The sequence below is a fragment of the Desmodus rotundus genome, chromosome 12 (assembly GCF_022682495.2).
Source record: "Desmodus rotundus isolate HL8 chromosome 12, HLdesRot8A.1, whole genome shotgun sequence".
NCBI classification, from domain to species: Eukaryota; Metazoa; Chordata; class Mammalia; order Chiroptera; family Phyllostomidae; genus Desmodus; species Desmodus rotundus.
This window is the reverse complement of record NC_071398.1, coordinates 80,908,152-80,980,240: the sequence shown is the minus strand read 5'-3', so window position 1 is coordinate 80,980,240 and position 72,089 is coordinate 80,908,152. Positions and strand designations below refer to the sequence as shown.

At 44.2% G+C, this 72,089-nt stretch overlaps 1 protein-coding gene across 1 annotated transcript; it reads left to right on the top strand.

Moving 5' to 3' along the window:
• The first annotated feature begins 28,763 nt into the window (after positions 1-28,763).
• On the top strand, positions 28,764-71,815 carry LOC128779764 (centromere protein F-like). The gene is given in 24 exon segments (XM_053915900.1): positions 28,764-28,925; positions 29,918-30,114; positions 33,320-33,441; positions 34,104-34,195; positions 38,136-38,430; positions 39,573-39,766; positions 44,512-44,637; positions 46,547-46,675; positions 49,919-50,041; positions 52,765-52,900; positions 54,672-54,880; positions 54,883-54,970; positions 54,973-55,168; positions 55,170-55,234; positions 55,237-55,317; positions 55,320-55,468; positions 56,651-58,528; positions 58,993-59,145; positions 61,882-62,058; positions 62,376-62,537; positions 64,800-64,965; positions 66,131-66,607; positions 66,967-67,145; positions 71,618-71,815. Coding segments are annotated over 24 exon segments (5,754 nt in total).
• The last annotated feature ends 274 nt before the right edge of the window (positions 71,816-72,089 follow it).

Below are 72,089 nucleotides of genomic sequence, written 5' to 3'. Positions count from 1 at the left end.
TCAGGGTCCAGTCCTGGGCAGTCTCTCCTTGTTTGGTCTCCTTCTCTTCATGATTGATCATGTCCATTCCAGTGGCTTGAAATGCCATCTGGACATGATGCCTCCCAAATTTGCATCTCGTGTTGAAATCTCTCTTCTGTGCTCTAGTATCAAAACTAAACTGTGAATTCACATTCTTTGATCCTGTTCCTCTGTTTACCCTGCCTACTTAGTAACATGATCATCCACCCAACTGTACAAGCTGGAACTGTAGGAACATGCCCTCACCTCCCACCTTCTTCACCCATTCTATCATACAACCTTGACTCAGCCCATCTGCTCTGCCAAACTGTGCACCAGGCTACCATGATTTCCCACATGGCCCACTGCAGGAAACTTCTGAGTGTTTGTTGGCCTCCGTCTCTTCTCCACAAAGCAGCCATCCTTCTACAGGTTCAACAGGTTCAATGGCCTACAGTTGTTTGAAAAATCAGTGGCAATATTTTACTAGGCGTCCTACTTCTGCAAACATCTCCAGCTTCATCTTGGGCCAGCTTTCTTTCTTTTGCTCACTGTGCTTTAAGATTCCTGATTTCCTGTTTACTTCCTCATTTAGGTCAAGCTCCTTCCCCTCTTAGGGCCTCTGGATATGCTCTTCCCTGTGCAAAGGATATATTAACCTCCCTTTTCATGTAGTTAGGTCCTTATGCATAAAGGCTGGGCTTAATATCACCTCCTCCAGCCTTTACTACTTCGTGTATGAAAGCTCTCCAGAAAAAAGAACCAGTAAGACATTAGAAAGATAGACAGAAAATGGATAAAAAGAAAGTTATATAGAATAAAAGAAAGGAAGGAAGGAGAGAAGGAACAAAGAAAGAGGAAGACAGGAAGCAAGGAAGGAAGGAAGGAAGGAAAGAAGGAAGGAAGGAAGGAAGGAAGGAAGGAAGGAAGGAAGGAAGGAAGGAAGGAAGGAAGGAAGGAAAAGAAAGAAAGAAAGAAAGAAAGAAAGAAAGAAAGAAAGAAAGAAAGAAAGAAAGAAAGAAAGAAAGAAAGAAAGAAAGAGAAGAAAGAAGGAAGGAAGGAAGGAAGGAAGGAAGGAAGGAAGGAAGGAAGGAAGGAAGAAAGAAAGAAAGAAAGAAAGAAAGAAAGAAAGAAAGAAAGAAAGAAAGAAAGAAAGGAAGAAAGAGAGAGAGAAAGAAAGGAGACTGATGTAAGTAGGAAGGGAGACAGACAAGCATAAGTTGTGGGGTGGGAGCTGGCAGGTCAGAACTCTGGTCAGCTCAGGCAGAAGCTCATGCTGTACTCAGGAGGCAGAATTTCTTCCTCAGGAAAATCTGTTTTGCTCATAGGCCTTTCAGCTGATTGGTGGAGTCCCACCCACGTTATCCAGGATTATCTCCTTCATTGAAAGTCAACTGACATGCAGATGTTAGCCACATACAAAATACTTCCACAACTCTTCCAGATGAGTGTTTGATTGAAAACCTGGGTACTACACCCGAGCCAAGTGATACAGAAAACTATCATACCCTGCTGGGATTGTGTGCCTCTTTGTCATCTTTCTTTTTCTCTGGTAGGCATATGCATCTTATGTCTTCTCACCAGCTACCTTGCAAAGGGCCTGGAATTGTTTTCCTCATCACTGTCTGCACATTTGGACTGAGGCACTGTTAATGTGCAATCAAATTTCAGGGCTAGGGAATTCCTTCCACAATTCCCCCTCACCTGGGCGTTTCAGTCTAAACTTTTGCTAATTAAAGATACTATTTAAGTGTCAAAAGCTCTCCAGAGGTAAACCCTACAAGTAGTAGAGATTATCACCCTGGAATTGGAAGTTCTAAGCTGGTTTGATAAGGAAAGGGGAGGGAAGTTTGTCTGCTGCAGTTCTGTGTAGGACACACTCTGACTCTGCCAGACACCACCTTCCCTGACCCCTTGGACCTCTCGTCCATTCTGTTTACTTCTTGACTTTAATTCCCTCCTTTCTCTTCACCTACTTCATTCTTCATTCTCTTCACCTACTTCATTCTTGAGCCTGATGATTCCAGAATAGTTCATTAATGTCTCATGTTCTCCAGATTAGCATCCAAATATGTTAGGTAGTATTGGTGATTCCTGAAATTTTCTTCCAATAAATAGAGTGCTTTTTTCCCCCTCCTAATGACTTCCAATAGTGAAACACTCTTCCTCGTATACAATAAGAAGAAAACTCAATCTTGTAATGGGATAATGGAAAGGCTGTATTGGGCACAGACAGCTCCATCACTTTCCAGGGTAGGCGGTCACTACCAGGCATGTCTCACTGAAAAGAAGGCAAAATTCCATGTATCCCCAAAATGGGGCAATAGCATAAAAGCACAGATCAAAAACTATAGTCAATTGACTCTTTAGCCATAATTAGGCCAAGGTTCCCAAACTTGGCCAAATCCATGGTATTCACAAGTGGAAAACATATCAAGACCAGACATGATTTTCATATTAATTCTCATCAATATTAAACAACTACACCCACCTGCAAACTTGGCTCAGATTAGTGAGGGAAAGGAGGCTAACTGGGTTGTGGCTCATGTACACCACTCGTTTTGCCTCCTCCTGATACTGAACTATTGTCCCACTGAGTGAGCAGCTGGGGGTGGGGGAGGGCAGGAGTGGGGGCAGGATATTATCTTCAATGTGGTGCATCTTGCTTTTCTTTAGAAGTACAATAGCAGGGAACAGGGCTTGCAAATCATGCAGTGGAAATGAGATTCTGAATTCTCAGTGCATTTCCATGATCTCTGCTCAGCCTTGCAGGCTGACTGCACTCAGTCTCCTTTAGACTCCCCTGGGGGGAGACGTGTAGGATCCTGAGAAGGAGCTGTCGTACTTCTCCCTCATGGAAGTTCTATTTCCTGTATCTACTCAATTATTGTTACTATTATTTTCAAACGTCACCTGGGGATATTTTTTAACTGATAGTACAGAGAGAAAGACATCATTGTGAGAGAGAAACATTGATGCGTTGCCCCTCATACATGCCCCAACTGGGGGTCAAACCTACAATCTAGGGATGTGCCCTCACTGGGAATTGAACCCACAACATTTTGGTGTATGGGACAATGCTCCACCTCACGGAACCACTCAGCCTGGGCTACCTCTATTGTAAGAGGGTGCAGCCAGGGCCCCCCTCCCCTAGAAGGTTTGTAATGGGGTCAAGAACTCAGGGTGTCCAGGAAATTTTAAAAATAAGGGATGTCCTCACACCCACAGTAGTAGACTGGGGCATAGGACACATGGAGCAGGGCCACTGAGAGTTGTTCTGCATAGCAATAGTTTTGCAAACAACCTCAGGCATGGTCATTTACCATATCTATAGGTTTTAACTGGTTTCATGGATATGTTAAGTAGCTGTGGCCATGCTTTGAGCCAGGGGAATGGGAGTGACTTCCACCCAGGATATAACTGGCAGGCAACTCCCCCTGGTTACAGCACCTGCATGACAGCTTGGAGATGATTGGCTCCACCCATGGGGCCACACCTGCCCAGACTCACTAAGGCCTCCAAGAAAGGCTGGAAAAAGAGGGGAGTGCTTGCAGGTGTACCTAATTGTGGGGGGAGTCAGAAGCAGGCTGCAGAGGAAGATTGGCATGGGGATGTAAACCCAGGCTTGGCAGCCATGCTGGATTGTTCGGGACCACACATCCTTGGCCAGAATCAGGACCATGTGGCCTTGGGGTGCTGCCTTTTGCCATGTGCCTTAGGAAGCAGGAGAGACCTTGCTGGGAGGAAAGGGGTGAAAAGACTCTTGCTGATGGGCCATGAGTAGGTGCCACATGGTTTGGGATTAACTGGCGATCATGGTGGCAACAGAGCTGATGATGCCAGGAAGCAAGGGGCTACCTAAGCCACAGCCTTCTACTTCTATTCCTGAGATACAGCACTGCGGACTAGGCAGAGGGAGAAGGAAGGACTGTGTGCGCTTGTGGGTATTCTAACAGACTTTAGTATTTAAAGGAAGACATTAAGTCATTATTCTAAGTCTGTATAACTTTTGAAATGAATAATTTCTTTGTCTGGAATTGAGATATGTCATTTCCTAGGGGCGGGCAAGGGGAACCTAGTACAGGGGTTGACCCACTGAGCTCAAGAGGGGGTCCATTTGGTAATAGTATATCGTTCAACCCTCCCCCGACCCCCGGCTCTGTTCTGTAACACTATTATTGTTAAGGAAGACTTCAACACCGAGCGAGGCCTAAGTAGAAAATATTTCTCCTCTCTGTTTCTCCTAAAAAGCCTTTAAGACATTTTGTTACTAGTGAGGGGGTTTTCCCTAGGGTCATTGGACCATATTTGTGAAAAGGCCTCCATGGTTCTTCTCTGCATATCTCCTCCAGCGGAGAGGCTCGTAGGAAGCTCACAACCAATTCTTCTCAATGGACGGGATTCTCAATTCTATTCTTTTGATATTGCAATCTGTATTGTTTCAGTTAAGATATTTTCACAGATGCCTCCATTCAAAGTAAGCTTTTTAAACAGATACATTTACAAGGCAATACTTGCCTGTAAGTTGTTCTAGACTTTACAATATTTTGTATCATTTCGATGCTTCAAAATTGTTAGCTTTTGCAACTTTATTCCATCCTGGAACAGAATATCCATTTCGGAAGTAAAAACAAGGTGGCCCATCACAAATTTATTCCATAAGTCAGGATATTCTGCAGCACAATAATCAAATTTCCTCATCAAATCTTAAATTTATTAAGTTCACAATGTTTACATTGTTGAATTATTTTCTTGCTTTTATGGAATAAAATTTTATATCTCCCCATTTCCAAATTTTGTTTTTATTAACTGCAATTCTATAAAAGTGTCATAGAACATTTTTGCTCCATAGATTTAGCAAGAAATTTCCTGGTGAGAGTTAGAATGTATGCAGAATCTGATCTTCATAAGAAAACAAATAATTTTATCTTCATTGTTAGTTTTTAAAGAGATGCCATTTACAAGTAGGTCAGATGAACTAGCTTTTTACTTGGAGTTCTTGAACTTTATGAAAAAATTGAACAATGATTGGAATTAAGTTTCCATTTAATGCATCTATTGATGCACTAAAAAGGATTCAGTCAGCTGTCTGCAGAGTTCTTCTGTTCATTGAACCAAACACATGAACAGGAATTGCTCTGAATTTCATACTTGTTCCTGAAAGTCTTAAAATAATGTCTAAGATGTAAAGAAAATTCTGTGGCCTCTGGTATATTCATGGCTTGCAGTTTTCATTACAATGGGTCCCATGGGAAATGGGAAATGTTGGCAAACATTTTTGGTACACGGTGTATTCATCATCAACTTTACTGAGGAATTAAAACTGTGTACTTAAGTTTTCACTGAATAGGCATTTTTACTTTGTTCTGTTTTGGTTCTTGAGTCTATTGCTGCTGAGAAGGTTCATTGCAATATCTTTTCTGTTTAATTTAATCTTTATCATATTTTTTGCATTACATTTTACTCCCCTTATACCCTCTTCCCTTCAGCAATCATCACACTGTTGTCCATCAGCCTGAGTCCTTTCTCCCATTTGCTCATTCCCTCCATCCCCTAAGCTCCCCCTCTCTCACCAGCTATCATCTGCTCTCCATCTGTGAGTCTGTCTCTGTTTTCCTCATTATTTTAGTGTGTTCAATGGATTCCACATAGAATTGAAATCATATGGTATTTGTCTTTCTCTGACTGGCTTATTTCACTTAGCATAATGTTCTCCGGGCCCATCCCTACAGTCACAATTTTCTTCTTTTTTATACCTGGGTACTATTCCATTGTGTCAATGTCCCATAGTTGTTTTCTCCACTCATCTACCGATGGGCAATTGGGCCACTTCCAAATCTTGGTGATTGTAACGAATGCTACAATGAACATAGGGGAGCTTATGTTCTTTCAATTAGTGTTTTGGGTTCCTCCAGATATATTCCCAGAAGTGGGACTGCTGAAGTAGCCCAATTGCCCACTTCAATATTCAGAAACCAAAGGCATTTTTGCACACCAACAATGAAATATCAGAAATGGAAATCAGGAAAAAAATCCCATTTGATACTGCAATAAGAAAAATGAAGGACTTAGGAATAAACCTAACCAAGGGCGTAAAAGGCCTGTACTCAGGAAACTACACAACACTGAAGAAGGAAATTCAGGAAGACACAAACAAATGGAAGTATGTACCATGCTCATGGATTCGAAGAAGGAACATCATCAAAATGTGCACACTCTCCTCAGCAACTTATACATTCAGTGCAATCCCTATTAAAGCAGCAATGACGTATTTCACAGATATAGAACACACATTTTAAAAATTTACATGGGAACCATAAATGACACTGAGCAGCCACAGGTAGTTTGAGAAAGGAGAAAAGAGTAAGGGGGGGTGACAATATCTGATATGAAACTGTATTATGAGGTGATTATAATCAAACAGCCTGGTACTGTTGTAGGAACACACACAGAGACCAATGAAACAAATTAGTGAGCCTGGAAATAAATCCAAGTCTCTATGGTCAATTTATTCAACAAAAGGGGCAGGTGCATAAAATGGAGTCAAAAGAGCCTCTTCAACAAATGGGCTTGGGAGAGCTGGGCAGCTACATGCAATACAGTGAAACTCGATCACCAACTTACACCAAACACAAAAATAAATTCAAGGTGGATAAAAGATTTACACAAAAGTCGTGACATCATAAAAGTCCTAGGGGAGAATATAAGCAAGAAACTCTGAGATGTTCCATGCAGCAATACTTTCACCAACATGTCCCCTAGAGCAAGGGACCTAAAAGAAAGACAAAATAAATGAGACTTCATCAAAATAAAAAGCTTTGGCAAGGCTAAAGAAAACAGCATTAAAATGAAAAGAGACCCAACCGTAAGGGAAAACATATTCGCCAATGATACCTCAGACAAGGGTTTGATCTCCAAAAAGTGTAAGAACTCACACAACTCCACTCCAGAAAGTCAAACAATCCAATTAAAAAGTGGGCAAAGGACTTGAACAGACATTTCTCCAAGGAAGACATACAGAGGGCACAGAGAGAGATGAAAAGATGCTCAGCCTCACTAGCCATCAAAGAGATGCAAATTAAAACCACAGTTACATAGCACTTCACACAGGTGAGAATGGCCAACATAAACAAATAAAAAACAAAACAAAACAAGTGCTGCAGAGGATGGAGAGGAAAGGGAACCCCAGTGCACTGTTGGTGGGAATGCAGACTGGTGCAGCCACTGTGGAAAACACTGCGGACTTTCCTCAGGAACTATAAATGGAAGTGCCTTTTGACAGTTCCCCCACAGGGTCCTAGAACATACACAAGGCCACCCACTGGGAAATCAGCACCAGAAGGGCCCAATTTGCTTGTGGCTGGTGGTGGAAGTGAATCAAAGCCACCACAGAGAGCCAAGCAAGTTGCATTGCTCCCTCTCAGGGCCCTACCCACATACAGAGCCACAACACACAGACCTGGGTTGCCCCGCCCTGGCTGATACATAAGGCTCCACCCCTGACTACATAACAGGTACACAACAACAACAAGAAAAATGCCCAAATGAAAGAAATGATCCAAGCTCCAAAAGTGGACCTTAGCAATGAAGAGATAACCAATCCCATCATTTGCAGAGTTCAAAACACTGGTAATCAGGATGCTCACAGAAATGGCTGAGTATGGTTGCAAAACAGGGGAAGAAGTGGAGGCTAGACAACGTGAACTGAGGGAAAATGGACAGAGAACCAACAGTGACAGGAAGGAAACTGGGACTCATATCAACAATTTGCAGCAGAAGGAAGAAACAACTATTTAAACAGAACAGAATGAAGAAACAAGAATTCTAAGAAACGAGGAGAGGCTTAAGAACCTCTGGGACAACTTGAATCACCCCAACCTGTGAATCATAGTGGTTCCAGAAATAGAAGAGGAACAACAGGACATTGAAACATATTTGAAAAAATACTGAAGGACAACTTCCCTAATCTGGCCAAGGAAATAGACTTCCAGGAAGTCCAGGAAAGTCAGAGAGTGTCAAAGAACTTGGACCGAAGGAAGCACACGCCAAGGCACAGCATAATTACATGTCCCAAGATTAAAGATGAGCAGAGAATCTTAAAAGTGGCAAGAGGAAAGGGACACAGTTACCTACAAAGGAGTTCCTATAAGATCATCAGTCCATTTCTCAAAAGAAACCTTGCAGGCAAGAAGGGGCTGCAGAGAAGTATTCAGTCATGAAAGGCCAAGGGTCTACATCCAAGATCACTCCCTCCAGCAAGCTATCATTTAGAATGGAAGGGCAGGGAAAGGATTTCTCAGCTAAGGTCAAGTGAAAGGAGTTCATCATCATCAAGCCCTTATTATGGGAAATGTTGCAGGGACTTATCTAAGAAAAAGAAGATCAAAAATGTGAACAGTAAAATGACAACAACCTTACAACTCTCAAGAGCCGAACCTGAAACAGAAGCAAAAACAACCTAAGCAAACAACTAGAACAAGAACAGAATCCCAGAAATGGAGATCACATGGAGGGTTATCAGTGGGGAGGGGGAGGAGCGAGAATGGAGGAAAAGCTGCAGGGAATAAGAAGCATGAATGGTAGGTACAAAATAGACAGGGGAAGGTTAACAATAGTAGGGGATATGGAGAAGCCAAAAAACTTATATGCACGACGCATGGACAGGAACTAAGGTGGGGGAATGCTGGTGGAAGTGCGGTACAGGGCAGAGATGAATCAAGACCAGGAAAAATATGGGACAAGTGTAATAGCATAATTAATAAAATATATTCTAACAAAATGCTACTGAAATTATAAAACAATATAAATAATATCACTGTATTCATAAACAATTACTATTGCAAGAGTCATAAGAATCTGTTTTGAATTTCTATAGGGTAAGTCCTTCCAGAATGATGAGGTTTTATCTGTTTGAACTCTTTTCTTCATTAGCATACTTTTGCTAGTAAATTGTGTGAATTTTTGGAAATATCTTAATCTCACTGATCTTAGCTACAAAATGAAGATTTTAGTCAAGCAGATGTCCAGTGCTCATTCTACTTCTCCAAGTTCATCTTTATACCTTTCTTGTGTGTTTGGAATTTCTTATTGTGTGCATGTTATTATTTTCTTATTTGGTTAATAAGAAATATGATTTAAGCTTTAGGTTAATGGGCCATTGTCTTTTCTGTTGTTTTCCTGTACTTTACACAAGCAAATGTTAATTGAAAAAGGCAGTAAAGAAAAACATTGGACACACTGAGGGAAGAGACACAGGGAGAGAGAAAAGAGAATGTAGCAAATCAGGGCTTGTGGGCCAGCAGTTACTTTGAAAGATTTTTCCAAGGCATAGGGCACCACCTAGTGGTAGGAATAGAAACAGCTTTTGAAAAGATTCAGATCCATTCTGGGCTGGGTTCCTGTCACTAAGTACTGTCCACATGGTTGGAACAATTTACTGAAACATACCAAGATGTTAAATATGTATTCTTTTGTAATCAACTTTACTTCAATCATACCAATATGTTCAATATGTAATAGTTACCCCCATGCTTTTGCTTCCTAGTGACATAAAAATCCCTTAATATCAAGGTTTGTAATTCTTGTCCCAAAGAATTCCTTGATTTTTTAGTTGAAAGAAGTCCAGACATGCACAGAACAAGACTGAAAGCATGACCCTTGTCCAGCAGAGACCCCTGGTCTAACACCACCGGCACCAGGCAAATCCAGTGTAATTACTCTTCTGATATCACAGATGAGCTAGAGGAGGTTCCATCTACAAGCAGAAGTTTTGATACATTTAGGAGACCAAGCTGGATTTCTCACTTGCTGAAAATTATAAATCCTATGTGTATGACAACTTCCGTTTAGGTCGGGCTCTCCCCAAGCAGAAATGAGAGAAAGACTTGCGTGGAAGTTTATCTGGGTGATGATTCCAGGAAGCCAGGAGGGGAGAAGGGACAGTGCGACAAGGAGGGAGGAGAAGCCAGGAGAAGTATGCAGTTTCACAGTTGTTGGAGTAGGGGCCAGGGCTCTGATTCTTCCGGGATCTCTCAGGATCGCCCAGGTGAAACATGCAACCCCAGGCATTTATTTATCCCCTAGTTCCTGACCCCATTCACTGGAGATGGGCCCTGGAACTTATCATTGTCTTCAAAGGTCCTGGCTGTTCTTGTGCACTGGCTTAGCAGGTCCCTCAGCTTCAGAGAAAGTCCTAGAAGAGAGAACTGGAGTGACCCATGGCTTGGATTGAGGTGGAAGGAGTCTGAGGCCACACAGAACTATCCACCCACCACAGCTGTGGCTGCAGTCAAGGTGGGACAAGGGGAAGTCATACAAGGACTTGTTATATAGCACATCTTCCCCTCCTCAGAACCACTTCTCGTAGCATTAAGTTCACTGTCAACGTACCTTCAATGTGGTGGCCACACTCTCTGAAAAAGGAGTTTGTACAGGAGAGGAGTGGAATAAGAAGCTTTAGTCCCTGCTGTGACAACTGGTCCTCAAGCCCCAACTCATATATTCATCAACTCTCTGCTCCACCATCCATTCTAGATTCGCCCTTCTTTGACCATATCAGCTGGTCTAATTTATTTGCCTGGCGCTAGCAGAAAAGAGCAACAATTTGTAGGCAGAAAGTAGCGATGGTGGATGAGCTGTCCAGAGACAATAGACTGGCTCAATGAGGCAGTGGATTGAAAGAGAAGGGCAAGGAGCCAAAAATAGACTCTCAAAAGCCATCTATATTGTCCTGACTAGGACTCACCCCTTTCAGTCCCTAAAAGAAAACAACAAGACAGAATCCTCGGGGGCGCGGGGGGGGGGGGGGTGAGGGGGCAGGGGGAGGGAAGGAACAATACAATTGAAGTGCAGAAATATCACAGAAGTCGCTGGAAGAGTGTCCATTGCATGATTCCCTTGTTCAAGGCGTGAATGTGTTCCTTCAGTGTTTCGTATAGGGCATGACACCAGTCTTGGCAGCAGTGGCTATAACTGCTAAACAAAGGAATGTGTGAGTAAATGTAAATGTCTCATTCAAACCTTGAAATTTCTCTACTACACGTCTTCCTCTTTCTCTTTTCCTCAGGCAGCTAATAAATAGTTGAATAATTCCCCTGGAAAGCAAAGGAATTGTAATTGGTGATGGAAACACATTTTGGTTCAAATCCCAGAATGACCACAACTAGACTGACCAGGACAGTGTCCAATAAAAGTTCTTTCCCCTACCTGCTCCCTCTCCTTTCCTTGAGAATTCACGTAGAGCAGAGAAAAGGCTTCCCTCCAGGTGGTAGTTTTATCTCCCAAGATGGTCTTATTTTTAAATTACAGTGTACAAAGGATAGGGAGTTACTAATTCACAAGGATGAACTAAAATAGGCTTCACTCTATAGGAATATTTGAGCACAACGGCAGAACCAGGCATAGATATAAAAATAATGGGTAAAGATTATATTTCTAGGTAATCATTGTTTCTGAGAGGTAGGTAAAAACAGGGAGGTTTTCTGAAGGAAGTGGCATTTGAACTGGGCTCTGAAAGAGCAGAACTTCAGTGAGAGGCAAGGAGCAGCACGGGTTGTGCTCACAGTGTAAGGAGAGGTTCACTCAAAGTTGGGAATCTGTTGAAGAACAACAGCATTAGAGATCCAATAATGTAACAATTCATTGTTTTGCTCCTGCCTTTGGAAGTTTCCTTCAAGTTTCATAAGGAGATAAGTGAAGTGCACAGACACTCCCAAAACAGGACTCTTCCAAAAAGGAGAGATTACATCATTTTGGAGATTCTTCTGGCTACAAAGTCCCCCTGTGGAATCCCAGCTAACAAGAGTCCTGAATCACTCATAAGAATTGGATCCAGTGGGGGGCTTAGCAATAGCAGAAGGTGAGGGATTCAAAAAAGGAAAGAAAAGAATATGGTCACTAAGAAGACAGGAATTAGGAGGTCCTGCATGATCTAGGTTCAGTATCAAATTCCATGGCTTCTGTGTGCCCCAGTTAACTTTTAAATAGAATAAGACCTACGTGAAATAATGGTTAGGAAGGACACTGGATGAACAATGCACTGCAAGTATAGCACCAAGTACCTATGCTCTAAATTATGTATTTAATAAATAAGTGGAAGTGTATCCGCAGTACTAAGTGTTTCCAGCAGAGAGCATTCTCCCGCTGGCTGCAAGGACAGACTGCACCCTCCATTCGAGGCCCTGCCCCTAGGAGTTTTGCGGAAAAAGTGGTTGAAAAGTTCCTCCAGCAAAAGCACCTAGACTCACCCTGACTAGTGTACCTGGGTGGGTTGAGAGTGGTCCTGGGAACCGAAGGCTTGCAGGTTCGATTCCCAGTCATAGCACATGCCTAGCTTACTAGCCAGGTCCCTACTAGGGAGCATGCCAGAGGCTCCCACACCTTGATGTTCTTCTCCCTCTCTTTCTCCTTCCCTTCCACTCTTTCAAAAAATAAATAAATAAAATCTTCAATCCCCGACCACCCTCCAACAGAAACAGCATTGTTTTTGCACGTGCACACTGCACGAGGTGAGGCCTTGACTTTTTAATTCCATTTGAAATGACCAATCAAAGGCGGCAGCGCGAGATCTCAGATTCCGTTTGGCCCAACGTTGCTCCTGGCAACCACAACTGGTTTGGAAGCTACTCTGGTGGCGAGCAGCAACCAGAGAGTGGCAAACTGGTGGCGGTGACAGAGAGTTTGAGTGTGGAAAGAGACTCCCAGTCTCGGCGGCAGCACCGAATCCGACCCTTTGAGGGCTGTGTTTCATTTTGTGCGGCCAAGGTGAGCGTCCTGCGTGGGTCGGGGCTACCGCTGCGGGCGTGGGGCCGACAGTGGATTTCTGCCCCAGGGTACAGGCAGGGCATGGCTGTGGGGTTGTGCTCCCTGGCCCTGGAGGTGCAGTGGACCACCCTGTCCCCCGTGATCCAACTGGAGTATCGGGTCCATGTCAAGCTCTGCTCACACTAGTGTCCCCAGACCCTGCTGGATGATGAACTCGCCCTTTGGGGATGAGTTTCCAGGTTGGGAAGGTCAGAGAATGGGAGATCAGCAGCTATTTCCCCCACCAGGAGCCAGTGGCTCCTATTGGATGTGTGGACCTGGGTCCTTTGGTGCTTGCAGGAGATGCCAGCTTGGGTTTGGGTCTGGGTGGCGTCGGGATGGTGTGCTTCTTGTTAGTCGCCAGAGTATTTCTCTGTTGCCTTTGCTTTTATTTATTCGGAGGCGCCTGTGGGCCCGTCTCTGCTCTATTAGGAGGACACAGGAAGAGCTGAGCCGAGTCCTATCCTGGAGTGTGTTCCAGAGGAGCGGGCAGGTTTCACTCTCAGGCTCAGCCTTGGCACTGCAGTCAGGACCTCGGGGTTCTTGGTGGAGATGGGGGATACTGATAAGGGCCAAGGGTAAAAACGGGCCTGCAGCTCTGGGGGACTAGACAAGTCACACTTGACCCAAGCGCCTCTCGGGCACTTTACCAGGTTGCATGATTCGGGCATGAAGAGTGCTCTCCCTGTATCTGAGCTAGAAAGAGCATTTTGGGGCAAGGATGTAGGCCCTGTAAATTCCTATGCAGGAACCTTGACCCCCAGGGCTTCTCCTCACCATGTGCCACTGGCCCCACCCCCCTACAATTTTTTCCCCCTTACATCTTACTTTTCAGGTTGGTGTATTGTTTGGCGCTTTTTCCCCAGTGGCTCCATACAGATTCTTGATGCTTTAAGCAGTCCAAGTGTGCTCTAAACAAAATTAATTTGGGTGTAGTAATTACTTTAAGCACTTCTTTATAGCTGTGGTCTTGATTTGGAATAGAAAATCATCCAACTTGCCAGTCTTCCTTGCCAGTTTCATAAGGTCATCTCTGTCATCTGTCCAAGTCTCTCCTTGTTATATTCTGTTGGCCATAGCATCTTGATGTAATAATTTCTGTGACTGGCAGAATTCTTGAGGTCAGTTCCAGTGTGTGCCTGTGGGGTACACACAGTCATCCCTGCATGAGCAAGCCGCGGGTACATTGGCATGCACAGAGCTTGGGACAGTGCAAATTGCCTCCTGTTGGGTGAGAGGCTTGAGGCGCCCGTCAGGACTTTCTGGGGGCAAATGGGAGTGGAGTTTAAGATGCTGTGTTCAAAGAGCTGACATCTGGGAGAAAAAAAAAAAACTGGCAGAGAAAACACAGCTTGCCAAAGCTTGATAATAAGTTGTTTTCCTAGACCTTTGCTTCTCTCCCTTGGTAATTGAACATCCCTGTTATCATTCTTAGTGCTTTCATCTACTATTTAACAGTTGTTCTGGTAACAAATTTGATTGAAAAGGTGATTCAAACAAACCACTGAAGTGGTTGTGGCTTCATTCAGGGACTTCATTCTCAACACCGTTGCCCAAATAACTGGAAAACGAGTGCTCTTTTTGCACTTAAGTGCAAAATTTGAATGCATGAAGAACATTTGCCTACATTTTTCTCCCAGCTGATTTGAATGTCCTAAGATGTGGCTGAGAAGGAGGTGCATTACTTGCCTCTTGGTACCATAGGCTGAAAGACAGAAATGGAAAAATGTTCTGAGGCTTTAGGAACTTGCCACCATAATTGTCCCCCATTTTGAAAATCACATTTGTGATATTTGTGTAAAAATTTCGTTATTCTAGACTACATACAGATGTATGTGGACTCATGTTAGTTATTCTCTTCTATGTACATAGTGGATGTTAACATTAATATAAAATATTTAATAAATATGTGAATGTATGTGAAGTCATGGTAGTTATTCATTTGTATTTACATAGTCGATGTAAACATTCATGTAACATATTGAATAACTTCCTATTCTTTGCTAAGTGCTGATAGTACACAGTTGAGTAAGATGCTTCATGCTGAGAGTTTTAAACATCTTCCACGGTCGGACTGAAGTAGCCTTTGCTATCGTTTCATGCTGTCCTGTACTTCACACAGAAGTTTACATGAATACAAGCTTATTGGTGAAGACTGCTTTTTAAAACTATGGAACATGTGTAAAATGATAAAGCTATCTTTTTTAAAAAATTGTATGTTTATTTATTTATTTATTTTATAGAGAGAGGGGGAGGGAGGGAGAAAGAGAAGGAGAGAAACATTGATGCGCGACTTTTTGGTTTGCAGTAAGGTGTCCAAGCCACTGAACCACACCACTCAGGGCTGTAGCTAGTTTTCTTGGCAGCATTCGTACAACATTTTTTAAATTGTTCTACTTCAGTGATACTTGGCCACTCATTCTCCAACATGTCTCTCAATGCTAGAATTACTCAGGGTCCAGTCCTGGGCAGTCTCTCCTTGTTTGGTCTCCTTATCTTCATGATTGACCATGTCCATTCCAGTGGCTTGAAATGCCATCTGGACATGATGCCTCCCAAACTTGCATCTCGTGTTGAAATCTCTCTTCTGTGCTCTAGTATCAAAACTGAACTGTGAATTCACATTCTTTGATCCTGTTCCTCTGTTTACCCTGCCTACTTAGTATCATGATCATCCACCCAACCGTACAAGCTGGAAATGTAGGAACATGCCCTCACCTCCCACCTTCTTCATCCATTCTATCGCATAACCTTGACTCATCCCATCTCCTCTGCCAAACTGTGCACCAGGCTACCATCATTTCCCACATGGCCCACTGCAGGAAACTTCTCAGTGTTTGTTGGCCTCCATCTCTTCTCCACAAAGCAGCCATCCTTCTGCAGGTTCAACATGTTCAATGACCTACAGTTGTTTGAAAAATCAGCGGCAATATTTTACTAGGCGTCCTACTTCTGCAAACTTCTCCAGCTTCATCTTGGGCCAGCTTTCTTTCTTTTGCTCACTGGGCTTTAAGATTCCTGATTTCCTGTTTACTTCCTCATTTAAGTCAAGCTCCTTCCCCTCTTAGGGCTTTTGGATAAGCTGTTCCCTGATCAAAGGATTAACCTCCACTTTTCATGTAGTTAGGTCCTTATGCATAGAGGCTGGGTTTAATATCACCTCCTCCAGACTTCACCACTTCCTCTATCAAAGTTCTCCAGAAAAAAGAACGAGTAAGACATTAGAAATATAGATAGAAAAAAGGATAAAATGAAAATAAGATAGAATAATAGAAATGAAGGAAGGAAGGGGAGAAGGAAGGAATGAAAGAGAAAAAGAGAGAAAGGAAGGAAGGAAGGGAGGGAGGGAGGAGGAAACAAAAAAAAGGAAAGAAAGTAAGAGGGGGGGGAGAAGAGGGAGAAAGAGAGAAGAAAGAAAGAAAGAAAGAAAGAAAGAAAGAAAGAAAGAAAGAAAGAAAGAAAGAAAGAAAGAAAGAAAGAGAAAGGAGGAAGGAAGGAAGGAAGGAAGAAGGAGACTGATGTAGGTAGGAAGGGAGAGTGACAAGCATAAGTTGTTGGGTGGGAGCTGGCAGATCAGAACTCTGGTCAGCTCAGGCAGAAGCTCATGCTGTACTCAGGAGGCAGAATTTCTTCCTCAGGAAAATCTGTTTTGCTCATAGGCCTTTCAGCTGATTGGTGGAGTCCCACCCACATTATCCAGGATCATCTCCATCATTAAAGTCAACTGACATGCAGATGTTAGCCACATCTACAAAATACTTCACAACTCTTCCAGATGAGTGTTTGATTGAAAACCTGGGTACTACACCCCAGCCAAGTGATACAGAAAACTATCATACCCTGCTGGAATTGTGTGCCTCTTTGTCATCTTTCTTTTTCTGTGGTTGCCATATGCATCTTATGTCTTCTCACCAGCTACCTTGCAAAGGGCCTGGAATTGTTTTCCTCATCGCTGTCTGCACATTTGGACTGAGGCACTGTTAATGTGCAATCAAATTTCTGGGCTAGGGAATTCCTTCCACAATTCCCCCTCACCTGGATGTTTCAGTCTAAACTTTTGCTAATTAAAGATACTATTTAAGTGTCAAAAGCTCTCCAGAGGTAAACCCTACAAATAGGAGAAACTATCATCCTGGAATTGGAAGTTCTAAGCTGGTTTGATAAGGAAAGGGGAGGGAAGTTTGTCTGCTGCAGTTCTGTGTAGGACACACTCTGACTCTGCCAGACACCACCTTCCCTGACCCCTTGGACCTCTTGTCCGTTGTGTTTACATCTTGACTTTAATTTCCTCCTTTCTCTTCACCTACTTCATTCTTCATTCTCTTCACCGACTTCATTCTTACAGTTGAGGTTGATGATTCCAGAATAGTTCATTCATGTCTCATGTTCCCCAGATTAGCATCCAAATATGTTAGGTAGTATTGGTGATTCCTGAAATTTTCCTTCCAATAAATAGAGGGCTTTTTTTCCCCCTCCTAATGACTTCCAATAGTGAAACATTCTTCCTCTTATACAATAAGAAGAAAACTCAATCTTGTAATGCGATACTGGAAAGGCTGTATTGGGCACAGACAGCTCCATCACTTTCCAGGGTAGGCGGTCACTAACAGGCATCTGAAAAGAAGGCAAAATTCCCCCTTTCCCCAAAATGGGGCGAGGGCATAAGAGCACAGGTCAAAAACTATAGTCAATTGACTCTTTAGCCATAATTAGGCGAAGGTTCCCACACTTGGCCAAATGTATGGTATTGACAAGTGGGAAACATAGCAAGACCATACATGATTTTCATATTAATTCTCATCAATATTAAACAACTGACACCCACCTGCAAACTTGGCTCAGGTAAGTGAGGGAAAGGAGGCTAACTGGGTTGTGGCTCATGTACACACTCGTTTTGCCTCCTTCTGATACTGAACTATTGTCCCACTGAGTGAGCAGCTGGGGCTGGGGGAGGGCAGGAGTTGGGGCAGGATATTATCTTCAATGTGGTCTATCTTGCTTTTCTTTAGAAGTACAATAGCAGGGAACAGGGGTTGCAAATCATGCAGTGGAAATGAGATTCTGAGTTCTCAGTGCATTTCCATGATCTCTGCTCAGCCTTGCAGGCTGACTGCACTCAGTTTCCTTTAGATTAACCTGGGGGGAGACATGTAGGATCCTGAGAAGGAGCTGTTGTACTTCTCCCTCTTGGAAGTTCTATTTCCTGTATCTACTCTATTATTGTTACTATTATTTTCAAACTTCACCTGGGGATATTTTTTAACTGATATTACAGAGAGAAAGACATCATTGTGAGAGACAAACATTGATCGGTTTCCCCTCATACATGCCACAACCGGGTTCAAACCTAAAACCTAGTGGATGTGCCCTCACTGGGAATTGAACCCACAACATTTTGGTGTATGGGACAATGTTCCACCTCACGGAACCACTCAGCCTGGGCTACCTCTATTGTAAGAGGGTGCAGCCAGGGCCCCCCTCCCATAGAAGGTTTGGAATGGGGTCAAGAACTCAGGGTGTCCGGGTAATATTAAAAATAAGGGATGTCCTCACCCAAACAGCTGAGGACTGGGAGATGGGACACATGGAGCAGGGCCATTGACAGTTGTTCTGCATAGCAATAGTTTTGCAAACAACCTCAGGCATGGTCATTTACCATATCTGTAAGTTTTAACTGGTTTCATGGATTTGTTAAATAACTATGGCCATGCTTTGAGCCAGGGGAATGGGAGTGACTTCCACTCAGGATGTAACTGGCAGGCAACTCCCCCTGGTTACAGCACCTGCATGACAGGTTGGAGATGATAGGCTCCACCCATGGGGCCATACCTGCCCAGACTCATTAAGGCCTCCAAGAAAGGCTGGAAAAAGAGGGGAGTGCTTGCAGGGGTAACTAATTGTGGGAGGAGTCAGAAGCAGGCTGCAGAGGAAGATTGGCATGGGGATGTAAACCCAGGCTTGGCAGCCATGCTGGATTGTTCGGGACCACACATCCTTGGCCAGAATCAGGACCACGTGGCCTTGGGGTGCTGCCTTTTGCCACGTGGCTTAGGAAGCATGAGAGACCTTGCTGGGAGGAAAGGGGTGAAAAGACTCTTGCTGATGGGCCATGAGTAGGTGCCACATGGTTTGGGATTAACTGGCGATCATGGTGGCAACAGAGCTGATGATGCCAGGAAGCAAGGGGCTACCTGAGCCACAGCCTTCTACTTCTATTCCTGAGATACAGCACTGCGGACTAGGCAGAGGGGAAGGAAGGACTGTGTGCGTTTGTGGGTATTCTAACAGACTTTAGTATTTAAAGGAAGATATTAAGTCATTATTCTAAGTCTGTATAAATTTTGAAATGAATAATTTCTTTCTCTGGAATTGAGATATGTCTTTTCCTAGGGGCGGGCAAGGGGAACCTAGTACAGGGGTTGACCCACTGAGCTCAAGAGGGGGTCCATTTGGTAATAGTATATCGTTCAACCTTCCCCCCACCCCCGGCTCTGTTCTGTAACACTATTATTGTTAAGGAAGACTTCAACACCTAGCGAGGCCTAAGTAGAAAATATTTCTCCTCTCTGTTTCTTCTAAAAAGCCTTTAAGACATTTTGTTACTAGTGAGGGGGTTTTCCCTAGGGTCATTGGACCATATTTGTGAAAAGGCCTCCATGGTTCTTCTCTGCATATCTCCTCCAGCGGAGAGGCTCATAGGAAGCTCACAACCAATTCTTCTCAATGGACGGGATTCTCAATTCTATTCTCTTGATATTGCAATCTGTATTGTTTCAGTTAAGACATTTTCACAGATGCCTCCATTCAAAGTATACTTTTTAAACAGATACATTTACAAGGCAATACTTGCCTGTAAGTTGTTCTAGACTTTACAATATTTTGTATCATTTCGATGCTTCAAAATTGTTAGCTTTTGCAACTTTATTCCATCCTGGAACAGAATATCCATTTCAGAAGTAAAAACAAGGTGGCCCATCACAAATTTATTCCATAAGTCAGGATATTCTGCAGCACAATAATCAAATTTAATCATCACATCTTAAATTTATTAAGTTCAAAATATTTACTTTGTTCAATTATTACCTTGCTTTTATGGGATAAGATTTTATATCTCCCCATTTCCAAATTTTGTTTTTATTAACTGCAATTCTATAAAAGTGTCATACAACATTTTTGCTCCATAGGTTTAGCAAGAAATTTCCCATTAAGAGTTAGAATGTATGCAGACTCTGATCTTCATAAGAAAACAAATAATTTTATGTTCATTGTTAGTTTTTTAAAGAGTTGCCATTTACAATTAGGTCAGATGAACTAGCTTTTTACTTGGAGTCCTTGAACTTTATGAAAAAAATTGAACAATGATTGGAATTAAGTTTCCATTTGATGCATCTGTTGACATACTAAAAATGAGTCACTCAGCTGTCTGCTCAGTTCTTCTGTTTATTGAACCAAACACATGAACAGGAATTGCTCTGTCTTTCATACTTGTTCCTGAAAGTCTTAAAATAATGTCTAAGATGTAAAGAAAATTCTGTGGCCTCTATGGTATTTTCATGGCTTGCAGTTTTCATTACAATGGGTCCCATGGGAAATGGGAAATGTTGGCAAACATTTTTGGTACACGGTGTATTCATCATCAACTTTACTGAGAAATTAAAACTGTGTACTTAATTTTTCACTGAATAGGCATTTTTACTTTGTTTTGTTCTGTTTTGGTTCTTGAGCCCATTGCTGCTGAGAAGGTTCATTGCAATATCTTTTTTGTTTAATTTAATCTTTATCATATTTTTTTGCATTACATTTTACTCCCCTTATACCCTCTTCCCTTCAGCAATCATCACACTGTTGTCCATCAGCCTGAGTCCTTTCTCCCATTTGCTCATTCCCTCCATCCCCTAAGCTCCCCTCTCCCACTAGCTGTCATCTGCTCTCCATCTGTGAGTGTGACTCTGTTTTCCTCATTAGTTTAGTGTGTTCATTGAATTCCACATAGAATTGAAATCATATGGTATTTGTCTTTCTCTGACTGGCTTATTTCACTGAGCATAATGTTCTCCAGGTCCATCCATACTGTCACAATTTTCTTCTTTTTTATAGCTGGGTAGTATTCCATCGTGTCAATGTCCCACAGTTGTGTTCTCCACTCACTTACTGATGGGCTATTGGGCCACTTCCATATCTCGGTGATTGTAAAGAAAGCTACAATGAACATAGGGGAGTTTATGTTCTTTCAGTTAGTGTTTTGGGTTCCTCCAGATATATTCCCAAAAGTGGGACTGCTGAAGTGAATATTCAGAAATCAAAGGCATTTTTGCACACCAACAATGAAATATCAGAAATGGAAATCAGGAAAAAATCCCATTTGATACTGCAATAAGAAAAATGAAGGACTTAGGAATAAACCTAACCAAGGGCGTAAAAGGCCTGTACTCAGGAAACTACACAACACTGAAGAAGGAAATTCAGGAAGACACAAACAAATGGAAGCATGTGCCATGCTCATGGATTCGAAGAAGGAACATCATCAAAATGTGCATACTCTCCTCAGCAACTTATACATTCAGTGCAATCCCTATTAAAGCAGCAATGACGTATTTCACAGATATAGAACACACATTTCAAAAATTTACATGGGAACCATAAATGAGCACCCAAAGGTACTTTGAGAAAGGAGAAAAAAGTAACGGGGGTGACAATATCTGATATTAAACTGTATTATGAGGTGATTATAATCAAACACCCTGGTACTGTTGTAGGAACACACACAGAGACCAGAGGAACAAATTAGTGAGCCTGAAAATAAACCCAAGTCTCTATGGTCAATTTATTCAACAAAGGGGGCAGATGCATAAAATGGAGTCAAAAGAGCCTCTTCAACAAATGGGCTTCAGAGAGCTGGGCAGCTACATGCAATACAGTGAAACTTGATCACCAACTTACACCAAACACAAAAATAAATTCAAGGTGGATAAAAGACTTACACAGAAGTCGTGACATCATAAAAGTCCTAGGTGAGAATATAAGCAAGAAAATCTGAGATGTTCCACGCAGCAATACTTTCACCAACATGTCCCCTACAGCAAGGGACCTAACAGAAAGATGAAATAAATGAGACTTCATCAAAATAAAAAGCTTTGGCAAGGCTAAAGAAAACAGCATTAAAATGAAAAGAGACCCAACCATATGGGAAAACATATTGGCCAATGATACCTCAGACAAGGGTTTGCTCTCCAAAAAGTGTAAGAACTCACACAACTCCACTCCAGAAAGACAAACAATCCAGTTAAATAGTGGGCAAAGGACTTGAACAGACACTTCTCCAAGAAGGACATACAGAGGCCACAGAGAGGGATGAAAAGATGCTCAGCATCACTAGCCATCAAAGAGATGCAAATTAAAACCACAATGACATAGCACTTCACACAGGTGAGAATGGCCAACATAAACAAATAAAAAAAAGAAAAAAACAAGTGTTGCAGAGGATGGAGAGGAAAGGGAACCCTAGTGCTCTGTTGGTGGCAATGCAGACTGGTGCAGCCACTGTGGAAAACACTGCGGATACTTGTGCTAGTAAATTGTGTGAATTTTTGGAAATATCTTAATCTCACTCATCTTAGCTACAAAATGAAGATTTAGTCGAGCAGATGTCCAGTGCTCATTCTACTTCTCCAAATTCATCTTTATAACTTTCTTGTATGTTTGGAATTTCTTATTGTGTGCATGTTATTCTTTTCTTATTTGGTTAATAAGAAAGATGATTTAAGTTTTAGGTTAATGGGCCATTGTCTTTTCTATTGTTGTCCTCAACTTTACCCAGGCAAATGTTAACTTGAAAAAGACAGTAAACAAAAACATTGGACACACTGAGGGAAGAGACACAGGGAGAGAGAAAAGAGAATGTAGCAAATCAGGGCTTGTGGGCCAGCAGTTACTTTGAAAGATTTTTCCAAGGCATAGGGCACCACCTAGTGGTAGGAATAGAAACAGCTTTTGAAAAGATTCAGATCCATTCTGGGCTGGGTTCCTGTCACTAAGTACTGTCCACATGGTTGGAACAATTTACTGAAACATACCAAGATGTTAAATATGTATTCTTTTGTAATCAACTTTACTTCAATCATACCAATATGTTCAATATGTAATAGTTACCCCCACGCCTTTGCTTCCTAGTGACATAAAAATCCCTTAATATCAAGGTTTGTAATTCTTGTCCTAAAGAATTCCTTGATTTTTGAGTTGAAAGAAGTCCAGACATGCACAGAACAAGACTGAAAGCATGACCCTTGTCCAGCAGAGACCCCTGGTCTAACACCGCCGGCCCCAGGCAAATCCAGTGTAATTACACTTCTGATATCACAGATGAGCTAGCTGAGGTTCCATCTACAGAGCAGAAGCTTTTGATACATTTGGCAGAACAAGCTGCATTTCTCACTTGCTGAAAATTATAAATCCTATGTGTATGACAACTTCCATTTAGTTTGGGCTCTCCCCAAGCAGAAATGAGAGAAAGACTTGTGTGGAAGTTTATCTGGGTGATGACTCCAGGAAGCCAGGAGGGGAGAAGGGACAGTGCAACAAGGAGGGAGGAGAAGCCAGGAGAAGCATGCAGTTTCACAGTTGTTGGAGTAGGGGCCAGGGCTCTGATTCTTCCGGGACCTCTCAGGATCGCCCAGGTGAAACACGCAACCCCAGGCATTTATTTATCCCCTAGTTCCTGACCCCATTCACTGGAGATGGGCCCTGGAACTTATCATTGTCTTCAAAAGTCCTGGCTGTTCTTGTGCACTGGCTTAGCAGGTCCCTCAGCTTCAGAGAAAGTCCTGGAAGAGAGAACTGGAGTGACCCATGGTTTGGACTTGAGGTGGAAGGAGTCTGAGGCCACACAGAACTATCCACCTACCAGAGCTGTGGCTGTAGTCAAGGTGGGACAAGGGGAGGCCATAGAAGAACTTGTTATATAGCACATCTTCCCCTCCTCAGAACCACTTCTCGTAGCATTAAGTTCACTGTCAACGTACCTTCAATGTGGTGGCCACACTCTCTGAAAAAAGAGTTTGTACTCTTTTTTCAGAGGAGTGGAATAAGAAGCTTTAGTCCCTGCTGTGACAACGGGTCCTCAAGCCCCAACTCATATATTCATCAACTCTCTGCTCCACCACCCATTCTCGATTCGCCCTTCTTTGACCATATCAGCTGGTCTAATTTATTTGCCTGGCGCTAGCAGAAAAGAGCAACAATTTGTAGGCAGAAAGTAGCGATGGTGGATGAGCTGTCCAGAGACAATAGACTGGCTCAATGAGGCAGTGGATTGAAAGAGAAGGGCAAGGAGCCAAAAATAGACTCTCAAAAGACATCTACATTGTCCTGACTAGGACTCACCCCTTTCAGTCCCTGGAAGAAAACAACAAGACAGAATCCTTGAGGGGAAAGGGGGCAGGGGGAGGGAAGGAACAATACAATTGAAGTGCAGAAATATCACAGAAGTCACTGGAATAGTGTCCATCGCATGATTCCCTTGTTCAAGGCGGGAATGTATTCCTCAGTGTTTTGTACAGGGCATGACACCGGTCTCGGCTGCAGTGGCTATAACTGCTAAACAAAGGAATGTGTGAGTAAATGTCAATGATTCATTCAAACCTTGAAATTTCTCTATGACACGTCTTTCTCTTTCTCTTTTCCTCAGGCAGTTAATAAATAGTTGAATGATTCCCCTGGAAAGCAAAGGAATTGTAATTGGTGCTGGAAACACATTTTTGTTCAAATCCCAGAATGACCACAGCTAGACTGACCAGGACAGTGTCCAGTAAAAGTTCTTTCCCCTAGCTGCTCCCTCTCCTGTCCTTGAGAATTCACGTACAGCAGAGAAAAGGCTTCCCTCTCGGAGGTAGTTTTATCTCCCGAGATGGTCTTATTTTTAAATTACTGTGTAAAAAAGATAGGGAGTTACTAATTCACAAGGAAAACTAAAACAAGCTTCACTCTATAGGAATATTTGAGCACAGTGGTGGAACCAGGCATAGATATAATAATAATAGGTAAGGATTATATTTCCAGGAAATAATTGTTTCTGAGAGGTAGGTAAAAACAGGGAGATTTTCTGAAGGAAGTGGCATTTGAACTGGGCTCTGAAAGAGCAGAACTTCAGTGAGAGGCAAGGAGCAGCACGGGTTGTGCTCACAGTGTAAGGAGAGGTTCACTCAAAGTTGGGAATCTGTTGAAGAACAACAGCATTAGAGATCCAATAATGTAACAATTCATTGTTTTGCTCCTGCCTTTGGAAGTTTCCTTCAAGTTTCATAAGGAGATAAGTGAAGTGCACAGACACTCACAAAAAAGGACTCTTCCAAAAAGGAGAGATTACATCGTTTTGGAGATTCTTCTGGCTGCAAAGTCCCCCTGTGGAATCCCAGCTAACCAGACTCCTCAATCGGTCACAGGAATTGGATCCAGAGTGGGGCTTAGCAATAGCAGAAGGTGAGGGATTCAAAAAAGGAAAGAAAAGAATATGATCACTAAGAAGACAGGAATTAGGAGGTCCTGCATGATCTAGGTTCAGTATCAAATTCCATGGCTTCTGTGTGCCCCAGTTAACTTTTAAATAGAATAAGACCTACGTGAAATAATGGTGAGGAAGGACACTGGATGAACAATGCACTGCAAGTATAGCACCAAGTACCTATGCTCTAAATTATGTATTTAATAAGTAAGTGGAAGTGTATCCGCAGTACTAAGTGTTTCCAGCAGAGAGCATTCTCCCGCTGGCTGCAAGGACAGACTGCACCCTCCTATTCAGAGGCCCTGCTCCTAGGAATTTTGCGGAAAAAGCGGAGGAAAGTTCCTGCAGAAAAAGCACTTAGACTCACCCTGACTAGTGTACCTGGGTGGGTTGAGAGTAGTCCTGGGAACCGAAGGGTTGCAGGTTCGATTCCCAGTCATAGCACATGCCTAGCTTACTAGTCAGGTCCCCAGTAAGGGGCATGCCAAAGGCTCACACACCTTGATGTTCTTCTCCCTCTCTTTCTCCTTCCCTTCCACTCTTTCAAAAAATAAATAAATAAAATCTTCAATCCCCGACCACCCTCCAACAGAAACAGCATTGTTTTTGCACGTGCACACTGCACGAGGTGAGGCCTTGACTTTTTAATTCCATTTGAAATGACCAATCAAAGGCGGCAGCGCGAGATCTCAGATTCCGTTTGGCCCAACGTTGCTCCTGGCAACCACAACTGGTTTGGAAGCTACTCTGGTGGCGAGCAGCAACCAGAGAGTGGCAAACTGGTGGCGGTGACAGAGAGTTTGAGTGTGGAAAGAGACTCCCAGTCTCGGCGGCAGCACCGAATCCGACCCTTTGAGGGCTGTGTTTCATTTTGTGCGGCCAAGGTGAGCGTCCTGCGTGGGTCGGGGCTACCGCTGCGGGCGTGGGGCCGACAGTGGATTTCTGCCCCAGGGTACAGGCAGGGCATGGCTGTGGGGTTGTGCTCCCTGGCCCTGGAGGTGCAGTGGACCACCCTGTCCCCCGTGATCCAACTGGAGTATCGGGTCCATGTCAAGCTCTGCTCACACTAGTGTCCCCAGACCCTGCTGGATGATGAACTCGCCCTTTGGGGATGAGTTTCCAGGTTGGGAAGGTCAGAGAATGGGAGATCAGCAGCTATTTCCCCCACCAGGAGCCAGTGGCTCCTATTGGATGTGTGGACCTGGGTCCTTTGGTGCTAGGAGGAGATGCCAGCTTGGGTTTGGGTCTGGGTGGCGTCGGGATGGTGTGCTTCTTGTTAGTCACCAGAGTATTTCTCTGTTGTTGCCTTTGGTTTTATTTATTCGGAGGCGCCTGTGCGCCCGACTCTGCTCTATTAGGAGGACGCAGGAAGAGCTCAGTCGAGTCCTCTCCTTGAGCGTGTTCCAGAGGAGCGGGCAGGATTTCATTCTCAGGCTCAGCCTTGGCACTGTAGTCAGGACCTCGGGGTTCTTGGTGGAGATGGGGGATACTGATAAGGGCCAAGGGTAAAAACGGGCCTGCAGCTCTGGGGGACTAGACAAGTCACACTTGACCCAAGCGCCTCTCGGGCACTTTACCAGGTTGCATGATTCGGGCATGAAGAGTGCTCTCCCTGTATCTGAGCTAGAAAGAGCATTTTGGGGCAAGGATGTAGGCCCTGTAAATTCCTATGCAGGAACCTTGACCCCCAGGGCTTCTCCTCACCATGTGCCACTGGCCCCACCCCCCTACAATTTTTTCCCCCTTACATCTTACTTTTCAGGTTGGTGTATTGTTTGGCGCTTTTTCCCCAGTGGCTCCATACAGATTCTTGATGCTTTAAGCAGTCCAAGTGTGCTCTAAACAAAATTAATTTGGGTGTTGTAATTACTTTAAGCACTTCTTTATAGCTGTGGTCTTGATTTGGAATAGAAAATCATCCAACTTGCCAGTCTTCCTTGCCAGTTTCATAAGGTCATCTCTGTCATCTGTCCAAGTCTCTCCTTGTTATATTCTGTTGGCCATAGCATCTTGATGTAATAATTTCTGTGACTGGCAGAATTCTTGAGGTCAGTTCCAGTGTGTGCCTGTGGGGTACACACAGTCATCCCTGCATGAGCAAGCCGCGGGTACATTGGCATGCACAGAGCTTGGGACAGTGCAAATTGCCTCCTGTTGGGTGAGAGGCTTGAGGCGCCCGTCAGGACTTTCTGGGGGCAAATGGGAGTGGAGTTTAAGATACTGTGTTCAAAGAGCTGACATCTGGAAGAAAAAAAAACTGGCAGAGAAAACACAGCTTGCCAAAGCTTGATAAATAAATTCTTTTCCTAGACCTTTGCTTCTCTCCCTTGGTAATTGAACATCCTTGTTATCATCCTTAGTGCTTTTATCTACTATGTAACAGTTGTTCTGGTAACAAATTTGATTGAAAAGGTCATCAAACAAACCACTGAAGTGGTTGTGGACTTCATTCAGGGACTTCATTCTCACATCTGTTGCCCAAATAACTGGAAAATGAGTGCTCTTTTTGCACTTAAGTGCAAAAGTTGAATGCATGAAGAACATTTGCCTAGATTTTTCTCCCAGCTGATTTGAATGTCCTAAGATGTGGCTGAGAAAGAGGTGCATTACTTGCCTCTTGGTACCATAGGCTGAAAGAGAGAAATGGAAAAGTGTTCTGAGGCTTTAGGAACTTGCCACCATAATTGTCCCTCATTGTGAAAATGAGGAAACCAAGGCACAGAGCAGGTGAATCGCAGGCCCAAGGTCCCAGATCCTGTAGGTCCCTGAGCTGGGGTTTCAATCACAGAGGACATGTGCCTATTTCCTGGTCAAGGTCGGTGTGGAGAGGGACTTCACTGCATTTTGCAGTGATATTAGTACTAATTGTAGTAATAGCTTTGTTCACTCATGCATTAATTCAACAAATGAGAGCTACTGGAAGGTGAAGCAGCTCTTGTGTCACGAGAGACTGTGAGCAAGAGATGTGACCAGCTTGTGGACGTCCCTGAGGAAGAGCAACAAAAAGGCAGTGGGAATTAAGGACGTGAAGGGGGCCAAGAAGAGGATTTACAAAAGAGCTTGAGTGTTTTATCTGTTCATAGGACCTATGTCACCCAAAACCTCATGGCAAAATAGTCATATTTTGTATAATGGACACAAAGTGATCAGTAGAGAGCAGGTAGTCCCTTTAAGACGTCAAAAATGGGAAATCAAGCCAGAAAGCAAGGGGATGCTGAACAAGCATAGGACGTACTTCCCACTCCGTGTTATTGGTAGTCACGTTTCAGTGGATGGAAGGCAGATGTTATGCAGGCTTCATTCACTTTTGAAATAGGGAGTTTTCACACTTGATGTGAGAAACGGTTCTGTCGACTCATCAGTCTCTGAGACTTTTCCGTGTCCTTGCACTGCAGTGAAGACTCACCATCTGGTTATTCTTTTCAGTTTACTCACAACTGTTTGCATGACAAATAAAAGAGAGCCAATGAGCTGGGCGATGGCAGACTGGAAAGAAGGCCTGCCCACCAGAGCTCTTCAGAAAATTCAAGAACTCGAAGGACAGCTGGACAAGCTGAAGAAAGAAAAGCATCAAAGGCAATTTCAACTGGAGACTCTGGAGGCCGTGCTGCAAAAGCAAACCCAGAAGGTAGCCCTCAAACGCTGGGGATCCCAAAGGTCCACTCATTCTTTGCGTGAATCATTTCCCCTTGGCCGCCTGTTCAATTTAGGGAAAAATGGTTTTACTATCCTCATGTGGTAACAAGCTGTCTCCTTTTTGGATTTTTTTAAATATGTTATTTATTGAGATGTACAGAGAGGGGAAGTGAGTAAGAAAGACAGGGAGAGAACCATTGCTTTGAGAAATACACATAGATTGGTCGTCTTTGGTATGTACCCTCACCGGCGACTGCAGCCACAACCCGGGCATGTACCCTGACCAGGAATCGAACCTGGGACATTTTGCTCTGCGGGATAATGCCCAACCAACTGAGTCACACCAGTCAGGGTCTTTCTGAGGCAGTTTAACTACCCGGTTTTCTTCATCCTCTGTCCTCCTTTCTGCTTAACTGCTAGTATTGAAGGGGGACAATGTAGAACACTTGGTGGCTGTCACTTTTTGAGAGTGGGCTTTTCACTTGATATTCCCAGACCTTATCTCTTCAGCACCAGGAAAGGAAAACTTCAACAGTGCTTCTTTCTCACCTGTTCATCAACCAGCATAGTAGTGATACAGTCACTGCTTGTGAAAGGTCTTTGCTAGTGGGAGGATTTTCCAGTTCCTTACCCTTACTGGCTCCAGCAGCCCAACTTGAAAATGAGCTGCTAAGGGACATTTGCACGGCTTCTATTTATTTGTATTTATATCTTAATTCTCAAAAGCATACTGAAGCCTCTTGTTCTAGGATGGGTACCGGTAGCCTGAGCAAAGACAAACACTACATGACTTTGTAGAACTTTTCTCTCTAGAGACTGTAAGGTGAGGTCCTAGAAGTATCTGCAATGAGCAGGCATTGCTATGTGGGTCATTATAGCCTCCTCTCAGAAAATCGGTTGTCCCTGTGAAGCTCAGTTTTACAAATAATACCTGGTAATTTCTACAAGTAAGAGAACTCTTTCCTTTTGAACAACCCCCACAAGGCTGAGAACGAAAAAACAGAGGCCACAACCCTTAAGAGGGAGAATCAAAGCTTGAAGGGAGTATGTGAAAACCTGGAGAAGGCTAAGCAGGACACTTCTCACGACCTTCAAGTCAAGGAGTCACAAGTGAATTTCCAAGAAGGACAACTGAGTTCAACCAGAAAACAAATAGAGAAATTGGAAGAGGAACTTAAGAGGTAATTTTGTGAATGGTGTTTAAATGGATATGTGGGTGTATATTCATGAGACGCATTTATCTTTTCCTTGAATGATGTAATTATTATACATTGCAGTATTTTTTTCCAGTGGAAAAAATAATGATCTAAGGAACATTGGTTCTGACATGCTCGAGTCCTGTCATTGCGTAACTCAGTGCTGTGGAAATTCGCTGAATGTTTGCTCACTTCATTCATTCATTCTGTCTATGTTGATTAAGTTTCATGAGCCAGCATCGGGATACAATAGTAAAAATACCCACACTGTCCTCATTCCAGTCGAGGCTGCAGACCAGGAGGGCGTTTCTAGTGGGCTGGTCTGTAGAGCTGTACGACTTGTTTCCTTTGGCACTTGGGACATAAATGCTGGAAGGTGAACAGGAGGGTTGGTTCAGGATTGATGGTTGTTGGCCAGGGTGATGGGACACAAGACATGGGATGATAGAGGATTTGGGAAGAAAGTCATTAAAATCCTGGGCGGTGGCATCTGAGCTGGAAAGGGAGGGAGGGAAGCAAAGTCAGGAAGAGGTTCCTCCTGAGATTTCCATGTGACAGGCAGCGTAAGCATTCCTTAGCCAATTTGCCAATTTCAGTGTCCTATTTAAGCAATTAAAAAGTGCTTATTACTTCTTTTCCACTTACAAAACCAAAGAGGCATTATCAAAATAAATTTACTGGGGCCTAAAGAGTTTATGAAGAGTGTCATCTTGTACTAGAAGAGGAGTTATGTCCGAATAAGGGGAATGATAGAATCTAAAAGCAAAAAGTACTTTAGGAAATTGTTCCATTGTGGGGTGTGCAAATGTACTCCCATCAATTTGGAAAAGGATGCTTCAAATGACTGTCAACTTACAGAAACAACTGTTAACATTTATACAACTGAAGTACAATGACCAAAACAGAAACAAACAGCGATTCAGTGCTGTTAACTACAGACTCGATTCGGATTTGAGTAGTTTTTCCAGTAATATCTTTTTTTCTGTCTCAGGGTCTGACCCAGGATTCCACATTGCATTTAGTTGATGCTTTCTTAGGCTCAGAGACTTTTTTCTTTTTTGTTTCCTATCCATGTAGGAAGGTGGCTATCTATAAATTGAAAATTAGGAATCGACTTGTATCTCGTGACGTGTTTTGTTTTCTTGTTAATTGTCTTCCCTGCCAAATTCCATGAGAACAGGGATCTCGTTTGTCTTGTTTATCACTGGATCCTCTGCAGCTGGCCATTGTAGGCCCTCAAATATTTGTTGAATGAAAGAATGAATGATAGTCATTCATTTTGAAAAGCAGGTGTGAGGGAAGTAGGATGCTCACCTCAGTATGCTGAAATATTCATTTCTTTGCAAAACATGTTTTGGCTGCTGGTTTTAGAAATACTGGTATTCATAACTTAGACAGAAACGTTTGTGTTTTTAACATTTTTAGGACAGGACACTGTTGTATACATTCCTATATTTCATTGCAAAGTGCCATTTGGTAGCAATGCTTTGGGAGATTTACACTGCCCAGGGTTGTACATGGCACAGAGCAACTGTTAAATGTCAGCATTAACACTATGGTTGTTACCCATTGTCACCATCCTCATGGGGTTCGGATACCTCTGTAGCACATTCAGTTTGAAACATTCTCACTTTCTACTGCGGATATAGATGTTCCTAAAAGTTTATAAGCTAGATACACTTCAGACTGTAACAGCTATTACCAGTGTCGTTTTCTTTGGTATAAGAACTGTTAAAGAGTATAAAAACAAGACCACAAATCTGTCGAGTATAGTTTTGAAATTCTCCCTGATAACCTTCCAGTACAGGGCACGAGCTTCTTTTCTCCATCAATAGCCACCGATTATGCTTCAGGAACATCTCCAACAAGTTCGCTTGGCCCATTTGAAAGGTTGATCAAAAACTGTTGAATTTTGGCAACCTGATGTAGTTAAACTTAGTCAAAAACAGTTTATTTTAGTGCTTTTATGGTAGAAGTGGTTTGTGTGTTTGTCTCTAAGAGAAAGGAGAATCAATTGTTTATTTAAAAAAATGCTCACAGTGTATACTTTAATATTTAAAGTAAATGAAATTTTATATTTTTGATGAAAGACTAGGGAAAGAGTGTGGGGTAAAAGTTGAATTTGGAGATGGCAATGAAACACCAATTTTTCAAGGCCCTTCAAAAGTCATCTGGAAGACTTGTGGCCAAGATGGAGGCATAGCGAGATATACTTTGCCTCCTCACACCACCAAAAGGACAAAAACAAATTTGAAAGCAAAAGGACCAGAACTGCCAGAAAGTCAAATTGTATGCAAGTCTGATGACCAAGGAGTTAAAGTAGAAACATTCATCCAGACTGGTAGCTGGGCCCTCAGGCGCTTTCTTCTCTCTGTCCTGTGAGGACTGAGTCCCTGCCAAAGAGAATGGTGCTCATTAGCCATTCTGATAGGGTGTACTTTATGTTTCTGTCCTAAGCTAAAAACACACATTAGAGACTTGCAAGAATTGAATCTTCTCCTAGGTTGTTTGATTCTGAAAGTTGTTCAGAACTTAAATGGGAGGGATGTTCTGTACATACATACAATATAGAGCTTACTTCCCCCATTTCTTTGTAACTGTTTTCAGCCATATATCTATGCATTATGTTAACCTGATTTTTAAATGTGTTTTAAAACTCTTCCCTGCAAACACACACACAATAAATAAATAAATATAAATAAAATGTCATAAATTAAGTGGTACATAGATCACGTCCGTGCTTTGTTATGACTTCATAACATCAGTATTGCCATCCAGTTTTGTGACGTTTTTTAGCCCATGTTCAGGGATTGTAGACTTTTCCTTTGTTTCTGAACTTCATGGTTCTTTTATATTCTTGTGTCTCTCCTTGGCTTAGAATATAAAATTTAGTTTGAATGTATTCCCAACCCCCCAACTCTTTCTTGTCCTCTGTGTGGTTATTATAGATGTTTGTTGTAGCCCTCAGGATGTTGTGATTAGTGGTTTATTTCTGTTTTCCTAACTAGTCTACATCCCTTTAGAGACGGGTCACTGAGTTCATGTCTGTCACGTGCGTATTGGGTACATGAAGGGTAAGAATTCTGACGTGGTGAGTTTTGTAAGCTTATGCCTCTCTGGGAAGAGTATGGTGCTGCTCTCCTTTCGCTTTTGCTTTGATTTGGCATCCTCTCGTGTCCTTTTCTAACAGCTATAATTCTGAACGTGAAAGAAGCCAGGAAGCTGCAGGGCCTGCAGATGTCTCTGGGAATGCATGTGACACACCACAAAAAATGTTTACAGCTCCAATAACACCGAGTCAGTATTATGGCGGTAAGAAGTTTTCCCCTTCATATACATAGTTCTTCTAGTGAGATTTCAGTTCTGCCAAGGAAATGAGTTAATTCACCTTTGAATTCAATTTTTAATCGGGGCACTCAAAAAATGCAAGTACTTGCTGTGACATGTACAATGTACATCAGTTGAGCTCTATTGAGCCATCAGCTGAGTAAGACTATAGTTGTCACTGCATTTTTCTTTACTAATATTTAGAAATTCCACCAAGTTGGTAGGACCAGTTATAGAGAACCCTTGAAAATTTATCTCATATCTTCGGAAAACATGAGACTTTCTTGTAGCAATACAAGAAAACCATTTTCAGGGACCTTAATGACCTCAGCGTCTTTCCTCTTGCCAGCCTTTTCTGAATTCCTGCAGAATCACTTTCCAATAAGCAGACTTATTGACCAGTACACATTTCACTTTATCCTTCTGTGGTGTATTTCCAAAATAACTCAATGTCTGAACATTCAAAACACCTGTGTTTCCATGGATTTTCATGTTTGAAGAATTTGACCCATGTCTGTTGACTTAACTGAACTGTTCTTTCTGCTGTACTAAGATACTCATTTCTGAACTACCTATTGTAATGATTGACCTGTGAGTTCACAAAGTCAATGATCAAAGTAAATCTATATCTCCTTGTCTGTGTTTAGGTTCCCAATATGAAGATCTGAAAGAAAAGTACAATGAAGAAGTGGAAGAACGGAAAAGATCAGAGGCAGAGGTGAAAGCCTTGCAGGCAAAAGTAGGTGAATTATGGGCCTTACAGCCGTGTGCGCTTGAGAAAGTGCTTTCGTACGGGCTCCAACAGCGGTAGAGGAAAATCTGCTTGACTTGGAGCTGGTGCATCTTTCTCACACTGAAAAAATAAAGTTCCTTGTCCCTTGGTTATCATGTTTCCTTCCTCCCTTCCTGCCTTCCTTCCTTCCTTCCCTCCTTCCTCCCTTCCCCCTCTCATTCTTTCCCTGCTTCCTGTCCTCCCTCATTCTCTCCATCCGTTGCTCTCCAATATACACCCTGAGCAGGATAAAACCCCAGCCCAGGTATGTGCCCTGACCGGGAATTGTACCTGTAACCTTTTGGTGAATGGGACAACGCTCTAATCAACTGAGCCGCCCGGCCAGGGCTGGTTATGATATTTCTTAATTTAAGAAAGAGGCAATGAGTGAATAAAATTGAGTGGGGAGATTCCTTTATCCTTAAATATTCAATGTTCCCTGAATTCCTTGGAATCTCTAGCTCTATCTTTATTTCCCTATTAAGATCTAATGATGAGAACCAAGATGGCGGCGTAGGTAGACACACTGCGCCTCCTCGCACAACCAGAACTGACAGAAAATCGAACAGCAAGGGGGACCAACACCAAGAAAATAGAAAATAAACATTCATCCAGACTGGTAGGAGGGGCGGAGACGGGCACCGGGGTGGAGAGGACTCGCGTGGCTGTGGCGGGACTGAGACTGGCTGAGTGTGGGACAAATGGCGCAGGCAGTCTGAGCACTAGCAGACCCTGCGGCCCGACATTTGCACAGATAAACCCAGAGGGCCGGACTCAGAGTGGCGGAGAGCGGGGCAGGCAGAGCAGCGGGTAGCACCCCACGGCACCACATTCGCCCACAGATAAACCGGACGAACGGCAGGGAGAGAAGCAGACCGCGTAACCCAGGGCTCCAGCTCAGGGAAATAAAGCCTCAAACCTCTGATTGAAAACGCCCGTGGGAGTTGGGGCAGCAGCAGGAGAGACTCCCAGCCTCACAGGAGAGGTTGTTGGAGAGACCCACAGGGGCCTAGAGTGTGCACAGGCCCACTCACTCGGGAACCAGCACCAGAGTGGCCCAGTTTGATTGTGGGTAGCGGAGTGAAAGATTGAAATCCGGAGGAGAGTGAGGCGGCCGCCATTGCTCCCACTCGGCCCCTCCCCCACGTACAGCGTCACAGCGCTGCGACCAGCATTACCCCGCCCCGGTGAACACCTAAGGCTCCGCCCCTTAAAGTAACAGACGCGCCAAGACAAACAACAACAAAAAAATGGCCCAAATGACAGAACACTTCAAAGCTCCAGAAAAAATACAACTAAGCGACGAAGAGATAGCCAACCTATCGGATGCACAGTTCAAAGCACTGGTTATCAATATGCTCACAGACTTGGTTGAATCTATTCGAAAAACAGATGAAAAAATGAAGCCTATGCTAAGAGAAACAAAGGAAAATGTACAGGGAACCAATAGTGATGAGAAGGAAACTGGGACTCAATTCAATGGTGTGGACCAGAAGGAAGAAACGAACATCCAACCAGAAAAGAATGAAGAAACAAGAACTTGGAAAAATGAGGAGAGGCTTAAGAACCTCCCGGACGCCTTGAAATGTTCCAACATCCGAATTATAGGGGTGCCAAAAGGAGAAGAGGAAGAACAAAAAATTGAAAACTTATTTGAACAAATAATGAAGGAGAACTTCCCTAATCTGGCAAAGGAAATAGACTTCTGGGAAGTCCAGGAAGCTCAGAGAGTCCCAAAGAAGCTGGACCCAAGGAGGAACACGCCAAGGCACATCATAATTACATTACCCAAGATTAAACGCAAGGACCTACATCCAAGATTACTGTATCCAGCAAAGCTATCACTTAGAATGGAAGGGAAGATAAAGTGCTTCTCAGATAAGGTCAAGTTAAAGAAGTTCATCATCACCAAGCCCTTATTATATGAAATGTTAAAGGGAGTTACCTAAGAAAAAGAAGATCAAAAATAGGAACAGTAAAAATGACAGCAAACTCACAGTTATTAATGGCCATACATAAAACAAAAATGAGAGCAAACTAGGCAAACAACTAGAACATGAGGGTTGTCATTAAGGGAGTGGGAGGGGGAGGGGGGGAAAGGTACAGAGAATAAGTAGCATAGATGATAGGTGGAAAATAGACAGGGGGAGGGTAAAAATAGTGTAGGAAATGTAGAAGCCAAAGAACTTATAAGTATGACCTATGGACATGAACTATAGGGGGGGAATGTGGGAGGGAGGGGGGTGGGCAGGATGGAGTGGAGTGGGGGGGGAAATGGGACAACTGTAATAGCATAATCAATAAATATATTTAAAAAAAAAAAAAAAAAAAAAAAAAGATCTAATGATAATTAACCTGTTTGGAGAAGGTTGGACCAGACCCATTCTTGATACTGGCTCTGTCACCTGGAGGAAATGGCTCCTTATGCAGTTTTTCTGATGGAGTGTGGTGATTGCTGCCAGGGACTTGGGTTTTGAGGATCCTTACTGATGAAACGCTGATTTCAGGGGAGAATGTTTTCAATCATCTCCCCACCTCCTTTAAACAAGTTGCTGATGAGAGTTTTAAACTGCATTTGGATGTGCGCAAATGAGCAGAGAGAGGTGGATGAAGATATTTGCTTAATGTCAACAAAATAAACAAAACGCATGTTTTAGAAACCCATCCTTCTTGTTCAGGGACTGACTCTGAAATTCCTGGGATCTATAGAATTTTCCTTTACATTTTTGCTCCCATGATATTATCATTTTTAAAAAATCCATTTGGGTTTTAATGGTGTATTTCTACTAAACAAGAACTTGATAAGATGGTACAATTTCACAAACAGTTGAAGACAGAATTTAAAAATAGATACCTTACATATTGAAGTTTAAAAGTCTGTATTAGAGATTGAACAATTTTAATTCTTTTTGTGCCTTGAACCCTCGCTTTTGAGTCACCAGGATTTCCATGGATGACAAAGGCATTGCTTATCAAGATGAATAAAACTAAACAATAATTTTCTACTTTGACCTAGAAATACCTTGTGCTTTGTTATCCAGTTGAGTCATTTGTTCCAATTCACCCCTGACTTGGTTCCCAGAGTTATTTAGCAGAGCAGTGTGAGGCCATACATATTAAACCTCTTGCTGTGGCAGGAAAAGCACTCAGGTACAGAATGAAATGTAGCATCTCCAGCTATGTCTTGTCAGAATGCAGGTGGAAAAAAAAGACGGAACTCAAGGCATTAGAAAATCCACAAATGTCTTTATATTATATAACATACCTTATAGGATATTGGAGGGGGAGGCGTGGTATCGTGGAAAGTAAGATTCTTGAAAGACTTCTATAAGTTAATATCAAAATTTTTTTAAAGATTTCATTCACTTACCTTTAGAGAGAGGATGGGGGGCAAGAAGAGTGGGAGAGAAACCTGCTTGTGTGAGACATAGGGTGATAGGTTTCCTCTCACATGCCTGCACCCCAGGCATGTGCCCTGACTGGGAATTGGACCAGTGACCTTTTGATTGCCAGGCCGGAAGTCAAGCCACTGAGCCACACCAACCAAAGCTACTGAGGCTGTGGGTTTGGTGGTGACAAAGGGCAGGCAAAGGAAAAGCAAATTTCATGATTCCAATTGGCACTCGCATGTTTAATGGAGTACTTGAGGGATGTAGAATAAATACAAAACCTGAGCCCACATGGAACAGATTAGGCCTCAGCAGTACCGGCTTAACCCTTCAGTGCTGACGTCTGACCATAACAAAATCTCCCTGGGCCTTGGGACTTAACAGGTCCCTTGACTTGAAAGTTCTTTCCTGATAGCCGGTGGGAGAGCTCACCCGGTGACATGGCTTTAGGTTCTGCTTGAAGAGAGTCTTGAATAGTGTGATTTCCAAAGGGTGCTAAAGAGTTTCTGTCTTTCCAGAACGCCAGCCAGGTTATTCCACAAAATACCACGAAACACCTGGACATCGCCAGACACCAGGCCTCCTGCTCTGTGTTCCCTCAGGAACAAGAAAAGACCCCAAGTCCTCTTCCTTCTGATGCTCTACTGACTCACTTTAGGAGAGATTTCTCTGCATCGCACTTTTCCCAGAAACTGGAAGTGACTCCGAGTAGTAGATCAACTTGGCAAGTAGTGCAAAGAGGTACTGATTGCAGCTTCTGTGATGATTCCAGCAGTTCTCAACTCTTGGATCAACAAAAAGCCCAGAGTCAAGGTAACGTTTTGAGCTAAATTGGGTTTACATTTTCCTGAGATAATTTGAGGAGCCATTCCAGGCATTGCGAGTCCTGGAAAGTGCTTAAGGGTTTTGTTAGCCACATCTGCGCTCAGCATCCTAGGCTGGTGCTGTGGCTACACTGTCTTTTTGAGAATGAGGAGAGATATCATCATTTTGGAGGGTACCTTTACTTGTACTGATTAGCTGGGACCTTGAAGCTTTCAAAAGTAGGATGAATGCCTTTGATGTGTCCTCCCAGATGCAGGGTGAGTAGGTTGGTTACACTTGACACTCCTCATGCTTCTCCTCTGGCTCCTTGTGTGTCCCATGAAAGAAGCCTGTGTCCTGGCCACTTTTGGCCAGAGGTGTGGCATGTGTGTGCAGAACAGCTGTGCTCTGTGCAGCCTGCTTGTCCATATGGGAGCAAAGTTGTGACCTTGACCAGTGTCCCAGGCTGCAGCTGACCGCCAAGGGTACCAGGTGTTGGTTTGCCATCCAGTCTGCAGACTAGGATCATTTCCAGTGCGATGATACATCCAAAATGACCATTGGTGTGCACTGGTGAGAACTGTCACACTGCCAGTGCCATTGGTACCAATATTATGTGTGTGGGGGGGGGCAACATTGAGAAAAACTGTTGTGAACATTGGCAGTAGAGGAGGTTCACACTGTCTGCATCTTTACTGGAGATAAAGCTCCTGGAGGATGTGGGAGGGTGAAGTTTTCCCTGCTCATCACTTATTTCTTTGATGTCCCCAGAAAGCAAGTATCAGTCTGCCAGTGTGAGATCAAGTGGCTATTGAAACTATGGTGTTATATGAGATGCACTCTTTCCAGCCTTGATTCGATAATATTCACAATTGTAGAAAAGCATTTTCTTCCCCAAGTTTTTCTGTGATGTCAAGAAAATTTGTTTCTCCTGCTTTCTACAGGACGTTTGAGTAAAAAAAGCAGTGGAAACTAAACATTGAAATTAAATCCAATGAGAGCAGCTTCTGTGTTTAATGTGTATTAACTTCTGTTTGTCTGAACAAAGATTTCAGAGCAGAGTAACATAAATAACACATTCATAATGTATTTGTCAATTGGATGGGAAAAGCACATGTTAACCAGAGTGTGGGTTTCCTTTGTGATTTAAGAGCTAAGGAGCCAGGCTGCTGAGTTGGAGTTACGACTGCCAGGACACGAAAAAGAAATGAGAGTCCAAATGAATCAGTGGCCAGAACTCCAGCTCCAACAGGAGAAACCCAAAATGGAACCAAATGAAAAGGAGAAAGTTTGGCATAAAAGTAGGGCCGAACTGGCAGCACAGCATGACCAGGAATCAACCAAGGTACTTGACTTTTCATGAGTTTTAGAAAAATCTCCACTTTTGTCCATGCAGTTTCTGGGAAAGCATACTTGACGCTGACATTTAGGAGGTAAATGATGTACTGAACCTTACCCATGTGTTCCAGGCAGTACTGGTGCCATAGAAGCAGTAAGTTCTTTTAGAGTTGGGCAGATCAGAGGTCAGTCCTAGACTGCACGTTTCCCAGCCAAGGGACTTGAGCGGATCCTTCACCTGTGACATGTCAGAGGGTGAGATTAAAGGTCACGGATATGCAGCACCCGGCACATTTTCTGGCCCATAGAAGAGACTTCAAGTCATGGAGCTTTAATAGACGTTTAGGAATTATGATAGAATGCAATTGATCATCTCTTGAGATGCAGTATCCATGTAATCATAGAGCTCCAATGTAGGCCTATTATTGAGAGTTTAATTTAGGAGGGTTTGGGGGGGATGGTTGCTGCTTCAGCCCTGAACTATCTCTCTACTCTTCTGTTTTTCCTATTCATTTGTTCATGGACTCATTTGACAAACATGAGTAGACTGCCGACTGTGTCAGGCCCTCTTCTAGACCTAGGGATGGGGCAGTGAGGGGTCAGACAGCAGTCGTTGCCCTTGTGGAACTTCATCCTACTGAGGGTAGGACATTGATGTGGAGGTCACAGACAGCATGGTGCATTGAGGACAAGGGTAGGGGAAAATGAATTATCTTCTCGGACCACCCGTACTTATTTGACGTCTCCTGGACCTAATCTCTCTCTGAGCCCCGGCCCCTTCTGCTCGGCACACTCTCCTCCTGCAACGCCCTTGCCCTGCTTCTCTGCCTGTGAGTCCTTCCCTCTGCTCTTGATGCAGTGGGATCTTTGCTGCAGGCAGCCCCTTGTTTGTGATCCAGCCCCGGGGTTCCCACACTTGGCTCATTGTCAGAATCACAGAGAACCTTGCAAATCTAATCCTGTTAGGCTTCAGGAATTGACTTCTAACAAACTCTAGGATTGTCTAAGACAGAAGTGAAAAACTGATATGGTATCTACACCTACCTCTATGTCCAATTTATTTCTTATGGGCATATTTTCTCTGTCTTGTAAAAGAAATCATCTTTTAAATTTTAAGGTAATTGAAGATTCATACTTAGTTTTATGAAATAATGCCTTGTCACTACTGCTTTTTAAATATTTGCATGAGCTTTGCATCCTTGGAATAAGCCCTGCTTGCCATGGTGTACAATTCTTTAGATATAGTTGTGAATTTTATTGGCTAAGAATTTGTTCAGGATTTTTGTGTCTATATGGATGAGGGATAATGGTCAGCTATTTTCTTTTTCTCCTTCTTTTTTTTCTTTTGTCTTTGGTATTTGTATCAGAGATCATTACAATAACATTAACTCCATAAAACGAACTGGGAAGCATTTCTTCCTCTTCCCCCTCTGAAGAGATTGTGTAGAATTTGTGTTCTTTCTTTATAAATTTTGTAGAGGCCTCGAGATGTCTCTTTTGTGAGTTTTAAAATTACAAATTCAACTTTAAAATAATGACATTGCTATTTTTTAGTTTTTTTAATTTATTTATTTATTTTTATTCAGTTACAATTGTCTGCATTTTCTGCCCTTCCCTCCACCCCAACCCAGCCAGTCCCACGTCCCTGCCCCACCTCTACCCTCCCCCTTGATTTTGTCCTTGTGTCCTTTGTAGTAGCTCCTATAGACCCTTCTCCCCACTATTCCCTCCCCACTCCCCTGTGGCTATTGTTACAATGTTCTTAATTTCAATGTCTCTGGTTATATTTTGTTTGCTTGTTTCTTTTGTTGACATTGCTTTTAAAGTGACTTATTTCCTATTGAATGAGTTGGGATAGTTTCTGTTCCTAGAGGGAACTCATTCATTTCACCTAAAGTGTCAAATCCCCGTATGTGCAGTCAATCCGCCTCTTCTCCGTTTAGAGCTTTCTGATGCCTGTTTTGATACAATGGCCAGAATTTCTAGTTGTTCTTGATGGGAGGAATGGGGAAATGTACATCTATTTGTCTTTCTGAATGTGGTAGTCTGGGTTCACTTTGAGACATTCTCCTAGTGCAGTGCTTTGCACAGAGAGATTCTTAAGAAGGTCGGATGAGATGGAGGAGGGCGCAGTGGAGTCTCAAAGGGACCCTGGCCAGCCTTGATCAGTATATGTACTGTCGTGTACAGTGTGAGTTGGTTTTTCTAGTTAGATAGACTTGGATTTGAGTTCTGGCTCGGCCACATCCCAGTTGTATTGTTTTGGGACTGATTCACTTCTGAGCCTCAGTTGCCTAATGAATAAAATGCTGTTGATACAGCCTGTGTCATAGGATTGCTGTAGACATTGCAGTAATTTCCATGAAGGCCAAACACAATGCTTGGAACCGGAGAACTTATATTGATGTTAGTAGTTATTGTTACACTGAGTTCTTTGTCTATTCAGCTCATTTTCAGTTGCTTTCCCACCAGCTCAGTCCTTCCTCAGGCTAAGAACCATACTTACCCTCTCACATGCTGTGTTGTTGGTTGGATGTGACAGGAACACTCTCGGTCCTGTTCTAGCTCACATACCTGCCGAAGTCTCTTCCTGCTGCGTCAGGAATCCTAATATTCGAGTAGGACAGTGCTGAGTGCTGAGAACACAGCTCTGCTCTCTTTCCCTTCGCCGTCCCTGCAGGGTCTTCAACTTGGTCATTCAGCGCTTTATGGATTTCATTTGTCCCTGAGCTACAATCCATCTAACCGAACATTGAGTATACCTGTCCCTGTCTTGCCTGCAAGGACAGTATGGCCTTGCCAAATATGCTGCCGAAGTCAAGTTATGCACCGTTCACGCTCTTCCCTGAGCTACCCCCAGAATCACCTGTTAAGGGAAATGGAGCTCACTGAACCGAAGCCAATGCCGTGTTCCTCAGTGGACATCTGCTGTGTCCATACGCTTCTTTCCAAGCATTTACGAGCCACGCGGGACACAAAGCTGTTCGACTCACATAGAAACAAAGTCATAGGGCTTGCAGCCAGCCTGGGGTTCAGCACCCGCAGTGTACAGGTGACAACCTCAGGCCCAGATGCTGAGTGCCAGGGTCCTGTGCTGCCCGTGTTCAGGGACTTGAGCCCTGGACACTCTTTCGGAATGTTATGGCACATCATGACTCCTCGTGGTGACCTCCTCTGTCGTGACTGTGCATCATCAATATCAGGATGTCATTTTTAAAATTGTAAATCAAGTGAAAATAAAACCTCCTGAAAGGTCATGTTTAACCCTCTGTTGCTAGGAAGAAAAAATTGTTGATTCAGCGATCCTTTCATGGAATGAGTTGCAGTTGGAAGAGGGGCCAGCAGAGCGGGCCAGGGGCTCCTTCATCTAATACAGCATGTTGGGTTTTTCCCCTGAGTTTTGCTGACATCCCAAATTCTGGTCCAGGGGGGCAGTTATTTCCATGTGAATTGTTTACTGCTGTATCCCCAGTACCTAGCACATTGTTGGACATCTAGCAGGCATACAATCAATGTTTACTGAATTCATACTTATTATAAACAATTTCTTGTAATATTTTTCCTTTGAAAAGTATTAAATTTTTCCTACTGAAAAGTTGAAGAAAATGAAAAATAATGACAAAGGTGTCTAAAAGTCCAAGGCAGTGGACGTTAATTTGAACCACTGGGTCAATATTTTCTGGTTTGAAATTGACATTTTTAAATTTCTGATATTAGTAAAACCAGGTAGTCACTGATGACCAGCTTTGCTCTTTGAATCTTTGCTTAATTAATGATTGGTGTTTGACTGGCATTCTCGCAAGGTATTCCATAGTGTTTTCTTTTCCAATGAGTTTTCTGTGAAATTCCTAATATTTGTAATAGTTCTCACTGAGACTATGAGGAGTCTCAGGACAATACATCAGTAGAGGCATTTGCCCAATTGGGGCGCTTTTCCTTCTGGGCCAGGCAGTTCTCTCCCACCCACAGGACCCACTCTGACTCCTCCCTGGGTTTTCAGGGTTGTTTTGTGGGTGCAGTTTCAGGATGTGGGCACCACGGGGAAGAGAGAGGAGTGGGTTTCAGCCCGTGAAGATTTCAGTACGTTTGACTCCAATTAGTTTGAGAAGAGCATCCACAGTTTTGATGTAGTTCATGCTTAAAGGACGATTTTAAGGAAGCTTGGCTCTGTGAAAAGGCAAAAGAAGGTTTTTGGTGCCGCTCATGGCAGCGTGGTTAAAAACCCTGTGTGGTATTCTCTGGAGGACTGTGCACCTCCAGAAATTTAAAATAGGAAAGTGGGGGCACGGTGGAAAGAAGCCTTTCACTAATTACAGTTTGTCACAGAATGTATTATCCTCGACCCAGACTGCCCCTTGAGAGTAACGGGGTACTACCCCTCTGATTATTTGACGGCCTGTAACGGCCACGACCATCACTGCATTTTAATGTGACCCAGGCGGCAAAATTTCGAGGAACCTGTCTTCAGACACACCGAGTTCCTTTTTTATGGTGCACATTAGGAAGTATTTCAATGGTCTAAGCCTTTACATTCTTGCTCCCATTTCCCAAACATGAATGTTCTGTGTACTAAAATAATTACCGTGGTTTCCCTATATGGCTAATATTTTAAAGCCAGTTTTTTTATGAAAGAAAATGTCAGAACACAATGGTAAATTGAGCCAGAACTTGGGACTGGTTTTTCCAATGTCAAAGATAGGACTTCTTTCCTTGACACTTTGTTTTGTACTGTGCCTTTTTATTTGCTGTTAGTACGCTGCATTGGAACACAAACTGAACAAACTGACTGAAGCTTTGAGCTGGTATCGACAGAACGCAGAAAGTTCCAGATGTTCTCTGGAACGGAAACTCAAGGAAAAAGGAAAACAGTTTCAAGAGGTAAGGTGCAGAGGTCCATGCGGCGTTTGGCTGCGGTGTCCCAGTGTCCTCACGGGAGAGGAGGAGCCGCCGCGGGTCATCACTTGGTGAGTTCTGCACGGGAAATGCTGTGTGAGCACAAGGTCCCTGTGTTTCCCTTCACACTCTGAGTCTTTCAGGTTTGCATTGCAGAAGGAACTAGAGTCAGAAGGTTCCTGTTCATCCATGTTTTCTGATTTGTTTGAGATTGTTGTTCACAGTGGAAAGAGGTCCCATTTCTTCCTTTGAACCATTTTGGTTGTGAAGGAAATTGCATGACATTCTCTGTTTGCTTTGAAAGCCTGAGGGTTGGCAAATACATTAGAACCATAGTCGATGAAGCAAGTGGGGAAAGACAATGGCAGACGGGTTATGGCTGAGGATGGTCCTCGGGAGGGACAGCTGCTGGCGCCAGGTGAGTTGGCCTGACAGTGTGTCTGGTGGGTGAGGGTCTGTGGACTTCCAGTGAGAGTGAGTGCAGACTGGAGCTCGTCTGGGGCCGACACAGCCTCACATAGGCACTGAACTGTCCATTCCTCTATGCTGTTTCTCACAGAACGACTTCCACACAGTGGGCAACATGCAGAGACTTACCCAGAAGGAAGTCATTCTGCCTCCTGGAGGAACTATCACCAACTGTGCACTGCTATCCGTTTGAATTTAATTAATGTTCTGCTTTCATTCTGGCTGACATTTAGTATTCTATTAGTTTCAGGTGTATAGCCTAGCAGTTAGAGACTTACATCACTTACAGACTGATCCCCTGGGAAAACAAGTATTGAAACATGGCAGCTATTATTTCTGGAACAAATGAGATACCATGCATTCTGCGACTTCCCGGGTGAAATGGGGGCTTAAGACCATGGGTTTTAAGTCTAGAATGGTGGTTTTCAACCAGGGGTGACTTTGTTTGAACTTAATGTGAGGGCATGCTCATGGATTTATTGAGAGGGCGGTTGAGGGAGAGAGAGGGAGAGAGAGGAGAGAAACATTGATGTGACAGAGAAGCACAGATCGGATGCTTCTTGCATTTGCCCTGATTGGACACCAAACTGATCACCCAGCCTCATGTCCCACCCAGAAATTGCACCTGTGAACCTTTGCTTCACAGGACGATGTTCCAACCAACTGAGTCCCTCTGGCCAGAGCGAAAGGGGTGAAGTTTTTCTTCCCAGGGGAGATTTAGCAATATCTGGGGACATTTTTTTATTATCACAACTGGGACAGGGGCTGGGGGGGCTACCAGCATTTACTGGTTAGGGGCCAGGATGCTGGTGAACATCCTATAATACAGGACAGTCCTTTACAGAAAAGCACTGTCCCCAGCCCAAAATATGATGAGTGCCAAGCAGCTAGTACCAGGTGTAGAGCTAGGGTGATACAAAACTAAAAAACCAAAACTCAGTAACAACCCAAAACTCACAAGCACACTTACACATCAAAGGAAAAGTGACTGCAAATGTTACTCTGGTGTCCTTATGCGATTATCCAAGTTCATTGGAGACACATACTTTGCATCATTGTCAGTCTGAAGTGGTGTATGGAATTTGTTTTTACAGTCCAGTTTTGAGTGCGTTTGATTTCTCAGCTAAACTGTGACAGTTGCAGCTCAGCTGTACTCTCTTTTGCCCCTGGATACTTCAAACAGAAGTGACTGATTTCAGAATGGTGGTGTGGTCAACAGGTGGACTCCTTTCCGGGCCCTTGGAGACCAGGATTGGATGACCGGGACCTGTACTCAGGCTGATGATGTTTTTCACCCTTTGGATGGTCAGCTAGGTTCCCTGTTGTCTCTTGCTCTGTCCCTGCATATCCTATGGGGTGACCGTGTCACCCTGGAACCTGCATGTGGACCATCCTGAGTGCTAAGAGAATGTATTTTGCATTTCAGGAGCTCTCCAGTCAACAGCGCGCTTTCCAAATCTTGTACAGAGAGAGCTCGCAGGCGAAAGGCAGACTCACTCAGGAGCTACAGCAGACCAAGAATGCTCGCAACATCCTGCAGGCAGAGCTGGATAAAGTAGGTGCTCCTCACTTCATCCCCTCTCCTTGTCCTTGGACACGTTAGTTCTGTCCCGCAGCAGACCTGGGATGCTTTGGAGGGAGTAATGCTCCAGCCTCACACTCCTTACTTTCAAGCAGGAGAACAGACGGAACCTGTCTGGGTCTGGCTTCTCCTTCTTGGAGAAGAGGACAGTGATGGAGTCAGAGAGTGAGGAGTGAGGTTCTCACATGTCAGGGTCTGTGGAGCTCTGTGACATTCTGGTTCTTGGTCAGATCACTGGGTGGGACGTCACTGGGTGGGATCTCTCCCAAGTCATGTGTGCCCTGCAAGTGTCAAAGCACTGAAAATTATGTCACCTTATTGTTTAGCACTCACTTCAAAACTGATGTCATCCAGCTGTGTGACTTTAGGTTTTCTCTCTGTGGTGATGGCTCCCGTGCTCATATCTCCGGCCAGGTCATTGGTCCTGAACTTGGGACTCACCAGTGTGTGTCTGACATTTCCACACGGCATTTCTAACAGGCATCTCACACTTCCCATGTTCGTACTGGAACTCCAGGTGTCTATTCAGACCTGGTCTTCCCTTTGTCTTTGTCATCCCAGGAAATGTCAACTGTGCTCTTCCCATGGCTCAGGCCAAGTGCTCCCTTCAACCTCAACTCTCCTTTTCCCCTCATACCTCAAAGACTTTCATTACAACTCTGCCGAGTCTACCTTCATGTATTTACATGTGTGCCCATGTGTTTATGGGTATAAGTGTATACATTACATATAGCACATTCAAATTCTTTTTAAAAATATTTTGATTGATAATGCAATTACAGTTGTCCCATTTTTTCTCCCCCTTTTTCACCTTCATGCAGCACCCCCATTCCCTCTGGCATTCCCCTTCCCCTTTGTTCATATCCCCGGGTCATACATATAAGTTCTTTGGCTTCTCCATTTCCTGTACTATTCTTAACCTCCCCCTGCTTATTTTGTCCCTACCATTTATGCTTCTTATTCCCTGAAACTTTTCCCCCATTCTCCTCCTTCCCCCTCCTCATGATAACCCTCCATGTGATCTCCATTTCTGTGATTGTGTTCCTGTTCTAGTTGTTTGCCTAGTTTGTTTTGTTTTTCTTGTTAGGTTCACTTGTTGATACTTGTGACTTCACCGTCATTTTACTGTTCATGATTTGATCACCTTCTTGTTCTTAGATAAGTCCCTTTAACATTTCATACCATCAGGGCTTGGTGGTGATGAACTCCCTGAACTGGACCTTATGTGGGAAGCACTTTATCTATGCTTGCCTTCTCAGTCCTAGCTTTGCTGGAGAAAGTAATCTTGCACGTAGGTCCTTGCCTTTCCTGACTTTGAATACTTTGCAGCTCCCTCTTGCCTGCAAGGTTTCTTTTGAGAACTCAGCTCATGGTCTTATGGGAACTCCTTTGTAGGTTACTGTCTCCTTTTCACTTGCTGCTTCGAAGATTCTCTCCTTCTCTTTCATCTTGAGTAATAGAATTATGATTTGCTTTGGTATGTGCTTCCTTGGGTTCCCCTTCTTTGGGACTCTCAGTGTTTCCTGGACTTCCTGGAAGTCGATTTCCTTTGTCAGCATAGGGAAGTCCCCCTTCTTTAGTTTTTCAAGTAAAGTCTCAATTTCTTGCCCTTCCTTTTCTACTTCTGGTACCTCTATGATTCCGATGTTGGAATGTGCCAAGTTGTTCCAGAGGTTCCTAAGCCTCTCTCATTTTTTTTTGAATTCTCGCTTCTTCATTCTATTCTGGTTGAATTTTTACTTCTTCCTTTAACTCAGAATCTTTCATTTGAGTCCCAATGTCCTTCCTGTCTCCGTTGGTCTGTATACCTTCTCCTTTATTTCACTTTGCATGGCCTTCACTTCTTCCTCTCTTGGCCACCACGCTCAACTGTTTCCGTGAGCATCCCAGTTAGCAGTGTTTGGAACTCTGCGTCTGATAGGTTGGCTATCTCTTCATCCCTTCCTTCTGTTTTTGGACCTTTGATCTATTCTTTCATGCTGGCCAATTTTTTTTTGTATCAGCATGCTTGCTTTGTTCTGAGGGGCCCAGCCTTAGGTATTCACCAGGGTGGGGCAACCTAATCCCTCCATTGTGGCTGTGTAAATTAAGGTGGAGCTCCAAAGGGATCAATGCTGCTGGCTTGGCTGTAGGCTGGCTTTCAGTCCCTTCCCCTGCTTTCCACAAGCCACTTGGGCCCTTTTGGTGCAGATTCCTGCGTGTATGGGCTTGTGCACATTGTAAGACCCTGTGGGTCTCTGCAGCGCACTCTCCTCTGTGGCTGGGAGTGTCTCCTGCACTAAAATCATTCCCAAAGGTTTTTATAACCAGAGGTTTTGAGGGTTTGTTTCCCTGCTCTGGAACCCTGGGTTGCACATACTATCTGTCTCCCCAGATGTTCCTCCCAGTTTATCCACACAGGAATATGGCACTGCCAGGTTCCCCAGCTGCCATCTTGCTTACCTGGTCCTCCAGCGCAGCCTTGCCATGTGTCTTCTCCACCTCAGCTGCCCGTCTCTGCTCCTCCTAGCAGTCTGAGTGAATGTTTCTTCTTTGACTCTTTGGTTGTCAGACTTCCATATACTTCCATTTTCCGGCAGCTCTGGTTGGTTTTTCTGTTAAATTTGTTGTTGTTTTCCTTTGGTTGTGACAGGAGGCAAAGTGTATCTACCTACACGTCTCTCTGCTTCACAAATCTTGCACATTTCAACTCTTGTTGTAAAGCACCATGTCTATAGAATAAATGTGTAATGATAAATGATTTGGGGGCGTGCTCTTTTATATCCATTATCTGTATCAGGGTAGAGTGTCATCAGCTCCCTCAGAAACCCTTCTTGTGCTACATACCTCACTGCTGAGAACACACCTGGCTTTACCTTTGTCTGTATTTTCTATGAAATGTGACTACTTTCAGCACCTCTATGGCTGTGTCAGGTCCCAGACCGTTTGTCTCCTGCCTGGGTTACTGTTCTTGCCTCCTACTTGTCTCCCTGCTTTGCACTTCTTCCTCAGTCTCTTTACAACCAGCGGTCAGATGGATCTTAACGGGGCCAATCACATCATGTCACTCTGCTGAGAAGCCTGCGATCGCGCCTGGACTCTGTCAGAGCAAGAGTCTCAAGCCCCCTAGAGGGCCTCAGTCTTTTCTTTAGTGACTTTTGTATTATAGAAGGAGACGTGATGATTTACAAAGTAAACAACAGAAAACTAAACTTGGCCTTGTTTTTCTCTCTGTAGGTCACATCAGGAAAGCACCAGCTGGAAAGAGAATTGGAAGAGTTGAAGCAACATTTGGGCCAAACCGAACAGGCCTTACGGGCTAGTCAGACCACAGAAAATGAGCTGAGGAGGAGCAGTGAGGTGAGTGAGGAGCAGAGAGGAGTCTTTATCAGCTCCTGTTCAGGATGCAGTGACGCAGAATCTCTACACCGTTTTTTAGTAGGTTGTCACGACCACATCATCTTCTATTTTATTTGCCACAATTGCTCATGAATTTGCCACTTGGAATATAACCTATGACATAGAACATGGTGCTTTTTTTTCATCACTTTTTATTCTGATTTAATTACCCTTTACAGGAATCACAGGACAATATGACATGTATTTAAGAAGATATAGTACTCTTTTGATAAAAGATTGTTTTAGACCAGCTGGGAGGTGGGACAATGTGAGAAAGCAAGGTGTTTTCTAAATGGAAAGAAACAAAATTGGTGCTGGGAAGGGGGATATAATTTAATCCCCATGCCAACGATGGGCTTTTGAGTCACGAAATATTAAAATCCTGGTGGAAAGTCAGTGAGTTAAATGGGCCAAATCAATTTCAGATGAAGACGATTTAGCTTCAAATTCTCATGAAAACATCAAGTAATTGTAAGTTATGTGACTCTGGCCTCACAAGTCAACGTTAGCCTGTGTGTTGAGCATGGTTGCAGTGTCTTTGTAGATTCGCTGTAGGGCTACACTGACGTTGCTCCTACTGAGAGGATTCTATTGATAACTTTAATTTGGCTTCTCTCTGAGTCTATTTAGTGGCCTAGAGTTAAGTAGAAAGGGCTTAATTAAGAGCCACTTAGGGACACTCAAGAGAGGGAAACCAACCGGGCAGAGCCATGAGAGAGCGCTGTAATATCAAGAAGCCCAGCAGAAGAGTAGAGGATTCTCGTCCATCTTATGTCACAGGAAGGCCCTGGCCGGGCGGTTCAGCAGGTTGGAGCATGGTCAACACACAAAAAGTTTGCGGGTTCGATCCCCAGTTGGGTTGCAAAGTAAGAATGCTAAGTCAGCCCAGGCAGCTAAACTCTCCTCACTGTCTCTCACGTTGAACTCATTCCGCTGGTCTTAGCACTGAGCTTGTAAATCTGGCTGCTCTGAGGGTTTGGAAAGAAATGCAAATACTGCCTCGCTGCCCTTATTGGAGTACATTCAGGTGTTTTTCCTCTCACCTCTGTGATCTCATTTCATGCCCATTATCCTGAGTTTGAAGAACCAACAGGAGATTGCAGTGTCAATAGTGTAACGATACTGGTGTAAGTCAGTAACATCATGGTATCTTAAAGACCCTCCTTGGCACACTGAACACTGCCGAGTGTGAAGGTCAAATCTCAGTCTTGGGGTCAGACGGATCAGCCCTTCCATTCTGATTGGTGTCTTCATTTGCCATCGTGGAAGGGAGGCAGGATTAGGACAAAGACTACAATGGGCTCTGACTTTTCTTGATGATGAAGTGAACATATACATGAACAGAGCTCTGCCAGCAAGTTTTCGACTACTCTCTCCTAGCCACATTCTCCCTCTTCTTCAACTTGGCTTTGCTGCTTTGGTACCCATCTGCTGTGAATAACCAGAATGATTGTTGGAGGCAGCTTTCCAACACCGTCCTGCCAGGGCCATCTGTTTTCTAACGGTGCACTAGGGTTTAAGGGGTAGGTCTTCATTGTTTCTATAAGATTAAAAATCTCCCCCTACTTCTCAGGGATATGTTTTAAGCATGTGCGTGAGTGTGTCTTTTAAAGTTACCTTTATGAATGTTCCACACTAAGGATGTGAGGCCAGGACTTCCCTCAGTACGTGCCAATTCACTATGTTCCTAAGGGATGTATATCATATAAGCTGAGATACTCATCAGCTACAACATCACTGAAGGTTGGGAAACAGGACATAGAGGATTTATGATGGTTTGTGTCTTCTGTGGTTAATGAGCAATAGCACTCTTACCTTGCACACAAAGATTACCTGGTTTTAGATTCAGAACATTACACACATCACCCTTGATAACAGAGTAGGGGTGCATCTGCGTCTCTGCTACAAAAGTTGCACTTTGGTGCATGGATACTTCATTTGATCCGGTGCCCTAAGAATCTGTTCTCCCTGTGAAAGCTTCCAGTCCTCCATGTAGAGGGAATTCCTCCTTCTGTGCTCCAGCCTGGTTTCCCAGAGCACATTCCCCCACTCTAGTCATTAGCCCGTGACCGTGTTATAAGTGATTGGTGTCACTTCATCCTGAGGGCACAGACTGTGTCTTTCTTAGATGACATCTTTTATAATGTCCATTCCAGCTGGTGGCTCATGGCAGCTTTCTCTTGGTAAACATTTATGCAAGGTAACTTACTCATAAAGACACCCCTGTTACAGTGCACCTTAAGATGGTTTTAGAGTGTGAAGGAACAATTTTACCTGTGAATATATTTTGTTTCTTAGTACATCGGACTTTGGAAAGTTATACTTGATCATTCGGGTGTGATAAGAACTTGGAGCTTATGTCCTTGGGGATCTTTTCAAGGAGATTTTTCATCTCAGTGAACTCTTTAACAAGCTTAGAGACAACCAGAAAGTTGAAACAAATAGTTTTCTGGAAGGAAACTGATTACCATCCGATTTGGGTTTTGTGCTTATGTTTTAACTTCTGTTCATAAAAGCATTTGGTTCAAGTCAGAATGCCTAAGTGTATAAAGTACTCAAAGGCAAGGCGTGAATTTCCCCTCTTGAGATACACGACTAGATCCATTAGGGACTCTTACTGAGGCACAAGTCATAGTTTGCTGGAGCATTTGTCTGAATGATAACCAAGTAAACTTGTGCTTTAGGAAATGAAGAAAGAAAACAGCTTCCTCAAGAGTCAGTTGGAGCAAAGTGCCAGAGAAGTCTGCCACCTGCAGGAAGAAGTGAAGAAGACCAAGCAGTGTTTGAGTCAGAGCCAGAATCTGGCAGAGGAAATGAGGGGTAAGTCAAACTTGGTGATGTGGACTGATTTCCTAAGCTGCTGTATGGAGGAGGGTGGATGGCATTAGAAACTTTGAATGTTTCCATCTAGTCTCCCAGAAAGGTGTCTGCGGTCGATGTGGAGAAAGTTTTCTCTCTTCCACTTTTTGGTTTCTAGAGTGGTAGTTGGACATTTTGTTTTAATTGGACCACGTAGATCCCCCAAATGCCTGGGTTTCAGCTCTTAGAAACCGGAGGCCTCCATGTTTTCCACACAAAAGGAAATGGTCAGCGCTGCCTGTCTCCCCAGAGTGCTCTTGTCTGTCCGCAGTGACGCTGAGGAAGCTCGTCTCCTCCCTCGTTCCCTCACAATGGAACCTCCCTCCGTGACGTGCGTGTGTCCCAGCCCTTCATGCCCATCGATTTTTGATGACTCCCTTCACTGAATGACTTTATCCTCACTGTAGAGCCACAGAGTCATGTCCTACACACCAAATGAATGCGCCGTTCCTTACCCACTTATCTCTGTACCGTACGTCTTCTTGTCACATTTACTCTTCTCCCCTCGGGTATCTGCACGTCTAGGATTTCTCTAACCTTTTCCATCTCCCCCAGGCAGCTTTCAATGCTTCCAGTGCAGTAGGTAGAAATGTTGGTCTTTCTTGAATGAAACCAGAAGAATAGTGAAAAGTGTGGGCGTTTTCCATTGTTGGCCACCAGGGTCATTGTCTTAGGTACTCATAAAAAGAGCTGACTGATAGCCCTTGTGGCCTGTGGAGAGCCAATCACTTGGTTGGTGGCCTGAAATTAGCGGGTGAAAACCAGGAGCTGGTTTCCACTTATTGTCACTCCTGCATGCTGGTTAGAAACCGTGCTGTGTTTACCAGCTGCTGTTGAGATTCTCAACTTCTATTCTCCCTCAGTTTATTTGGGGAGTTGGGAGGATGCCTGTCACTGTTGAATGAAAGCATTGAGATGATTCTCAACTGTGTGAGGCCAGGGCGGGCATGTGTGTTGCTGGCCAGAAAACAAGGTGGTAACGGAGGCTTTTGTCACAGTTTTCACTCTCTGAATAATTATTTTTTATTTTTCTAAGATTTTATTTTTTTTATTTTTAGCAGCAGGGGAAGGTAGAGAGAAAGAGAGGGGCAGAAAAATCAATGTGTGGTTGCCCCACAGGTGGCCCTACCTGGGGACCTGGACAGCAACCCAGGCATGTGCCCTGACTAGGAATCAAAATGGCAAGCCTTTGGTTCGCAGCCGGCACTCAATCCACTGAGCTGCACAGGCCAGAGCTGAGTAATTATTTCATAAGAGGTGAAAACTATGGGCAGACCTCAGAGGTAGGGCAGGCTCTGTTCCAACCAGGGCAATAAAGCCAGTATCCCACACAACAAAGTGAGTCATGACCTTTTGGCTTGTGGAGGGTCTTGCCTCCTATTTGTAAAACACACGGCATCTGTGAAGCACAATAAAACAGCTATTCCTGTCCACATGCACCCAAACACAGAAGAAAACGGTTCAACTGGGTAGGAAAGTAATCTCTTGGTATTTTAAACAGCACTTTGTTAAGCTGCCTAGAAAGCAGATGAACAAAGCACCCCTGAAAGGACCATGTTGCTCATTGACTTTCTGGGTCTTAGATGATTGTCTGATGATCTACTTTGCAGGAGGTGTCTGGGCAATAATGCCAATTTTGGGAGTTCTTAGTGTGTTTAGATTTTCTTTTTCAGTGTCACATTCTTAGGACATCGATATTTAAAACATTGACAATGCTTTTTATTTTTCATAGCTAAGAATGCTTCTCAAGAAACCATGTTAAGAGATCTCCAGGAAAAAATCAATTCGCAAGAGATCTCCTTGACTTCAGAGAAATTGAAGCTTGCCTTGGCTGATCTGGAAAAGCAGCGTGATGGTTCTCAAGCCCTCTTCAAGGAAAGGGAACATCGCGTTGAACAAGTGAGTGAAAAGTTAAGCAAAACCGAGAGAGAGTCTGAAGCTTATTGAGGGTTTGGAATAAAAAAAAAAAAAAAGAGTCAGAAGAATGGAAAGAAGAGAAAACTCTATTTTCTCACTGGAAAAGTGAAACTGAAAACTCATAAAGTAGATGCAATTAGAGATTGAAATCTTGCTGAGTGATATGAATTGATTGGAAATGTGTTTGAAGATACAACAAATAAGAAGCGATGAATACGAGAGAGTAAGCACACTGGAGATGGAAGGACAAAGCCTAAGGGTGGAGGTGAAGAACCTTCCCAGTGTCATCGAGAGATAGACAGTGCAGGTGGAGACAGAAAGAAGCTCAGGCAGAGCTCAAGCAGAAGGCCACGTTGTCAGATGAGAAACATAAGAAGGAAACAGGAGCATGAGTTTGAGGGATTCGGAGCTGACTGAGCCAGTGGAAGATGCAAAGCACAAGCTTCAACTGCTGTCAAGTGAAATAACAAAACCCAGCGTTACCGAGACCTGCCCTCGGAATAGGAGAGTGTCAGGGAGCTGCTGACACCCAGGGACTCCCTGGTGACAAATGAGGCTCATCGCAGCAGTCTTCTGGCTTCTGAGCACCAGTGTCAAGTGAATCATTCCTTGGTAGATAGAATAGGTTTTCAAGAGCATAAAATATATTCTAAAGTTTTTTAAAAAACAAAAACCAGAACTTTAGGAACCTGACTAAACCTTTTTGAGGTTTACTGAGAGCTGAATTTCTACAGCGATTACATTTAAACACTAATATGGGGAACTACTAAAGAGGTTTTTCCAAGCATCCTAGAGAAAATCCTATCACGGAGTCAGAAAAGTGGTCTTGAGCATGTCTATGTTGCATGTTTTGATTCTCTGTGCGTTCATCAAGCTCACTTCCATATTCAACCAGAGCTTAGGAAAAGGAACGTGATGTGAATGTTACCACTCTAGCCCTTTCCAGAGATGTTTAATGTTACAGAGTTATAGTCATGAAACAAATGTAAGAGTTTATGGCAGATGACTGAATCATTTTCCAACACTTTGCCCTGATACAAATCTGCGGTTCCATATCAGTGGTGTAAAAAGACATTTCTCTGTGTACTGAATGGGAAAGTGCTTAGTTACTTCTGGCTTTGTCCTTCCAGTCTCCCAGCTGAACTCCCAATGCTGTAGAGTCCAGGAGTCTCACTTCATTCCCTCTCCTTGCTGTTGTGTGATGGAAACGGCAAGTGCTGAGGAGGCCGCAGGGGTAGTCACAGCAGCTGACCCCTGTTTGACAGATGACAGGAAGGGGGTGTCCTGACATATGGTTTCTCCAAGAATCCAGTCAGTAAGTGCAGGCTGAAGTCCTTGGGCTGACAATCTGGTCGTGACACCTCACCGCCTTCTCCTATTGAAGAATATCAGAAATGCTAAAGATGGAAGCTGAGCACTGTCTGTGGTATTGGGTAGCCTCGTGTCTCAGAATCACAAAGGAAAACTTATATTTCGGCTCCCTGGACAATCCCTAGTGAGAAAAACCCCTTGAAAATTCAGTGTGTGCCAGTGCAGACCATCAAACCACTGGAGGGTTTGTCCTCATGACACACGCCTGCGCCAGTGCCTTGTCCAGACAGGATACGTCCTGAGTGTTTGCTTCATTGTGTTGACATTGGGATGGAGAGGGGAGAATGTGGTAGGAAATATGCCATTGGAAGACATGTGTTTAGCACAGGCAAGAAGCCAGTGCCTACAAGGCAATAATGAAGCCTATTGAATCTTTTCTGACTCTTCCTGAAAAGTAAAATGTGTTCTTGTTATATGTTACAGCCACAGGCTCTCCAGGGCAGAAGTGACAGCTGTGACACAGACTGGTCAGAAGAGTGTGCTGTCGAAGGCAAAGACAGAGCACACAAGCAGGACCTGATCAGTGACAGGGATGTCCAGCAGCACCTCAGCCCAGAGATGGACACAGTCACCGAGACTGCGGAAGTCCTGCTGCCAGCAGAAGGTTGTCAGGAGCAGTCTTCCAAAGAGAAAGTCCACCTCCAGGAGCAGCTGCAGCACTTGATAAAGGACTTACAGGCCCTGTCTTTGGGCAGAAATCACCAGGAACACCCAATCGAACACATGAATCACAACAAGGAATCCCTTCTAAGGGAACGCAAAAGTCTGCAGAACAAACTACGTGAAGTGCAACAGGAAGATCCGAATGTCCCTGAAACCTTGGAGTCTGCAGACATGGTCGCCTTGAGGCTGAGCCCAACACAGGACGAGGGACATCTGCTCAAAAGAGACATGGAGACACCGAGGGTCAGCTCGGAGGGTGCCGAGAACAAACGCTTGGAGAACATGAAGGGCACTGCGAGTAAGAATGAGAATCTTGCAAGCCAGTTGCACATGGCCGGGAAAAAGCACAAGGAGACCATTCTGCATGCTGAATATTCCAAAGCAGAAGTGGAGACCCTGAAAGCACAAATAGAATTCATGACAGAACATCTGAAAGCTTCCGAATTGGACCTTGCCACGACCAGGTCCGAAAAGGAAAATTTGACCCAGCAGCTACAAGAGAAACAGGGTCAAGTGACTGAGTTGACCACGTTACGCTCTTCCCTGGTACAGCTGTTAGAGGCAAAGGAGGAAGAAAATCGCAACATGCAAGCAGAATCCGTAGCTGCAGGGGAATTGCTGGAAAAAGAACTGAAAGAGGTGCTGAAGGCGGTGGCAGCTCTGTGTGATGACTCACAAGCCAGGAAGTTCCCAGAACACAGCTCCCCAGTGCACACAGTGCAGCAGCTGAGCAAGAGCCTCAAAAAGCTGAAAGACCAACTAGAAGACGATGACAAGAAGCAATTCTTCGTCCTGGCAAAACTGCAGGAAACTAAGCATCAAGCAGAGTCGTTTAAGGGCGAAGTCGATCAACTCGAAAAAGAACTGAAAAAGGCCAAAAAAACCCACGAGCGTGCAACTCGGGAAGCGCAGAGCTCCAAAGCAGAGGTGGACAAGTTAAAGGCCAAGATAGAGGAGATGGCCCCGAGTCTGAATGACCTCAGGTCAGAAAACGAAGAACTGACCAAACAATTACAAAAAGAGCAAGAGCGCGTCCGGGAATTAGAACAGTTAAAAGCTTCCTTTGAGAGTCTATCGCGAGAAAAAGAGCAGGAAATCGCTCGCGTGAAACAAGAAAGTGACCTTGTGCAGGAGAGGCTGCGAGCGCAGATGAAAGACCTCAAGGAGAGACGGCCCGCCTTGGGTGATGAGCAGGGCACCTGGAAGGCCAGAGAGCAGGGTCTGAGTGCGCACATGGCTCAACTGCAGCTTGAGAACTGGCAGTTGCTGCACGTGCTTGACCAGACCAGAAGTGACTGTGTCAGTCTGCAGTCTTCCATGAATGGCCTCATTCAAGAAGCAGAAGACTGCAAAGAGAAGGTCAAGAAGAGGGAGCAAGAGATCAGCCTCTTGAAACGGGAACTCCAGGACCAAGAGCAGCTTGTCTCTAAGCTGTCCCAGCGAGGAGGAGAGCCTCAAGTGATGACGCAGAAAGCAGAACTGGAGAGTCTGACCAAGGAACTGCAGCAGAAGATCCGAAGGCTGCAGTCCAAAAATGACACCTTGCAGGACACCAACAAAGTCCTGCAGAATTCCTGCAGGGACCTAGAGGAACAGCTTGAATCAACACAAACAGAAAAGCTGTCCTGTGTTGAAAGAGTAAGTGGCTTTTTCTACAATTGCATATGTTGTCAGGAGGGAGGGAAACCACGGGTGAATTGCATTATCTTCTGGAAGGTATTTCCAATATTGGACCAAACTTTGTAAAGTTTGCTCGACGTAGTTTATGGGATCTTGAACTTCTGGGACATTGACTTGCCTGCAGTAGTAGTGACTCTTGATTTTGACTCAGTGAATCTGGGTTTTGATACTTAGTAATGTTATCTTCCCTTCTCATTCCTTTCCTTATTGCTGTCTCTTCTTCAACCTTTGCTATAAAGAACAGGGAAGCTCACCAGTGGGACCTGAGCACATTAGTTGAGTGATTAGTGAAGGGAGGGTTAGACACGGTCCTTTTTCTCATTGGAGCCTGCAGAGAAGGGGTTGTGACTGTTGGATCACAGGGGTTAGTTTCGTCCACACGGACAAGCAAAAGCAGATCCTGAGGAGCGATTCAATTTCAGGTAAAGTCCTTGACTTCGAGGGAAACGGAGCTGCAGAGGAAAGTGCACGAGATGACCCAGAACATCACAGACTTGAAAGAAGAACTCAGCGGAGAGAAAAACAGGCTAACTGAAGAATTAAACGTAATGTCGGAAGAAATAAAGCACACCCAAGTAAGTCCATCTGTGACGGATTAGCAATTCGGTGTGCACATTCTCCTGGTTTCTTCTGTAAGACCTTCTGGACTCTACCAAACATGGCTGAGCTTTTGAGAGAAACACTCGGAGCGCTCTTGTCAGGGTCAGACAAGCAGTGGTCTTTGCCCACCAGCAGTGCCGGGGGCCCAGGAGGAGGCTCGAGCAGCCTCAGAGCACAGGACCAGACCTGTGCTGGAGCCCAGACATTTCTCCATAGACGACCACCCTGTACACTATTAAGTCACATCAGAAGTAGATTCCCTGCAGTTTTCAATAGGCTGCTTTCCTCGCCTGCTGCAGATTAGCAGCCAGAATGTGGCTACAGGCAGATGCACTGATCTTGCTGAGAACTAACAAAGTAACACAAAGAAAGTTCCAGTAACATGTGGAGTGAGAGCAGTCTTGGGTGCTGTTTTAGAGCAGGGTTCATGTGGCAGATCGGTAGCATCTGGGCAGCCACTCCCCCTGCTGTTCCCATAGCAGACTGCTGATTCCCATTGTCTCCTGTTCTCCTGAATCTCAACACTCAGTCCCAGGAGCTGCCACGTGCATGCAGTGCTGCTAGGGGCAGCGAAACCTGTTTGCAAACCCAGTTAAATGGTGAACGTTCCTACAACCACACAGTCCTCATGCGGCTTCCCTCCTCCAGAATCCTTAGAAAAGGGTAGCACAGAGTTGTGATTTTGACCCTGAATTAGTATAGGGAGGTTGAAATGGTATTTGTAGTAGCCTGTAGAAGGAGCTGCGGAAATTTGGACTTTTCTTCAACTACGGTATGGAAGCTGAGGAACATGTACAAAAGTTGGCATTGTCCTGGCCAGGTAGCTCAGTTGGTGGGAGAGTCATCCCGATATGCCAAGTCTTAGGTTCCATCCCAGGTCAGGGCACATACGAGAATCACCAATGAATACATGGAGGGCTAAACAGCAAACTGGTGTTTTTCTCTCCCTTTCTCAAATCAATACTTTAAAAACTGTAAAGTTGGGGCACTTAATCTCAGCAATTGACTTGAGTGATTTTTTGGCAATGCTGTGTGGAAGGAGTTGCCACCGATGATACATTTGAATGTTGCATCTGCTGAAAAGTGCCCTGGGACTGAGCCGTTTGGGGCTGTCTCAAATGTGTTGTTATTTGTACTTCATTGGTAGGCTCTACTAAACACAAAAGCTGAGTGTCTAGCCTCAGGTTTATACATCGGAGCGTGGGAGCCTGCAGTGACTTCATTCACTCATTTATTCATTCTGTAAACAATAAGCACTACTAGGGGTAGGGTGTACCATGTGGAACCATCGCTGTCCTGTGCTGCTTGTACTCATAGAGCTTACAGTCTGGGCCCACAACAGGAAGCACAAAATAGTCCTAAACCGCTAAGTGCTCTAAAGGATACAAATGAGATTCTTTACTGCAGAATAATTGGGAATTGGGGAGTGGGGTAGGCACCCACCTAGCTTAGATAGGGTGGTCAGAGAATGTTGCCTGCGGGCTGGGGTGTCAGTGCTACAAAGAACCAGGGGGAGCAGGGAAGCTTCTGGGTGTAGAGAGCAGTTGGTAAAATCTTTGAGATTAGGAAGATCTTTGTACGATTTTTAAAAATGGAAAGGAAGCCCTGGTGGCTGGAATCAATGGAGAATGATATGAAAAAGAATGGCAGAGGAAGGCAGGCTGTGGTAAAGTGTCAGAACACAATCTGAAGGGGCACATCATACACAAGGCTGCAGTTTATAGGAAAGGTGTGGGGTGGCTATATGCATTCGGGTCGTTTACAACACAGGTCCTAATTAAAGATAATGGGAGTAATAGAAAATACAGACGGAGCCGTGGGACCTCCATCATGGAGGGGGAGAGGGGGAGGAAGAGCAAGCAAAGACCCTGAGAAGACAGGATGGGGCCACCCAGGGGAGTGCCATGTCCTAGCAGCCAAGGAGGAGGGTCTGTGAAGACAGAGGAATGTTCAGCATCCCGGGGACCTACTCAGAGGGCAAATGAGTGGTCAAGGACTGCAGTGTGCTCCTCGCATCTGCATCATGGAGGTCTACGACACCATGGAGCTGGCTGAGGAGGAGCTGGTGCAGGAGGAGCTGTGGTGAGGGCAGGTTAGAGGGGGGTGAGTGAAGGGGACATGAGGAGGTGGACATGGCTAGTGTGTATACAGACACAGGTAGAAGCAGCGATGTGGGATCTGGCGCCAGGGAGACAGATGCCTCCAGGACCGGGGTTTTGCCTGTCCTTCATAGAGGAGAGAGAGAGGAAAAAGAGTTCAGGGCACCTGGAGGGAAATTCTTACAGTGATAGAACGTGGCCTCTGAGCTGTTCAAGGAAGAAAGTCTAACCCTGGAGAGACTCGAGTATGAAGGTTGAATGATAGTGCTGTTGATGAGGGCATGGAATGATTGCCATGGGAACCCTGAAATAAGCCAGCCCCATAGCCTAGGAGGGTGGCGTCCCAGAGTGCATTAGATGAAGTCAGGTTTCAGAGGTTTTGTGGTCCCATGGCCGCAACCTTGGGGGTGGCTGGGTAGAACAGAGGAAATTGTCACTGGACATGAAGTTGCAATTAAAAATGAATCCATTGCGAAGGATCATTGCACTATTCTGTACAGATTTTTGTCTTGCTCGTGAAGTAGTTTTTCCTCCTCAGTACTCAGCTTTTCCGGAACACATATATCAAGGTTCTTCATTATTTTTCCATGATTGTATTAATTTTCTCTTCAGGGTCAATTGCAGGAATTCATGCTAGAAAATAGTGACTTGAAAAGGAGCTTGGACTGCATACACAAACACCAGATGGAAAAGCAAGAGAAAATGAGAGAAGAAATAGCTGACTATCAGAGACAGCTTCAGGAAGCTGAAAAGAGACATCAGACTTTGCTTCTGGACACAAACAAACAGGTGAAAAGTGGAGTTTGGTACCTGGGGGAGCTGGAGACTGTGTGTAGACCACAGTCAGGAGACGTTTGTTTTGCAAGAAGGTCAAAGGGCAGCATTATTGTTATGCTCTAAGATTTTGGGAAGGGCTCCGTCCTTTGAGCTGCACGATCTTTCTCCCCGTTCCCTGCACACGTCTCATCAGATAACTTCAGCTGTAAAGCTCCATCTGCATCTCGCAGTAGAGTGGCAGGAGATGGGCAGAGTGCACTTGAAATGGTCCTTGCAACAGCAGGTTTCTTTTGGGGGAGTTTTGCTAAAGTGGCATTTCTCTGCCGTAGCATGAAGTGGAAATCCAGACATACAGTGAGAAGCTGACTTCCCAGGAAGAACGCGTCAGCTCGCAGAAGGTGGAGATAGACCTCTTAACGTCCAATGAAGAACATCTCAGAAATTCTTTGAAAGAAGTCACTGAGTTTTTAGGAGAATTGATAAAAACCAAGGTATGTTTCCTTCTCCTTGCCTCATGACTTAGAACAGTTTATACGGAAGAATTGTGGTTTTAAAGGTATTGACTTACGAGATTTCATTTTAATTTTTATGGAAAAGTTCGGAGTATTTATGAATAATATCACTCAGCAGTTCTGCTGAGCTCTTTTTAAAAATCAGTGCATGGCCTCACAGACTCATGGCTGGAATGAACTTCATTGCCCAGTAAATCCTCAAAGGAGAGGGTATGAAACACTTCTGGAGATGGACATGAAGATTAAACCAATAAGAGATTAGGGCAGGCCTCTGAGCTTTAGGTAATAATTTGGTAAGTAATTCCAAAGTCTTGCTTCATGGGTCTCCAAGTTCACCACTGGCACCAAACCCACTTTCCTCTGCCTTCCAGGAAGGTCAAGGTGTGGCAAAGCATTTGGTCAGGCACTTGGCACATGCATGTGTCCACTCTCCTCTTCCTCTCCACAGGGGAGCCATAAAGGCTCTTGGCTAGGAACAAGAGGAGGTGAGCCCTAGTCTCAGGAACCTGACACTGGAGATGGCGCTTCAGTAATTCTCCTTGGAAAGGGAGGCTGTTGTGATCCCTACAGAGATGTTTTTATAAAGTGACTGCCATCCAGAAGGTACACTAAGGAATTTGGAAAACAAACACCCTCCAGTAAAGGTCTTTACGAAACGAGGGTTTACATTTATAAATTATGATGTTGTGTGTTGAATATATTCAAACAGAAAACGAGGTATCGACCTCTGAGGTTTATTGCTCTTACACAGTGATCAAGAGGAAGGAAATCTGCCGATAAAACAGACACTCATAAAATTCACAATAACATGAATGATCGATGATGTTCTGCTCCATGAGAGATATTAGGTTTCATAATAGGAAGATGTAGCGTCTGGTCTACTTTTTTACACACTTTCTGCCCTTTTACTCTTCGACAGTTTTACTGGGGGGAATGTTTGTTTATATTCACACCAGGTACAGAATGGTGCTTTGTTGAGTCTATTCAGACCACATGTAACTTTACTGACGTATACTTGACCAGCATCCTTGCAATTGAATTAATCCATCTCTAATGCAGTTACAGTTGGATTCAGAAGTAGAAAATTTCGCAAGTGCAGAAATTTTTGGAACATTGCTCATGATGTCAAGATGAAATCTAGAAAGGATGAAATCTGGCAACATGAGTATGGAGCTCTGGTTTTGGTTTTGGTTTTTATAGTTCGGTGTGCTTTTATGTCTCCATGATCTGCTACCAGAATCTCTTAGAGCTAAATGGCTTTGGAATTCTGCCTCTTTTGATACTACATAGCACAGTGCATGTGCCATATATTATGGAATATTCTAGCAAGATCTAGGGTCATACTTCATGCCAATTCATATTTCTGTAGCAATGTGTGAATATTCCCACAAGGAAGGACACATCCACACTCTAAATACCTTGGTATCAGGTCCAATTGTGCCTCTAAATCATTTGCAGAGCTTTTGTGTTTGGTTAAGGAACCATGTATTCTCCCACCTTTCTACTCACTTTCTAGTTGAGCTACTTATAAAATTTAAATTGGTATTGTGAGCCATAATATTGTTCAGCCTTCACCTGGTGTGACTGGAACACATGCCAGCTTAGGTATTACACTTTTATATCAGCACAAGATTGTAAATGGGGACATATTCTCTACGAATTTTTGACCCACGGAGAATAAGTCCATGGACTCCTATCCCCACCCCCCAGGATGTGATTCCCACGGCACGAACACAGGCAGAGTGAGCCACTGAAGGGCACACTGGCTTAGGAACCATGCTTTGTGTTTGTGGATGCAAAGAAGGGGCATCAGAAATGCAGTGTCGACCAGGGAGGCTTAGGAAACTGAGTAGAAAGGGTGAATTGTTTTATTCTTAATTAGATGTTTTAGTGTGAACATAATAGTTGTTATATTGACAATATATGATTCTTAAGTATATCTCAAAGATTGTTTGCTTTTTTTACTTTATACTTCTAAAGTTTTTCTTTATTTTTTCAGAGAGAAGGAAGGGAGGGAGAAAGAGAGGGAGAGAAACGCTGATTTGGTACCTCTCCCAGGCCCCCAACCAGGGACTTGGCCAGCAACAGAGACATGTGCCCATCCAGGAGTCTAATCGGCAACCATTTGGTTCACAGATCAGCGTTCAGTACACTGAGCAACACCAGCCAGGGCTCATAATGATCTATCTATGTGATTATAAAAAAAATTGCAAGTCTCCAATTCAACTTTATGTTTTGCAGAGGAACAATCAAACACATATAAAGCAGCTGAAGAAGGAAAAGGAGCGTGCCCAGGGGGAGATCGCTTGTTGGCTCAGCCACTGTAAGATGATGGAAGAGGGAATGGAGCAGTTGCAGAAAGAGCTGTGTCGCCTTGAAGAAGCTGCACAAGAGAAGCAGAAAGCAGGTGGGGTGAGCTGGGCAGGGCCCCGTGCCCAGGCCAGCAAAGCCTGGTGTGGGCACAGGCAGTGTCTCCGTGCTCCAGTGTCCTACTGCATGCTGATTCTCGGTGGTTGTCCTTTGTCCAATTTCCGAACTTTGAGCTCACTGTTGGATCATTCATAGGATTCAGAGGGAAGCCTGAATTTTAACCTAGAACAATCACATCTTCTGATCTATGAAATGTACAAAAACACTGGCAGTGCCTTTTGCTAATGGGCCCTTCCAGGAAGAGTTTTCCACGGGATGTGCATTTATCTAGATAGCGTCACAGGTGGAGTGCCATCTGAGCTGGACCTGCCAGATTGCAGACACCTGATCCTGGTTGTCCTTGGCCTATTCCCATGGGTCAAGTCCATGGAAGGGCTTGGGGACTCTGTGTCAGGGAGTGGAGGTAAAATGAAAAGGAAAAGACAACTTTTCTCCACTGATGCCTGAGTGGAATTCTTCTCACTGAGTGGAAAGGTGATGATGAGCACTGTCACGGTGGCTCTTCTGGACCAAGGCTCAGTAGGGTGGTCCTGGGGTCTTTCCTGCTCAGAAGAGATCTCAGAGTTTATGGAGCTCCAGGGAGTTTTTCTAATGGATTTCCTGCCAACCATGGCAGCTAAAAGTTGACCAAGACTCCATCTTTTAGCGTCCCCCAAACTTTTGGGCATGGGACCCTCCATTGCTTACAAATAATTTTCAGAGCTTTTTAGGACCTGCCTTTTCACCAGCCCCCTTCTACCTCCCAAAGTCATTACAATGGAGGAGATTTCATAGTCTCGAATGACTTATGTTGTTCATGTAGTGAGTGGATGCATGGAAAAGGAATAGAGGAGAGGTGCTAAAGTAATCCATTTGATTTCATATGAACAACTACAAGAACGTTTCATGGGTTGGCTGCAATACAAGTTTGAGATTATGGTGGGCTTTATTTAAGCTGTCCTAAGAAGACCTATGTAGTCTATTGGAGTATTCACCCTGATATGATCTCTCCCAAACAAAGGGTGTGAATCTATAAGAACATGCATAGATATACCTTCTCCACTTGTATGAAAACAAAAATGAAACTAAAACCCAAGTTTCAGGTTTTCTGCTTTATGATGTGGAATGTCAAGTAAAGAGTGTCATGCTGTGATTTTTGACAGGTGCTCTTGTGGATGCTCATGTAGATGAGCTGATGACCGAGGTGAAGGAACTGAAAGCAGCCCTTGAAAGAAAAAGCAAGGAGGCAGAAGAGCACTGGGATAAGTACTGCTCCCTGCGGACAAGCCACGAGAAGTTGGAGAGAGACAAAGAGATGTTAGAAGCACAAGTCGCTCGTCTGAGTTCACCACAGTCTCCACCGAGTGTCCAGATTTCCCCTTTGCTAAAATCAGTTGACGCAGATTCACCTCCAGTCCCTTGTGTTACTGCAAAGAAGGGATCATCCGGCCAAACTAAAGCTTCAGGCAAGGGGCGAAGGGCCAGTGGGATTCGGGAGAACGAGGGAGGAACTGCACCTTCCACACCACACACCTTTCCTAAAAGAAGCTGGAAGGCGGCCAGAAGGGGCATTGCCCCTGCAGAGGATGCGGGAGACACTGGGCTTGAGCCCCAGGGACTCCCAGAAGTTGGAAAGGAAGGTGTGGCATGATTTGAAAACAAAATTATCTGTGCACTTTTGAAAGTCCACATGGAATTTCACATGCAAATTTCACCCTCCCACATTCCCCTCCTATAGTTCATGTCCATGGGTGCATTTTCCCATTGTGGGGTTTTGTTTTGTTTTCTTATGTTTCTCATAAGGGAAAACATGTTCGTTATTTCTTCAGTTTGGCAACTCTCAGGGTGACTCTGAAGTTTGTCCCTAACCGCTGTGGCAGGGAGAAAGGATCTTTGGAATTCTGCTTCTCTTTGTTAAACAATTGACCTAATGCATATCATGGTCATTATAGATAGACCTGGACCTAGCAATGTTGACAGGCAGCTTTTTTGTTCCTAGGGCCTGCTGCCCTCCCAACGGGAAAGACGAGCCCCTACATCCTGCGAAGTACAACCGTGGCAAGCAGGACCAGTCCACGCCTTGCAGCCCACAAGTTGACACGGTGCCTCCTAAGTATCGGCAGAGAAAGCCACGCTGGGATGTCCCAACCAAGAGCTGGGGGCAGCAGACCCCAAAAGGTACCTCCTGCGAACAAGAATCTGCACTTGGAAATTCAGGAGATGACAGGGTTCTCAGGGCAAGGGTTTCACACCACGTCCTCTGACTTGGGAGCTCTTGCAAGTCTGTCCTTCCTCTCCATGGGGTACAAAGAAGTCAGTGGTGAGCAGCCCTGAGGATGCACATTCCATGATCCTGCTGCAACCTGGCCCTTCCCCAGCAGGTCCCTCAGACAGTGTGATGGGAAGTGGCCTCGTTAGATAGAATTCAAGGGACTTGGAAGAAAGTTTCAGGCATTAGCACTGAGAGATTCGAAGGGGTGCTTTTCATTTAGGCACAGGCCTTGGTCATAGTAATTTGGTGCTTTTTCCTCTGTGCTGCTTCCCATTCTTCACTTTTTGTGACTCCCTTTACTTTCTGCCAAAAGCACACATTTCACTGGATGTCTAAAGGAAGGAGCTCTTTATGGATTTCGCTATTTTGTTTGTTGGGGACTAGGACTTTAGTGATCTCTGTGTTTCTTGCAAACAGCCTGGTAAATGTTACCTTAAAGCAGAGAGAATATTTGCTGAACAAATTGTGGAGCATTTCTACGATCCACCACCTGCAGCTGTCATTTATGTGCATGGAGTGTGTGCCTTGTGTCAAACGTTCGCGTTTTACTTCCTCACTGTATTGAACTCTGGCCGGAAGTACAATCAGAAAAGGATGAGAAACGGAAACACACAAAGTTAATGCCCAGAGCTGACACCCACTCTCTCTCAGTGCCACGGTCTTGCTTTTCTCCCAGTGTTTTGCAAACTGGGGATCACAGGAGTATTGTTGGACGTTGCTGGAAGAGCGTCAAGAATTGAAAAACTCTCATGATGGTTTTTTGCTTGTCAGAGTTTACGTTTGCAATCTGCTTAACTTGAACCAGTAAACGAAGTTTTGCTAGTGTCATAACCCTTATTATTGTTACGTAAGCATTCTTCAGTGAGCAAGTGTTTAGGATTTGGGATACCAAACGAGAGTGAGGTTGGCGATTAGCTGAATCAAAACAAGTGCATATTTGCAAACTTGTTTGATCTGTAAGATGTTTCAGTATTAAGGACTTTATACCTACTATTAAGTTTCTCCATAACTTACATGGCAAAAAAATCTTTCTAATTCAAGAGTGTGAAGGAAAGGTCAAAATTTTCTTTCACTCATTAAAGTCAATGGTCCATTACTCGTACTAGAAATATTCTACCATTTTGTGCAATGTTTTTCCTTCCATCATCAATTCCGCCATCCTTTCCATCCTCCCTCCCTCCTTCCCCCCATGATGATTTCACTTTGAGATTCCAGGAACAACAAAACACTGGAGAGAGTACACTGGGGTGTCTTCTGACATTCCAGTGACCATTAAAACAGCTTCTTTTCCATGAAGCAACCAGTGACTCCAAAGAGCGCAGCTTGCAAGTGGCACCAAAGCTATTGACCATAAGATAATCCCTGACCTGCCAGCCAGGAGTCTGGTTTAGGTCCCAGAGGAGGCTGGGCCATTTCCTTAGGTGGCTGACTGGGAGCTGCTCCTTAATCCCCAGTGCACGCCAAGACCTATCTGCTGGACTCACACTTACAGGGATCCAGGGAGGTATTTGGCTCTGAAACAGGAAATCATGACATAGGTAGTAAGTGCCCTGCACTTCCATTATGTGATGCCGGTTCACTTGATAGTCACTGCTTGCTTAAAAGCGTGCCTTCTGAGTTGCAAGATGGGTTCTGTGAGGTTCCCCATTGTTTGTGGCTTCCCTGTGTCCTCCTGTCTAATGCGACATCTGGAATTCAACAGATATTTGTTGAATGAATAGAGCTGTTGATGTTGTCCTGAAGCGGCTGCAGAAAGAAATAGATGTTTGGAAAGTGTGTTAGGAAATCATGTCGTGAAATCAGCACACAGGCCTTTTTCCTCTTCTTTTCTTTGGAGGTGATGGGAAGTGGAGTTGCTTGTGGAGTTTGGACTTACTCTCTAAGAAAAAGGGCTCTGCACTCTAGGGGGCCTGCTCTGCACACTGCTATTGAATGCCTTGAGTAGGGAGTCCTAAGCAGTGTTCCTGAATATGTGTGATCCCTGTATGAGCTACGGGAGGCAGGAGGCACCAGCGGTTGTGAATCGCTGAGCAATGTTGTGCACGTGTGCAACTGAAGGGGGTCCTCTGGACAGGAGGTGACAGGAGGCTTCGTGATTAGATGCAAACTTCAAAACCCGGCTTCCTGAAATTTAATTTAATTCAGCATTTCCTGAGTCACCTTATCAAATGCTCCCCTCAACGCTTAAGCATATTTCATCACTCAGTTTGAAAAATATAGTTGCTTCGAAACTCACAATGGTAGTGTTTCCCTGAAATGGCTGGCTTGAGTTTGGAACAAGACCGGGACACGTGACAAGTTCAAGGGGAAAAGAAGTGAAAAGCAGGTTAGATGAGGACCATTCTCAGGTATGTCTCTGGGGGGAATAAACCCTGGAGCTCCTACTTGCTGGGGACAAGGGAGTGTGATGTGTGTAGACCTGATCTGAACCTGGGGTTGCTCAGTGCCGGTGGATTGGCCACTAGGTTGTAGAGGATGATGGTGATGCCCTCACCACAGCCCCTGTCAGTCAGCAGTTCTGTGGGGCTCTACGTTTTTTCCCTAGTTATGAGGTTCGTTTTCATGGAGCCATTCACATCCTCACCCTCTCCCCACTGTGAACTAGACACAGTGTGTAAGACAGGGTTTGGGTGAACCTGAGAGTCTGAGTACCTGTTGAATTTGACCTCATGTTGTTTTCGACAGGTCTCAGGTTAAGGAACCTGCCTGAGGAACACATCCATAGTTTAAACCCAGATCACTGACTCTAATTTCCTCCATTTGTATCAGAGAAATTGAATCTAGAGGCGAGGACAGTCCAGGGATGGACTTTGGCTCTTTAATTAGGGTCAAATTCTCTCTCCCATTGGGATCTTTCACTCTCTTTTTTTAACAGTGCACCTGAAGACTTGATTCTCCACCTCTGATGGGTTCAAGGGAAATGCCTGTCTTTTGTATCACTTTGTAATTTAAAACAAAAGGAAGAGCAGCAGTAAAACTGATTTTTAAAAGATTTTATTAACTTATTTTTAGAGACAGGGAGAGAAACATCAATGTGTGGTTGCCTCTCATGTGCCCCCTCCTGGGGACCTGTCCCACAACCCTGGCATGTGGCCTGACTGGGAACCAAACCGCCAACTCTTTGGTTGGCAGGCTGGCGCTCAATGCACTGAGCCACATTGGCCAGGGCTAAAAAACTTCCTTTCATTTCATCGACTTGCCATGGATGGTAATTTGCCATTCAGTCCTCATCCTGACCCTTCAAGGCTGCTGCCCCTTTGAAGTGTCCTGCACGTAATCTGAGGTAGAGGCAGGCTTTGCAAGGGTGTCACCTGTTGGCCAGATTTGCTGGGTTTTCTCTCATGAAATGTATTTAGCTGCCTTTTAAAACTACATACTTCCTATGGAAAGAATATAAACGGGGAAATAATTTCCATTCTTTCTTCTTGCTGCTTCCCAAGGAGGTCATTGGCAGTCACTTGCTCAGGAAGTGACCTGTCACAGCGCTTCCTGTCAGGTCCAGGACTGAACATGCATTGCCCTTGGGACAGCCTGTCCTCTGTTTCTTTGTCTTTGGTTTGCATTGGTTTCAAAGATCTTCCTCCTGGAATCTCCCACTGTTACCTTTAACTTTGGTTAAGTGAAGCGTTTGTGTACTTCATGTGTCTTGTTCCTCTCTCTCTTCTGACCAGTATCTTCTTTCACTGATATGTGAACCTCCAAAAAAGTCTTGACTCTCCTCTGCTTCTTAAAGCCTTACATTTGCTGAGTTCCTGCTTTCTCCTGAAAGGACAGGCCATGAGAAAGGGGATGTACTGCCCACTGGCTTTTGTAGTAGATTGCTGCCCTTCTGCTATCATGCAGACCCTACCTGAAAACCACATAACAATCACCCGAGAATGATTAAAGTGTTACTTGAGGAACAGGAGGAAGGACTTTTCAATGTTGGAAAGAAGGCTTACACCTGCGAAGGTGGAGTCACTCATTTGGGTTTTATTCATTTGAATGACAATGGCAGCTCCACTAAGAGAAATGGAAGCTGGTTTGGGTTCTCTCTTAGCTGTATGTGGAATGTCTCCTGGGTAGTCAGGGCACACAAGGGTAAAGAGGCCAAGTCTTAGCCCTCAAAGAGCTTCCCTCTGGTCTGACAGTGTCACACTGGCCTTGGGAGCAGGTCTCTGGCCATCAGAGGGGTCAAGGAAAGTTTGCAAGGTGTTTCGCCAGGGGTCATGTCAGACTTCTTCCAAGCTCTTAGGTGGGGCCTGTCCTTAGGTAAGAAGAAAGGGAAACGCTGTGTCCAACACCTGGGGAAGAAGAATCTAACTTCAAGCTTGATGAGAAACTTGCTGTAGGAATGTGAATATGATCCACGCCTCTTACAAAGATGCTTGTGTTGCAGGTTAAGGTCGCTCAGAGAAGCACTTCGGATTCAGGCCCTGCAACCCAAGACCCCTCAGCAAGACCTCTCTCGGCCAGAAAGCTGCGCAAGAGACAGTGGGCCGGCAGCCCCAGCGAGGACCTGAAGTCCAAGCGAGGCCGCCCCGCGCCCAGCTCGGAAGCTGGCACCGAGTCCCGTGAGACCTGTAGCATCCACTAGAACACACCTTGTGTGTTAGGGCCCCTGGCAGGTGGCCCTACTTGGGTGGAAAGCACTGTGTCCACAGGGGCTTGTCTTTACTCAGGGACTCATTATCACTAGGAAGAAAGCAATTTCTCAGAAACCTGAACGTACTGGACTCTCTAGATCTCCCATCGGAAGTATTAGAAAAGTTTGGAAGCCCTGATCACCTACCTATTTCTTACTGATCTGCCTCCTCCGTGCTGTGCATAGTAGTGCAGAAAGTGTTATGGGAACATTACACTTGAGAGGC